At 45.0% G+C, this 72089-nt stretch overlaps 2 protein-coding genes across 2 annotated transcripts; one reads left to right on the top strand and one right to left on the bottom strand.

Annotated features, from left to right (window-relative positions):
- Positions 1 to 4835: 4835 nt before the first annotated feature.
- Positions 4836 to 8408, bottom strand: LOC119378897 (GDP-fucose transporter 1-like). The gene has a single exon (XM_037647958.2). It carries the CDS (start codon positions 8179 to 8181, stop codon positions 7159 to 7161), a length of 1023 nt encoding a protein of 340 aa, XP_037503886.1. The 5' UTR covers positions 8182 to 8408; the 3' UTR covers positions 4836 to 7158.
- A 16998-nt stretch (positions 8409 to 25406) lies between these two features.
- On the top strand, positions 25407 to 68283 carry LOC119382787 (probable E3 ubiquitin-protein ligase HECTD2). Its single transcript, XM_037650635.2, has 20 exons — positions 25407 to 25610; positions 41288 to 41574; positions 43956 to 44058; positions 44487 to 44576; positions 44697 to 44761; positions 44908 to 44953; positions 45062 to 45171; positions 45694 to 45845; positions 48195 to 48318; positions 48909 to 49005; positions 49080 to 49187; positions 50070 to 50202; positions 50299 to 50387; positions 50514 to 50675; positions 51297 to 51371; positions 51463 to 51550; positions 54620 to 54726; positions 54850 to 54965; positions 56189 to 56332; positions 67346 to 68283. Exons 1-20 carry the CDS (start codon positions 25422 to 25424, stop codon positions 67464 to 67466), a joined length of 2406 nt encoding a protein of 801 aa, XP_037506563.2. The 5' UTR covers positions 25407 to 25421; the 3' UTR covers positions 67467 to 68283.
- The last annotated feature ends 3806 nt before the right edge of the window (positions 68284 to 72089 follow it).

Raw genomic sequence — 72089 nt, 5'->3', positions numbered from 1 at the left:
GTGCCCCCCATGCCTGGGCGATATGAGAGGCTCCACGTCCAGGCCACCCTCGGGCCACTCTCACGGACTTTTCACATGTGCAGGTGTCGGTTGGCGGCAAAAACAATGCTGTGGCAGTTTTTGTGCATCGCTACGTTTCAATTCTTAATTTCAAAGGACTGAAAAATCCCTTTCTCAATTTTACGAACTTCCCGATTTAACATAATAATTTGAGCCTGGTCATCATTTCGTTGAATCAAGTTTCAGCTGTATAGCATAAAGGAGAATAAAACTTCTCCACAACCTCATTTACCAGAATTTTAGTCCATGCAAGCGAAGTAACAGGGATGTCCTTGTCTGTCCTCCCTTTGTCCCTCGTTTTTTTTTCAGTTCTGCTGCTTCAGCCAACTAGCTCAGCTGAATACCATTTCGAAGTAAAAGGCTTTTAGAAGTGGTGCAACCTATGAGTTATTGCACAGCTTCTTATTCTCTTTCATGGTACTTATTACAATAACATGTAAAGATAAGAAACATGATTACCAGGCTGTTAAAATTAATGAATGAGCTATCGTGCAACAACAGTGTTGGGGAATTGGAGCAAGGCTTCGCATTTCATACAGACTACAGAAGCAGTGCTAAGATGCACTGATAACAAGGTGGTTAGTTAGAAACATCGATAGGATTGAAGTCAATTCAAAAAGCATTGTTGTAGCAACCAATTCACGTAGCCTACACAATAGCTAATAGGGTTCACAGCTGCTAACTGCCATCAACGTCAGCACTGCAAATGCACGAGGACAATGAAATTGCTTGGATCTCTTGCAACACTGCATCACTTTGCTCGTGACATCATTTGTAGTTGCCATATTGGCCTCGAGACAAGTCATTGAGCTTAGGCAGAAAAGTAAGAGTCCTTTAACGTAGCAAGTGCCCCCTCACCTGCAGCCTAAATACTGATTTAGATAAAAATTAATTTAAAAATGGTTTGAGGAGGCATTAAATTTGAATATGATCTCAAATGCCATGCTGCAGTAATGCCCGGCACGTAGGTGCTAAGACTCATTATGAAAGGCTGGGTGTGCAAACACGGACACAAGAAAGAAGTCAGGACACCACAAACGCCGACTAACAACTGAATAGATGCACAACGGCGGAAAAGAAAGAAAGAACGAAAACTTATCTGCGCATGCCCATGCAATAGGCGAACCTATCAATCCGGTACGCGTGGGGGCCTACGCGAAAGATAACTGTTAAGGCATTTGATGTCATCTCTATGCAAGTTAATCGACGGTTGGCTCACGCATGCGCTACCACTATTCTTGATATGCCATGCCTCAATCATCAGACGCGTTTCTTCATTCCTATGTCGGTACAAAACTGCACATTCATTGAATTTTGGCGTGCTCTTACAATCTCGACAATGTAACGATAGCTTAGAAGGTGAGCCTCTGGTTAGTGATCTTTTATGTTCTAATAATCTCTGGTTAATGCAGCGGCCCGTCTGTCCTACGCAGAAGCGGCCACAGCTGAAAGGAACCCTATATACCACACTTGTACGGCAATCAGTGAATTTGTTTGTGTGTTTTATGAAACAAATATCGCTTCGCTTCATGTCTTTTACTAGTTCATTCTTCTTCTGCACAGCGGCACATATCTTACCTAGCTTTTTGGCAGCCGTGAAAACAACATTAACGCCGTATCTACTTCCTACTTTCTTTAGCCTGTGAGATACACAATGAATGTACGGTATACCTACGACACGTTTCTTCCTATCGCTTTCTGCAACCATGCTTGGACTTAACATAGTGGATTTCTTTAAATGCTCGGCGGCAGTGGCCACTGCATCACGGGGATAACCTACATCTAAAAGACACACAAGCTGTGCGTTAAAGCTATCACTCATTTTGTGCTCGCATGACTTGGTGAGGGCAGACTTAAGGCAAGACATGGCGATACCATTTTTTACAACCTTCGAGTGCTTCGATGAAAAATTTAATAGTGGTTTTGAAGATCTAGGAGCATACTGCCAGCACACGTGGTTCTGAAACGTTAAGGAAATGTCTAGAAATTGTATTCCATTATTCTGAGGCAACTCTTTAGTAAAGTTCAGCCCTCCTCCATTTAATTCAAATTTTTCGCTCACTGAGGTTACCATGTTTTCAAAGCCCTCACCACTACAAAAAATCAAGTAATCGTCCACATAACGAAAAACCTTAATGACAGAATTACCTAAGGCACCTTCCAAGAGTTTGTCAATCTTGCTAAGGAATAAATCACTAAGAACCGGAGCAACCTTAGAACCAATACATGTCCCTGATTTCTGCACATAAACGCCTTCCTTCCAACCTACCAGCGTCGACTTTAAACTAGAGCTGTGCGAATAGCAAAATTTTGGGTGCGAAGCGAATTCGAATAATAAAGATTGAGTGCGAATTGAATCGAATAATTTTCGAATATTTCTCAAACATTTTTCGAATACTTCGAAGTGAAACTACAGAAAAAAGTTGCAGAGAATCCCTAAGTATGTTCTCATGAGATAGCAACATGAAAGTGCTTCTTTTTGCTAGGTTGATGAAGTGCTGGCGGGTGGTGTTTCATAGTTGTCTTATCAAGAATAAGGCAATGTAGAGGCCGAATCGTATTTATGTACATGATTTGGTGCAACCAAAGTGTTGCCGACAACACTTTACACACGATAGGCAAAGATGCCATTTTCTCAGCCTCTCCTCTTTCAACTTCTGTGGAAGACCAACTGATATGGCGGACAAGGGTGTGCTCCCTTCAAGCCCGGGGTTCCAAATCTGGCTGGTAGACGTTGATATATAAGGTCTGAAATTTTGGATGCTAAAAAGCTTAGGCGTCCGATTTTTCGGACTTCCTGCTCAAATTTGAGGTCCAAAACAGCATTAATTGAGCCCCCACCTCTGCCACATCTTTCATCTCCATGTTGGAACCAGCGTTTTCTTGAGTTAATACATTTGCAACCGTAACAGAGCTTGAAAGACAGCTTTGCCGCAATACAGGGTGTGATGAGGTGAAGCACATTGAAAATCTAGGGACCACTTCCAATCGGACGTTGACTGTGTCTTGGCTAAGTTCGACCGTAATGGAGCTTGAAAGGCAGCTTTGCCGCAATAAGAGTGTAATGAGGTGAAGCATATTGAAAATCTGAAGGGGTTACTTTCAATCGGATGTTGACTGTATTTGTTTTTGGGAAGTTCGAATAGTTCGAATAGCAAAATTCCAGTGCGAATCAAATCGAATAGCAAACACTATTCGAAAAATATTCGAAATTTCGAATATTCGCACACCCCTACTTTAAATACATAGAAAAAATTTCTAGAAAAGCCCCGGTAGAAACACCACATTTATCGGTGAAAACCGTCTCGTGCCCTTGTTCGTTAATACATTCATTAACACATTTTAACAAGTCCTCATGCGGCAAGGAGTAATAAAGGTCTTCAATATCCATACTAAAAGCTTTACAACAGCCGGGGTTCTCCTCTGAGAGGAACTGAACTAGCGCCTCAGAATTACGCATACGAAAAGGGTCTGGAAAACTCAATGAAGTTAAGCAGTTCTGCAAATAACTAGATACAGCGACTTGCCAGGTGCCTTTCTCTGAAACAATTGCTCGAAATGGAATCTCGTTCTTATGTGTTTTCGCTGAAAAAAACAATTCTAAAGTTAGTGATTTAGCCTTCTTGACATTACAAGCTATTCTCTCAAGATTATGTCTTAACAAAAGGTCGATAGCACGTTGCCTAACTACTGATGGTTTAAGTTTTACCGTCCTAAAATTCTTTGTTATGGCTGTTAATGCTTTTTCCGAGAACAAACTGTCCGGCATAATGACAAAATACCCTTCCTTATCTGAAATTACTGGCCTGAGTTTCTTCTCCACACAATAATTAACCAAAGGCGGGACAGGATCAGGACTGTGTCCGTGTCCTGGGACTGTGATCAGGACTGTGTCCATGTTTTCACGCCCAGTCTTTTTAGAATGAATACTTACCAACTAGCTCAGCTCTCTGTTATTCTATGCTAAGACTCTGCCTTGCTGAACAATGAAAACGAAACGTGGTTTCACAGGCACCTTTGAAATGTGGTACACTGACCCCACCACCACCTCCTCCTGGTAGGACAAAAAATTACCGAAATAAACAACATGCACGAAGATAATCTGAATCGGATATATTCAAGTGTAAAATGTTGAACTGACTGAGACAAAAGATTTAAATAATTTCTTGCTATCCTTTTTGAACTGTTGCACTATAACTGCCTTTTAACTATATCTTCATAAAATTGTGACTATAACTTATTTTCGTATGACCATAACCCACAAATTGCCCTATAAACCACCAGGTTCTTGTTCAGTTCCCATTGTGGATGAACATTACTGTGTACTGTGAGAGCAAAAAACTGGTTAGTGGAAGTAACAAAACTGGTACTCGCTATGGGAGAATGGTACAGTAACAGTGAATATTTGAGTTCAGGAATGAATGAATCGCTGAAGACTGCACTTTTTGTACACAATATTATGTCTGTGTTTTTCCATGCAACATTATGGAGACAAATGTTTAAAGTTAGGCGCAAGTACACTGGTTCTGAATGAAGACATTTGCGTGCGTTACAACACAAGTACCCATCACATTCATGACAAGATGTCTATAGAATGTCTGTCTTGTGAGATTATAGTAAACAAATCATTTCAAAAAAGGAAAGCTCTGAGAGGCAGCTCTCTATGGAACCATGAGGTGTCACTGAACGTTTCAACAGTGAATATTATGTGGCAGGATAACCAGTAGCAAAACAAAGTTAAGTTTGCAGGAGTAGAATGACACCACATGGAAAAGCAAAAGGCAAGAAATAGATCTTTAATTGTTTCCCTTCCATGTATGTAAACATTGCTCGATATAGTTGACTAGATTAGGCTACTTTGCAAGAGTGTGAATTATACAGATGTTTTTTTGAAATGACACAGATTTTTTTAATAAAAATCCTAAGACAGTTATACTCCTTTCGTTTTCGCACACAAACTCCATGTCGATGCAGAAATACTATGCCGCAGCTAAAGTGACATTAAAGTGGTAATTAACAAAATTTCGGTAATTAACTGTTTAATTAGTGACTTGAGAGCAGCTGTTTATATAGGCAAGTTGTAGTCTATGACAATTTATGACAAATCCATTTTTTTAGAACACACGATAGTTGCACACAATTTGAGATATTCATCACCAAATTTTCATGCCTATATGAAAACTGATTGTGCCTGGCATGCAAGAAATGCAGCCACTCTGTTATGTAAGACTGGAACTTCCCATGACAAGGAAGTGACGAAATTTGAATCAAGGTGCATCGAAGCAGGATCTTGTTGGGAAAAACGGTGAGTAGTCTAAAATACAGAAGCATCACATATCCTATGCAAAGAATAAGCAGTTTACTTCTGTATTTCAATCTAGTTGCCATTTATCCTGACCAGATTCTGCCTCGATGCACCTTGATTCAAATTTCGTCATTTCCTAGTCACGAGAAGTTCCAGTCTGACGTAAAAGATTCCTGCACGCCGGGCACGGTCAGTTTCGATATCGGCATGACAATTCGATGATCATTTCTGACTGTGTGCAACTATTGCGAGTTTTAAAAAATAGATATGTCATAAATTGTCACGGACTACAACTCTCCCAATATAAACAACTGCCCTCAAGTCAATAATTTAAAGAATTATTCAGGAATTTTCATTAATTACGTCACTTCAATGTCACTTTAGCTGCGGCACAGTATTTCTGCCTCGACATAGAGTTCACGTGTGAAAATGACAGCAGCCCGACTCTCATAGATTTTTTTGTAAATCTGTACTGCCTAAAAAGAAAAAAAACACCCTGTATGTAGCAGCCACCTTATCTAAGCATTTGCACTGAAGCAAACACAAATGTTGTGTTCCCATCACACGAGAAGAAACAAATAGTTACACATTCTGAAAAAGGGCATGCTGATACTCTGTTTAGCCTTGTAACGCCAATAGGTCCCCCTTTCATACCTTATAAATGTGTTTATGTTCAAACAGGCGATGTGCATGAGCAGGCACAACATATCAGCAAACAGCCAGTTTTTTTTGTTTCAATTCAGCCTAAACCCAAACTTATTTTCCTTTCCTCTATTTACCAACCATATTGTGTGTTCACTTTGTGTACATATCTGGATTAAGAAAAGAAAGTAAAGGTGTCTGTTTTAGTGGATAATAAGCAAAAATACTTGTGTATGAGCAGCAAAAAACAAAGATGGCTAAGTTGCTATAATGACAATATCTGAAATAACAGTTGCATGTAAATTATTATGGCTAGAGCTGCAGAACTCAGTAAAAAGCAGCATATAAATGGCTCTATCCCACCACAGTTGTTCAGCAAAAATTATGAAAGGCTTTAGAAATCATAGGGTTGCACCAGAGAAGTTACGCTAACTAACTTTGTTAACTACGCATAATAAAACTATCTGCTGGTGAGATGAATGCGTATTTGCAAGTGTAACCTGTCAACATCACTTCAACCCTGTTCCCCCTCAATTAAGTTACTGAGTGAGAATTTCTTAAAAAATTATTTAAATTACTTTAACAATATTTATGCAAATGAAAAAGGCAATCTGGTCCTACAAGGATAATGTACACACGTATGCTTCATCACTCCTAATTTATCACATGGAAATATTTCCGTAGGACTTGCTCCAGACTATGCCAGACAACACAAACACACTGTCTTAACGCATCACATAAAAGAGATCCCACATGCACCAAATGTGTATGCTGAAGTGTACAAAATACAGTAAATACATGTTTACACACATTACTTAATGCAGTAGCAAATTTTTTGAATGAATATAAAAAAGTTCCCTGAAGAAAAACATATTCAAACAAGTTGCACAATAACCAACACATTGCCTTGTATGAATAGAACTTTCATTCACACTGTTGTACTACACTATAATCAACACATTGCCTTGTATGAATAGAACTTTCAGTCACACTATTGTACTACACTATAAGCTCTTTTTCATTTCCACTGTCCAGGATTTGCCACACTAATTTACATGATAGACCACCACTCCATCAGGGACAGAACTGTGCGATTTTGAATGAACTACAATGTTCACTAATGGAGGCTATCAAAAGTACAGCAAGAGGCTTCAAACATTCATGACTGAGTCTTTGCTGTCACCTTTGCCTTCGCACTTAGCTGTGTTCATGTGGTGTTTCAGCATTTCAAGCTGGCGCACACGTGTGTATGCCGCTGAGCCTAGAAGTACCAACCCATTGCTGATCCACCAAAGAACAGACTTCACTTCGGAAAACCAGACTACTGCAAGCACAGTCTGTGTGCAAGCTTTTGCTGTACCGCTAACATTGTGGGTCAGTGGTGATGTAACCTGAATTTGCAGCATCGTTACATAGCCAATCAGAAAACCGAAGACTCCACTGACAAACATAAGACTCCAGAACACAGGGTCAGACAAAAATGGAAAATTGTAGATGACAGGTAACTCGCCAAAGAGTATGACTAGGGGAAAGAAGAGTACCAGGGCGTTAACATTGTTATAGAAGGTGAGCAACGACACACTGTCACCAACCACCGGCAACATCTTCTTCGTGTAGATGCTGTACATCGACAAGGTTGCACTGGCAAGCACACCACAGGTCACACCAAATACAGACAAAGATCCCATGTGACCTTCCTGGTTCACTCCCAGAAGAAAGCCTGCAACTATGATGCCGCAGCATGCAACGGCGGGCACTGATGTGGTCTGGCGCAGCACGAGATACGTGAAGATCACGTTGAAGACGGTCGTGAGTGATCGGCTGACGGTGTAAAAGGCGACGCCGACGTGCTTCAGGCAGAGATTGTTGAATGTCACCATGGCAACAAAAAAGGCAGAAAGCGGCATCAGCGTTTTTAATATGTTGAAGTCGTGATTAACTTTGGGGAAATGAAACAAACTCGGAAGTTTCTCGCTGAGAAAACTTAGTACCACGCACAGGGCATAAGACACGAAGCACTGAAAGAACGTGATGAACAGCGGAGCATCAAGCTTCCTCTTCTTGTCTGACAGCAGAGTGTTGTTTATGAAAACAAGGGATATTGAAATTAACCAGTAGGCGCTAACAACGCCTGCAATACGAAAGTACTTCATCACAATCGCACGGTCGCCCATCGTTCACTGAAGCTTGCGTGTGAAGACCGCAGGTATGTAAGAAGTGACAAAATAAGGCGTCACCGTCACGATGTTTTCAAGAGCAGCAGTTGGCGCGAAATGCAGCAGAAACTACACGTACTGCAAGTACACTTTTTCAGAATGCCGCCAAAGGATAATACTGACACTTCCAAAAGAGCGAAGTGCCGCGTCGCACTGTGCCGCGTACTCCGCCTTCGCTTGTTTTGGCTGGCGGATTGGATTGACTTGCAGCGACTTAGTTAAAATTAATGCTAGGTGGCGCTAAAAACATGCCGAGATAATCCTTCTAGGGGACATGAACGCTCACATTCATGCAGTGTTGGCGGTAACGCGTTACAAGTAACGGCGTTACCGGTAACGCGTTACTTTTTTCAGTAACTAAGTAACGTACTCGTTACTATTTCGGAACTGTAACGGGTAACGTACTTTCGTTACCATTTTTCGGTAACGTGAGGTGTCACGTTACTCGTTACTTTTAATTCCACTTATACTCGCAGTCTTACACAAAATTCATTCGTCTTGTAGGAGTGCCTTTCTCAGAGCTCGTCCCGACGTTATTTTGCCGCTGCGGCGGACTGCTGTCGGCCCGCCAAGCATGCATTGACAAAGCGGCGTCGCATGGGCGGGTCCTTTTTTGCGCGGGAGAAATCGCAATGGAGAGCAAATTGCCGAAATTTCATAAATGGATTTGCTATAATTTCGGCTACCTTGCTATCGAGGTAAAAGTTGTCGTTGATAGGCGATGAAGCGCAGTGTATGCGGTCCTTGTAATCGTCAAAAACGAGCTGTCGAGATATGCTCAGCTTGCGGACATGCAAGTCTTGGTGTGAGCTCCAGCACAACGGAGGATGATTCCTTCGTGAATCTTTTCTGAACATAAGGATGAGCGACTGTCTGTCTTTGGCGCCGCATGACATCGCCATAAGCGGGCTCAAGGAAAACTTTCCCACCCGCTCTTCCTGAAAGTGAGTACAGGAGTACCATGTACTGCGTCCGTCGAGCTCGTATTTAGCGTAGGTGCGGACGTTTTCGCTTATAAGCTAGTCAAGCTGTCCGATAAAAGCTTTGAAAGGCAGCTGTTGGTTTTAATCAGCGGTTTGTAGTTACATTAGAAAACTGTTCCTCTACTACTTTAGCACTGTCTATAAACTTCGTACTCAAAATTAGTTTTGCTCCTTGATATTTGCAACTGCGCCTTCGTTTCTGGTTATTGAACTCCTGAGCAAGCGAGGCTGACCTTGAACGCGTTCACATACGCAGGCGCAAATATTTGCGGCAATTATAAAGGTCAAGTTGAAAAAAAGAAGCTTGTTTATGTGCGCAAATACGTTTCTCTGGATTTATGCGATTTAAGCATTACTTTATTGCTACAAAGTTTGCGCATTGATTTTGGTAGCAGAAGTACGCTGTCATAATTACTGCAAGTTTGTTTAGCGATATTTTCATTTCAGAGAGCGTTGATGACGAAATCGATTACTTTATGTTTAATGACCCGTTCCGAAAAACAGCTACCCCGTGTGCCAGAGAGAAGCCATCACATGTAACCATATATGGTTACATGTGATGGCTTCTCTCTGGCACACGGGGTAGCTGTTGCCGGTATACCGGCAACTTTGGGCCACTATAGTACTACGAAGATACAGCACCTTTGAGCAAATTATTCTCGTTTTATCAGCATTTGGGGTTACATTTTTGTTTGAGCGACAACTTTAACGTGATATATAAATATGAGTTTTATAAAGTAGCTATTGTAGGTTCTTGAGGAGAAGGCGCACTGATCAAGATTTCTGGCTACGGAGTAACGGCGAAAGTAACGTCCGTTACTTTTTTTCCGTAACGGTAACGGTAACGCGTTAACTTTTTTTATTGGTAACGCAGGGCGGTAACGCGTTCCTTTTTCTTTAGCGTAACGAGTAACTTATTTAGTTACTTTTTTTCGGTAACGCATACAACACTGCATTCATGACCTTGACGGATATTCAGACACCAATGGCAAGTTATTGCTAGATCTCTGCGAGCAACATAGTCTTGAGATAGTTAACGTGGGGCCTAAGTGTGAGGGGCAGATCACGTGGGAAGTCGGAAACAGGCAATCGAGCATTGATTACTGTCTCATGACAGAAGGAATATATGACAAACTTAGAGAGATGAGAATAGACGAAGAAGGCATTAACAGCTTGGGTAGTGATCATAAACGCATAATATTACAAATGGGATATAAAACTGAAAATAAGAACATAGAATCAAAGTTTGGCAGCTCGTATCTAAATGACAAACAAATAACAAATATAGCCGCAAGAGTCGAGGAAAAAGTAGACGAACTACCAGGCAAAGACTGGAAGTATAGTGAGCTGCTACATGTAATCACGAAAGAAATGGAAATAGAGAAGAAAACTATTTGTTGGAAAGGAAAGAAAAAGCCAAAAAGCTGGTGGAACAAAGAAATCCGGGAAGCGATCGAGATGCGACGTCAGGCATCACGGGAGCACAGACAGGCAAAAAAGGAGAAGCGGCCACAGGACGAAGTCAACCAAATATGGGAAGTATATTTAGAGCAAAAATCCATTGTGCAGAAATTAGTCGAGGCAAAAATTAAAGGTGAAAGTGAACGCTGGATGACAGAGATTCGCGAAAAGAAGAAGGCCGTGCCTAGGATATTTTGGAGCCATCTAAAAGCGCTGGGTAGGAAGTCTGTCACAATGCAACAACATATGGTAGATGAAGGAGGAAATAAATTGGAAGGATATGAAGCGCTAGGTTACATCCGAAAGATAACAGCCGATTCGTTTAAAAAGGTCCCCCAGGGGATTCCCCGGTGAGTAAAAGTACGCAAAGGAGTGCAACCGACGAAGATGTAGTACTAGAGAATTTCAATTGGAAGAAGGCCGAAGGAAAAATTCCTAAGCGCACTACTCCGGGCTTAGATGGGGTTCCCGTCAGCCTCATTAACGAACTCGGACATAACACTAAAGAAGCACTGCTGAAAGCCGTAGAAAAGTGCTTACAGGAGAGGGAAATACCAGACAGTTGGCGAAAAAGTAGAATGAACTTAATCTATAAAGGCAAGGGAGAAAAGGATAACATTCGCTCGTATAGACCGCTAACAATTACATCGGTGCTATACAGGTTGGTGATGCAGGCAGTAAAATTAAAAATAGAAGCGTGGGTAGAACAAAATGATATTTTGGGAGAACTTCAGAATTGATTTCGAATCGACCGGCGGTTAGACGATAATCTGTTTGTTCTTACCCAGTGTATAGAAATATCTAAAATAGAAAACAGGCCCTTATACGTAGCTTATCTAGATATCACCGGGGCGTATGACAACGTTAATCAGGAAATTTTGTGGGATATATTGAAGGAAGTCGGCATAGGTGACGACTGTGTACAGCTTTTGAGGGAAATATACCGAGAAAATACAGTTTGTATAGAATGGGAAGGAATAAGTAGCAAGGACAGCGTTGAAATTAGCAAGGGGGTGAGACAGGGATGCCCTTTGTCCCCGCTGTTATTCATGCTGTACATGGCGAGGATGGAAAAAGCGCTAGAAGGTAGCAACATTGGATTTAATTTGTCACACAAACAGGTCGGAGCGATGGTTGAGCAGAAGCTTCCAGGTCTATTTTATGCTGATGATATTGTCTTATTTGCGGACAGTCAAGATGATATACAGCGACTGGCAGATATATGTGGAAGGGAGTGTGAGGCTCTAGGACTAGGATTTAGTGCAACAAAATGTGGATTGATGGTATTCAATGATCACGGAGACCACACGGTCTTAATACAGGGCCAAAAAATACCGAGGGTAAGCGAGTACAAGTACCTCGGAGTATGGGTAAATGAGGGGGATAGATATATGGAGGTACAAGAGAAAGCATCGGTAGCAAAGGGAAAGAGGAATGCTGCAATTATGAAACACAGAGCTTTATGGGGATACAGGTACGAGGTGCTTCGAGGGCTGTGGAAGGGTGTGATGGTTCCGGGGCTTACATTTGGGAACTCAGTGGTGTGCATGAAGTCAGAGGTGCAATCAGGAATAGATGTAAATCAAAGGACGGTGGGCCGCCTCGCGTTGGGCGCTCACGGGAAGACGACAAATGAGGCGGTAAAGGGTGATATGGGATGGACAGGCTTTGAAGTGAGGGAAGCGCAGAGCAAAATGAGATTCGAAGAGAGGCTGAGGAAAATGAAGAAGAGTAGATGGGCAGAGAAGGTTTTCAGGTATTTGTATAGAAAAAGCGTTGACACGCAGTGGAGAAAAAGAACTAGGAGGCTCACCAGTAAACATACGGCTGGCAGTGCGGGCGATATGGCAACAAGGAGCATTAAGCGGAAGGTCAGAGAGGCGGAGACGACTTATTGGATGACAGCGATGGAAAAGAAGCCGGCTCTGAGTAACTACCGAAAAGGAAAAAAACGAAATAAGGAGGGAAAGGTTTTATGATAATTCAAGGGGAAGCGCTTTACTGTTTGAAGCAAGGTCGGGCTGCCTTAGAACGCGTAGTTATAAAGCGAGATTCAGTAACGAAGAAGAACAATGTACATGCTGCGGGGGAACTAAGGAAACGATGGAACATGTACTGATTGAATGTGGCGATATTCACCCAGGTATACGTGTGGGCACGAGTCTACATGAAGCCTTGGGTTTTAGGGACAACAATGGAAAGCTGAACACGCCCGCGATAGGGTTAGAGTATTGGTGGCAGAAAAGTAGAGATAAAGTACAAAAATAAATAATTGGGGGAAAAAAAAAGGTCATTCTACCTTAAGAGGCAGAGAGATGGACCGTGAATTTATATTTTTTGGTATAATAACATAGATTTAATCAATGTAGATAAGGCATTAGGACAACATGAAACAAGGAAGTTTTTTTTTTCTTCTTTCTTTTTTTTTCGCCTTCGAGCCTGGTGGCAGACATGTCACCGCCCCGTTATAAAGGGGACGCTCATAGCATCCATCCATCCATAGTGAAAAATAGAGGGACTTTAGTTGGTAGGAAGTTAGTAGGAAGTCTCGAGATACACTAAAGACAAATAACAATTTATGTCAGAATGAAAGGTTAATGTGTGAGAACGTCTAAAACGTCAATGTTATCAACAGCAGTGATCTACTAATTGAGAAATTAAGATAAATGTAGGACACGATGTGCGCCACGAGTGGGACATTTTGAAAATGATACCTATGACGTCAGAGTCACGAGTACTATTAACCACTAGTAATCAAACTAGTTACAATAATAAAAAACCCATCCGTCCATCGCAAGACGTAATAAAATCCTGCTCGTTCGTTTCTGTTTGATTCATGCTGTTATCATGGGAAACGGCGCGAGTGGTTCAAAAGTTCCGTTTTCGCCGAGCTGCGTTTCAGAGGTAGTTTCGGTATCGCGTACTGCTGCGTGTGCTTGGCTCTCGCTATTTTCGCAATGTTGATACTCTACCGCTGCTGCTGGCCAAGCTAAGCTCCGTTACAGTGAACTATACAGTTTCGGAGTGGCCCGTGGCTGCGTCTTAGCAAGGTTGATGGCCACTGTTGCACAAGAACTGTAGCATCAGCAGCCGGGCTGTAAAGGCGGGCGACGTTGGGCACGGCAACTGCTACGTCAGATGATTTGAAGTGCGCTAACGCCGTGCGGACCACTAAAACGTGATTTTCTTTGAAAATAAGCATTTCCTTGGCTCGAAACAAGCACTACGAGGTTTCTGGAACGCTATTTGGACAATCAACGTTGACTTAATATTTGCCTTTAGTGTCCCTTTGACACGGGGCCTAAATGTGATGGGCAGATCACGCGGGACGTCGGAAAAAAGCAATCGAACATTGATTATTGCCTCATGACTGAAGGAACTTATCACAAACTGAGAGAAATGCAAATAGATGAGAAAAGGATTAACAGCTTGGGTAGTGATCATAAACGCATAACATTACAAATTGGATATAAAACTGGAAATAAGAGCATACTCAGCATAGTATCAAAGTTTAGCAGCTCGTATTTAAATGACCAGCAAATAACAAATATAGCCGTAAGTGTCGAGGAAGAACTAGGCAAAATAGCAGGCAAGGAATGAGCTTTTACATGTAATGATGAAATGAATAAGAAAAGAGAAGAAAACTATTTGTTGGAAAGGAAAGAGAAAGCCAGAAAGTTGGTGGAACAATAAAATCCGGGAGGCGATCGAGAAGCGACGTGAAGCATCACGGGAGCATAGACAGGCAAACAAGAAGCGGCCGCAGGATGAAGTAAACAAAATATGGGAAATATATTTAGAGAAAAAATCCTTTGAACAGATATGGGTAGAGGCAAAAATTAAAGGTGAATTGTGAACGCTGGGTGACAGAGATTCACGAAAAAAGAAGAAGGCCGCGCCTAGGCTATTTTGGAGCCTCAAAAAAGCGCTAGGTAGGAAGTCTGACACAATGCATGCAACTGAAATCAATTGGAAGGGTACGAAGCATAAGTGTGCGCACAGGGGGGGGGGGGGGGCGCCCCCCTTCCCCCTAGTCACCTGAGAGGGGGGAGGCAAAGTGCCCCATACATTGACCTAGTAGGGAGAAGGGCGCTGCGACGAACCCCCCCCTCCCTCCCCTTGATGAGGAAACCTGCGCACGCCTATGGTACGAAGCGCTAGGTTATATCCGAAAGGTAACAGCCGATTCATTTAAGCAGATCGCCCAGGGGATTTTCCCGGTGGGTAAAGTATGAAGGAGAGCGCAACCGAGGAAGAGCTAGCACTTGAGAATTTCAGCTGTAAGAAGGCTGAAGGAAAAATTCCAAAGCGCACTGCCCCGGGTTTAGACGGGGCAGCCCGTCAGCCTCATTAACGAACTAGGACATAACACTAAAGAAGCACTGTTGAAAGCCGTAGAAGAATGCTTACAGGACAGGCAAATACCTGACGGTTGGCGAAAAAGTAGAATGAACTTAATCTATAAAGACAAGGAAGAAAAGGATAACATTCGCTCGTATTCACCGCTAACCATCACACCGGTACTATACAGGTTGGCGATGCAGGCAGTAAAATTAAAAATAGAAACGTGGGCAGAACATAACGATATATTGAGAAAACTTCATAATGGATTTCGAATCGGCAGGCGGTGAGACGATAACCTATTTGTTCTTACTCAGTGTATAGAAATATCTAAAATATAAAACAGGCCCTTGTACGTGGCTTTTCTAGACGTCACTGGGACGTATGACAATTCAGGAAATTTTGTGGGATATATTGAAAGAAGTGGGCATAGGCGACGACTGTATACGACTTTTGAGGTATATGCCGAGAAAATGCAGTTTACGTAGAATGGGAAGGAATAAGTAGCAAAGGGAACATTGATATTAGCAAGGGGCTGAGGCAGGAATGTCCTTTGTCCCCGCTGTACATGGTGAAGATGGAAAAAGCGCTAGAAGGTAGCAACATTGGTTTTAATCTGTCACACAAACAGGTCGGCGTGATGATTGAGCAGAAACTTCCAGGTTTATTTCATACTGACGATATTGCCTTATTTGCGGACTGTCGAGATGATATACAGTGGCTGGCGGATATATGCGGAAGGGAAGGCGAAGCTCTAGGACTGTAGATTTAGAGTAACAAAATGTGGTTGGTGGTATTCAATGATCCCAATGATCAGGCGGTGTCAATACAGGGCCAAGAAATACCGAGGGTAATCGAATAACTCGGAGTATGGGTAAATGAGAGTGATAGATACATGGAGGTACAGGAAAAAGCATCGGCAGCAAAGGGAAAGAGAAATGCTGCAATAATGAAGCACAGAGCTTTATGGGGATACAATAGGTAGGAGGTGCTTCGAGGTCTGTGAAAGGGTGTAACGGTTCCGGGGCTTACATTTGGGAACTCAGTGGTGTGCATGAGTTCAGAGGTGCAATCAGGAATGGGTGTGAATCAAAGGACTGTGGGACGCCTCGCGTTGGGCGTTCACGGGAAGACGACAAATGAGGCTGTAAAGGGCGATATATCATATGGGATCGACAAATTTTGAGGTGATGGAAGCTCGGAGCAAAATAAGGTTCGAAGAGAGCCTAAGGAATATGAAGGAGAGTAGACGGGCCGAGAAGGTGTTCCGGTATTTGTATAGGAATAGCGTTGACAGACAATAGAGAAAAATAACTAGGAGACTCACCAGTAAGCACACAGTTGGCAGTGTAAGCGATATGGCAGTAAATAGCGTTAAGCGAAAAGTCAGAGAGGCGGAGAGGCTTTATTGGATGGCAGCGATGAAAAAAAAAAAAAAACGGCTCTGAGTAACTACCGAAAGGGCAAAAACGAAATAAGGAGGGAGGCATTTTATGATAATTCAAGGGAAAGCGCTTTACTGTTTGAAGCGAGGTCGGGCTGCCTTAGAACACGCAGTTACAAAGCGAAATTCAGTAAAGAAGAACAATGCACATTGTAAGGAGTGGGGTTCGGCGGGTCTCGTATAAGGTAGATGGCTCCCGCCATCCGTCTCCATAGCTGATGATTTCCAGTGAGGAGGCGCGTACTTTCAAAGAAGGAACGCCTGGCATATCGATAATAGTGGTAGCGCATGCGTGAGCCAACCGTCAATTAACTTGCATAAAGATGAAATCAAATGCTTGAACAGTTATCTCTCACGTAGACCAACACGCGTGCTGGATTGATAGGTATCGCCTCTTACCTGGGCATGCGCAGATAAGTTTTTCTCCACATTGCTTTCCACCGCTGGGCGGATTTTCAGTTGTTAGTCGGCGTTTGTGGTGTCTTGACTTCTGTCCTGTGTCCGTGTTTGGACGCCCTGTCTTTTTAACATGAAGAAGAGGGAAGAGAGAGAGACGCAGCTGCAAAAAATGACGTCTGATCTTCCACTTTCCACGAAGACGAGGAATTAGCCCCAGCTCGGTGCGAATCATCCGCCTTTGCAAGCCTATACCATGTGCACAGCGGTTGCCCGCTCAAAAACACAGCGAGAAAGCTGTACCTCACGATTAATCTTCATCATCATCACCATCATAATAATCATAAATACTACTGGCTTTCCATCAGGGCTTAGTGTCTTCCTTCATTAAAGGGCCCAAATATATATGGGTCATTCCATGCCAAATCACCCAGCGTTTTTCCGACCATCACAAATATGGCTGAAAAAATTTCCACGTTTTTCTTGAAGTTCAAAACTCGTTCTGCTCGTTTATTTCTGTTGCCAAAAATTTTCCCGCCTGTTTGTGAGAGTCTAGTTTTGCGCCGACTGAGCTAAAGGGCATCAAACAACAATTTTTTTCAAAGGGCGTTTATAGGATGCATTCAATAAAATGGTATTTCCGGCAAGCTAATGAAGTGATGTAACTGTAAAAATAATGACTTATTTATGTATATCGATTCTTCGAGGGCTTTTCGCACGAGCAAAATTGAACAAAGTTGCAAAGTTTGATATTTTTTTCTAGAAACAAGGCAAGCTCAAAGGGTAGAAATTAATTATATACTGGAAGCCTGTTCGACATACTACAAAAGAAAAATAATTTAGTCGCTGAAGGTGTAGCAAATCGTCTGAAAAAAAAAATTGCGAATTTTACTTTTTTTGAGAAAAGCTCTGTATTCATCGTCAAAAAACTTGCCTTGGTGTTCGGACTAAAAATATGCACGATACTTCATTTGAAAGCTCTATGTATTAGCTGAACATAGACAAAGTTACAAAAGAGTAATATTTTTTTTAACTTGAGAAATATTTTTTTGAAATTTTGTATCTCCACCAGCTTTTCGCCGACGTAACTCAAGCGGCATGAAGCACTCGCAAAGGCAATCTTCAGCCCATGCCCACTGACCTGGGATGCAGACGTCAAGCATGGTGCTGTCTATAAAGCAACCCCATTTCCTTTTCCATTACTTTATAGACAGCCACCACCATATACAACTGTTATATATATATACACCATACACAACACCATATACAGACACAACTGTTACCACCATATATATATATATATATATATATATATATATATATATATATATATATATATATATATATATATATATATATATATATATATATATATATATATATATATATATATATATATATATATATATATGGTGGTAACAGTTGTGTTTGTGAGGTGTTGTGAATTCTGTCACCAGAATTGAATAGATGCTTGTGAATGTTATTACAAATAAGCATATTAATTTGAGTGTACTTCGGGCATGTATGCATTGTGCCAATCCAATCCCACACTAAAGGAAATTGGCATTTTGGATAAGATTTAAAAAAAAAATAACTCGGGATGTAAAGGGTTAAAGAAATGTAAGCTCAAAGCAAGCAATTCAAAGCAAATAACATTAGTGTACTCACTGCACTGAGACCCTCAGGCACGACAATGCTGTATTTTATTTTCACATCCTACTTGCCTAAAAAATTAGGCAAATACATGCGTCTTTGGCATTACGCCAGCCTTGTAATGCACAACTAAACGAATGGAAATTGACTGGTAACCTAAAGAGACCAAGGTGAACCTTCACTGATTCACGAGCTGGTAGCTTCATGCTCAGGAGCCTCCTTAAACAGTATGCTGTGGCAAGAAGGTTAGTCGAACGGGGTGGTGATCCGTGGTGTGCAGTGTCTCGGGAAATTGCATTCAGCAGTACGATGGTACCCGTTTTTTTTTCTTTCTGTTTTGCCGACGCCCCATCAACCGAATAATCGCGATTATATCATTATTCAAAAAGTTAGACAGTTATAATTTTCCCGCACAAAGCACTACTGTAAAAAAAATAATAATAAACTCCAGCGCTTATCAAATGGGTGCCGCAGTGTAACAGTTGACCTGCTCAGAGTGTCCCCCCCCCCCTGACTTTACGCCCTGCTTTCCATCCCACAGTGAGCAGGCACGTATAGGTAGACACGTTGCATTGTATCGCGCCAAGTGTCAAGACATGTGAATTGATCGGAACTGGTTTGCACTTCAACCCAATCATATCTGGTGCAATTTATGAAGGACACGAATGAAAATGGCTCTAAATGGCGTCGTAAATAATTCTTAAAAATTGAAAGAATTCGAGATATTTTAAGGAGTACTTTTAGTACATGTCATCTCCAACAGCATAATAGACACCCGTTTCTTTCTAATTGTGTTCCTGCGCACGCCGCAGAGATGAAAGCAAAATGGCGGAAGATGAAAAGGACCAAAGTAACAGTAACCGCATTTCTGATGATATACTTATTATGCTCGCACAGCACCGCAGAGGCGGTGGTGAGCATGTTTTGCATTCCATTCTTAACTAGGGCAGCTGTGCTTCGTCTTTTAAATGCGAAGCATTTCTTAGTGAACCTCAGGCACTTTGGCCGTTTCTATCTACGTATCTATCTATCTATCTAGCCGCCTACGTCTGGGCGTTCTCCCCCTAACTTGTAATATACCAAAATTGGCATAGCAGGGGATCGGTGTGTGACGAACACGATTCACTGGTCATAACATGAATAACGCAAAATACCTGTCGCGTACGTCATGAAACTCTTTCTCTCAGTCACGTGTGGCACATACTCGCATATCAGAGTTCAAATTAGGCGGGTATGTGCCACTGGTGATACAGAGTCTCAATCAACACAGTAACGGCGAACACACACATTGACACGCAAGGAAAGTGATAATAATAATTGTTGGGATTATATGTCCCGAAACCACGATAGGACTATGAGAGCTGCCATAGCAAAGAGTTCCGGAAATTTCGACCATCTGGTATTCTTTAACGTGCACCGAGATCGCACAGTACACGGGCCTCTAGCATTTCGGCTCCCTCGAAATGCGACCACCGCGGCCGGAATCGAACCCGCGACCTTCGGGTCAGCAGCCGAGCACCGTAACCGCTACGCCACTGCGGCGGACGCAAGGAAAGTGACGGAGCTGAAGACAGAACCCCCCTGGAAGACGCTCAACTGCCATCGGTCCACAAAAAAAAAAAAAAAAGAAAAAAACAAAAACCGGGGTCAATACTTCCCTACAATAAATCTGTCGATAGAACCAGGCCTCTCATCATTACCCGTGACTTCAGCATTGACTTATCAAGACCAAACTACGGCTGATTCTTATAATGGGTGAAAGAGGGCTTGTATGTGAACAGGGCATCGAAAGACATCGCTGCCACGTCCAGGACCAGAGGCATCATAGATCATTTCATCGAAAGAGGCATCCAGGAGAGAGAGAGAAAGAGCAGAGGAAGGCAGGGAGGTTAACCAGAAGTTTGTATCCGGTATGCTACCCTGCACTGGGCTTGGGGAATAGGGGGTTGAAAGCGAGAGAGAGAAAATAAATAATAAGAGAAAAAAAACAATCACAACCACACACACACAAGAGCGTTCCGCTCAGAGGCGCTCTGACAGGCCAGTGGATCGCAGGAAGGCTAGTAGTGCATAAAGCCTTGTTCTCCGACGTTATGTCCGGACGATGGCGTATTTCCACCAGCTCTACTATACCTCGAACTTCACTACACTTAAGCCCCTCGTTGCCGCAAACATGAACAGATCGGATAAGTCCGGTCTAGCTGCTGCTGCTCACTGATCACGGTGATGATGACCTTGTTCAAGAACTGTCAAGAACCTCTTCCACATACACACAGGTTCGTGAAACGTGCGTGCGTTCTCCGTCATAACGGACAAGCATAACAACTATAACGCAACTGTAACAACTGCAACTGTGACTGTAACGTACGTGCAGTGCGCCTGCGCGTGCCACTCGGATGCGTACCATATATCTAGGGAAACTTTCCTGAATGAAGTTTAGTTGCGAGTAACGGCTCTCCTGTGCATCTGCGTTCCTTCTCTGTCCGGTTCGGATTCGCGCTATCCAGTATTGAAGAATATAAGCACTACATATCAGCTTAACGCGTCTGGCGTTGTTAACACTCATGTTGCTGTTGCCATCGTTACGACACTTTAAACAACTGGTTATATAATACATACGCGACTCTTCAACATATCAGTGTGCGTGCGTGAAGGCGATCACCACTCCATCCTTAGCCGTTGTGGCACTGCGACCTGTGCACCATCGAAAGTTTTGCTTGAATAAATTCCCAAATATGAGAGCCGACGGCAGAGGTTCCCAACTTTTCAAACTTTATCTTTCTCTTGGTGTGCCTTCTCTTAAGCATTCTGCCTTGTGCAGTGATGTTGCAATGTTAATATTCGTGTAAGCATGAGATGAAATGATTTTTTCTCCTCAAAAGATCCATCAGGTCTTGACCATATAGCTATATATTAATACGAAGCATATTACAGGAAGTAAACCAAGTCTTAAGAGACGCTTTATTTTCGGCAATTGTTATGTGAGCGTCAAAGCAAATAAAAAAACGGAGATAAGGTTAGGAAAACCTTAGTGGTTATAGGCGATCCATGCAATAAAACATAATCGAGAATTACGCACTACAACTGTAGTAGTTAATATTGAAAACTGTGTTTAGTTTCATATCCGCGGTTAGAATACGGTAATAAAACAACAGATGCGCGCTACTATTCGCCAGCGCATCTCTCCATAACAGGCCTCTCGCACAACGACAGCTCCCTTCACAAGCTCGCCACCATTCTTTTTTATCAATAGCATTTAATTACAGCTTTGTTCTTGGCAAATTGACTTAACGTAACTCGAGCTGTCTAACGGTTATCAACATCCCATTGAATAGTGTCAATAGAAATAACTTGAGCGAATTCTCAAATACGTAAGCACTTCTATGCTGACTCAACGAGAAAACTCTGTGAGCATCCGACTCTCTGTCAGGGAAGACGTTCAGCGATAAAGAAATCAATGTATAAAAACATTAAGGACACCTCTCGGCGCTGTGTATCGTGTGCTCCTTCGTGTTTTTGTCTTACTTCGTGGCGCCGTTTCGTAATTATGAATCATTTAAGCGTGGAACGCGATAGCGTTATTGGGTTATCATCACTCGACTCAAACCAATCCGATTCTCAGACTATGAGAGGCGTATAGTATTTAGGTGGGCTTAAGCAAGATTATATAAGTTATATTAATTTTATAAATTACATATGAGCAACCGTCGCAGAGGTCTTTGCACAGTACCACTGTGTGCTGTTGCGCTCGTCTTCATTAATCCTTCCATATCTTCCCATGCGTAGTTCTGATATTAACATTTCCGACTTTCCTCTGCCCTATTACACTCCTAGAGAGAGAGAACGATCCGTATACAGCTGTGCCATTCCAGAGGTCGCAGCACGGAACGAGCGTGAGTGATCTCGTGGAGCCGAGCGAGCGTGCAGCCTGGTTCCGGGGGCTACCGTGCCATTAGACGTTCGTCAAGAGTGCGCACTGCGATAGACAAAAGAAAGCGACGTCCATCGGCACGCGTATCACGCCAGCGCGGTCGATACACACCAGGGGTGTTCATGTTTTACGCATCCGGCGGCGCGCGGCGCATGCGACTTCGCTTCGCCGCACACCGCTGACGCCGGGTCAGAAGGCGGCCAAACCATACGTCCGGACCGCCAAACACACCGCTCGGCTTCACTCGGTCAGCAAGGTCAAGCCGCGTGAGGCGCGTGTGGTACATGCGGCGTTGTAACCGTTTTGACACTTCTGCGCTGATTTCATCTGCGAACTGGCACTCACGTCTACTTCAATTCACAGCTTCTGCAGAAGCCCGCAAATTACATAGAGTGAAAATTGTGCTCGAGTATATCGGGTCGGAGGGTCTATGCGTGTACAGAGCTAGTAACTGATTTCGCTTATGTGTGTTTGGTCAAAGAATCTGCGTGTTTTCCATGCGGGCGTGTATTACACGCCGCCTTTTCCTCCAGTGTTATTAAATGCGAAGCATTTCTTAGCGAACCTGAGGCACTTTGGCCGTTTCTATCTACGTATCTATCTATCTATCTATCTATCTATCTATCTATCTATCTATCTATCTAGCCGCCTACGTCTGGGCACTTTCCTGGTCGTCTCCATAACTTGTAATATACGAAAATTGGCATAGCAGGGGATCAATGTATGGCGAACACGATTCACTGGTCATGACATGAATAACGCAAAATACCTGTCGCGTACGTCATGAAACCCTTTCTCTCTGTCACGTGTGGCACATACCCGCATACCAGAGTTCATGCTATGCAGGTATGTGCCACAGGTGATACAAAGTCTCAACCAACGCAGTAAACGCGCACACACACACATAGATACGCAAGGAAAGGTATAATAATAATTGTTTGGGGTTTTATGTCCCAAAACCACGATATAATTATGAGAGACGCCGTAGCGAAGGGTTCCGGAATTTTGACCATGTGATATTCTTTAACTGTGTGTCTTCTGTGTGTCGTCTTCTTGTTCCCGTCTTTGTGCGCTTAACTGTTTCATAATATTCTTTAACGTGCACCTAGATAACACAGTACACGGGCATCTAGCATTTTGCCTCCATCGAAATGCGACCGCCGCGGCCGGAATCGAACCCGCGACCTTCGGGTCAGCAGCCGAGCACCGTAACCGCTACACCACCGCGGCCGACGCAAGGAAACTGAGGAAGCTGAAGACAGAACACCCCTGGAAGACCCTCAACTACCATTCACTCGTTCACGTGGTTCGCAACGTGGACCACGTCGATTACGCAAAAACCGGGGTCAATGCTTCCTACAATAAATCTGCCGGGAGAACCAGGCCTCTCATAATTCCCGGTGACTTCAACATTGATTTATCAAGACCCAACAACGCCTGGTCTTTATACTGCGCGAAAGACGGCTTGAAGGTGGACAGGGCATCAAAAGACCTCGCTGCCACGTCCAGGACAGGAGGCGTCATAGATCATTTCATCGTAAGAGGCATTCAGGATTTCCACCGGCTGTGCTATACCTCGCACTTCACAACACTTAGACCCCTCGTAGCCGCGATCACGAACGGATCCGATTAACAAGTCCGGTCCAGCTGCTGGTGCTCAATGATCACGGTGATGATGACCTTGTTCAAGAACTGTCAAGAACCCCTTCTACACATACACACGGGTTCGTGAAACGTGCGTGCGTTCTCCGTCATAACGGACAAGTATAAGCATAACTGCTGTAACGCAACTGTAATAACTGCCACTGTGACTGTAACGTACGTGCAGTGCGCCTGCGCGCGCCACTCGGCTGTGTGTATAACCAGGGGAACTTTCCTCGATGAAGCTTCGTTGTGGGTAATGCCTGTCATGTGCACTTGTGTTTCTTCTTTGTGCTGTTCGAATCCGTGCTATCTAGTATTGAAGAATATAAGCACTACAAATCAGCTTACCGCGTCTGGTGTTGGTAACACCCATGTTATGGTTGGCATCGTTACGCAACTGTAAAGAACTGGTTATATAATACATATGCGACTCTTCAGCATAAGAGTGTGTTTATAACACCTCCACATTTCTCTATCGTCATTCCGTAACGTTTCGCTCAATGTGAAAAATGACGCCACAGTCACCATCCCGCACATGCTTCGCATAACATCGATTCCCACGGTACGTGGGATCTGCCGAATTTTTTCCTTCCTAAGCGTTGCCCTATCCAGTCATAGCGTTCTAGCTTAGGTTAAATAGGGTCCAACTATATTGGCGGGAAGCAGTACGCCTCCGGCTACTCCATTTGACAGTAAAACAGTAAAAACGACGCAATGCTCACATGTACAATATTTCTAAAAAGAATGTTCAAACAACAAGAAATACCAGTCACTGCTTACAAAATCGTCCCTGATATTTTGTGCACATGTACGTGCTATTGAAGAATTAAGTCTCTACCTGCGATAAAAACTCCTATAGCAACGTAGGTGACTTGCGATGGTCCAAGTATATCGTCCCTGCAGACAGTGGTTGGTTGTTCAGCGCCTTAAATCAGTAGGCCTATAGCGTAGCTCTTGTCTTTGCTGCAACATAAGGAAGCAGTCTCGCAACAGATGAACTATAGTGCTTCGTTCATCGCTTCAAATGCGCACGACGGGATGCTTGCACAATGACATTTAAAAGTGCTTATATGTAGCGCAGGCAACATCGAAGTGATAGCGATGAAATGAGGCATCCAAGCTTCGCGCTAATTTTCACATATTAAAAGAATTTCAGTCCAGGCGCTGCGATATACAGACTATAGACCTATTGGGACGCAGCTGTGACTCCGACACTTCCTGGCACAGCTCGGGACCAGCAGCGCGGGAAGATTCGAGAGCCAGGTTTCTCGCGGCGCGAGTCGCCATGGTTACGCCGTTGCTAGCAACAGCGGCGTCCCGGGTCGGCGGCTGCCCCAGACGCGCGATGGATGCGTACGGGGCGGGGGGCCGGGAGTCGGCCGTGTCGCTAACCTGCCCAGCTTGCCGCATCTCGGCGGTTTCGACGAGGCAGCGGGCCATGTGCCCATTCTGCGGCTCCTTCTACAATCGGGACGCCAACTCAAACACGTCTCTGCGCAGGAGGACGGCACCGGGTGACAGCCTGCCGCACATAGTGAGTGGCATGCGCCCAATGTGTACACGTGTATACTTGCTGCTTGTTGACTCGTCTCATGCTCGGACAGTCGTCACCCCAGGTCCACAGCTGACTTCGCTCCGCACGCGCACTTACAAACTTCTAAACGGTTCGTAAGCAAAACGACGAGTATTGGCCCGACAATTATCCCTACCGCGTTTTCAGAAAGCACAGAGCCATTCGACGAGGGAGCTGGCTAGGCAATGCGTCGCAGCTTTAAAGTGCAGCCATAATGATAAAAATATTTGTAGATGACGCTAAGGAACAATACGGCTGCTTGATATTCCGCGAATCTGGTACAAGAAAACTGGGATATTCAAACATAAGTGCCCCACGGTATTCACAAAATAGTGAAAGAGCCTCTTGCGAATACGCCGGTTACTGGCTTATAATCGAAAAGCTTTTTTTTATTCATAAGCTTCATTTGCCATTGGCTGTAGCCGCCTTCACTAATATGTATATCATTAAGAGCGGCTATGATTTACTCTTGCGAACAATTTTAGCGTAAGCACCCGTAGTCACATGGACATTTCGAAGCAATATAACTGCTGTATTATAAACGTTTGTAGGTATAACGTGGCAGCAGAATGCACAGGACCGGGTTGATTGGCGGAACATGGAAGAGGCCTTTGCCCTGCAGTGGGCGTAGACAGGCTGATGATGATTATGATTATAAACGTGCCGTTGGACACATTAGCAAAGGCGACCGGACAATGGCCAAAAGCTAATTCGGCTCTAATTCCGCGTATTAGCAAAAAATAAAATAAAGAAAGGATGAGATAGAGAAAAAAAAAGCCTATTGCACTAAATATGCTTAAATACCAAATGTCAGTCAGGAATAATGGCCGCCCTATTATTAGAAACGTGGCTGCCCTTGGTAGGGATCACTTACGAACAAGACGTTTGTGAATTCGACTCCTGTTCTGTTTGCATGCGACTGAATAGAGCGCAGCAGTACTCACAAACTGCTACAAAGCACATACGCACGAGCTCTGCTCTGCAAGCTTTTTTTTCTTTCTATATACAATGTCACGTCATGGCTATCACGAATATATTGGTGTAGAAAAAACACACGGAACCACAGATCAATCTTCATCAATAAGTTTCTCTTACTGAAACGTTTAATATTTTACTGTGCCTGAACACGCTCCACGACGTGAAGAATGTAGACAAGAACACGTCTGCATCTGCATTCTCCACGACGAATGGTGACGAATGGCGACGAATGAGTCGATCGCAACACAGATTTCTCGTTGCACAGGAAAACTCGCAAAAAAAAAAAAAGGGAAGTGCACTGAAATGCTAACAACGATGCAGTGTATGCAGTGCGTGCATGAGTCTTCTCGTGGCCCGTTCTCAAATGATATGACGGAGTAAAATGAGTCAAGAGATTTCATATAAAAGTCGTATTTTTATTTGAAATTGATAAATTAGTATGTCCAAACCGTAATTGACGTTTAGCGCTTTGCCGCAGCTGGAAGGGCGGACATGAACTAACAGGTCTTGAAGATAATAAGGAATTATTTCATAAGTGGAAGAAATGAGCCATGCTGCTCGAAAATTTTCCGCTTTAGCAAGCGAGACCTCAAAGACTCACATACTGTCTTTATGGCCCACCAGCCTTACGCTGCAGCTGCGCACTGCATAGCTATAGTGGTCGTTTGCTTTACAATAGCTGTCGTGCACCAAGCACTGCCGGTGCTTTCAGGTGCGAGTTACGCGAGTTGCGGAAAACGTACGCTTTGGCCGCAAAGTGAGGGGGTTGCCTCTACCCGATAGCCGTCTGTTGGTTTTACATTCTTCGCGCTGACACCATCTGTTTGCGTCCCATGCAGTAGATTAAGACACCCCGCACTAGCTTTAACGCATCCTTATACGGGAACTCAAAAACGAAATATTTAGCGCGGATAGTGGGCTTTTTTTTTCCGCAAGGCCTCATCACGAAGGACGCAACAGCAAATTCAGTTCACGGACCATACTTGAAGTTGTCCAACAGCAGCGAATCGCGCACTGCAGAAGAGCTTAACAGACTAGCTGCCTGTGGCGCGATTACATCGCTCTGCCGCGCTGCCACAAGTTCATGGGTTGTAATTCTGATCGCCTTCGACATTTAGTGGACCACAGCCGCTGGCAGTAAACAGTAAAAGCAGACAGGGACACACATTGGCAAATTTATGTCAGATATATCAGATCGCACAGTCTGAATACGAATGGTAACAGGCTCGAACTATCGTGTTTTGCAACGTCTCTCCCTTTCAAAGTATGAAGTGCAACAATGATCGGTTCGTATTAATCGACGGTGACCGGAGTGAATATTATAAAGCTCTTGTTTATAAAAGAATCAAGTAGAAACCATCTCGGGATGACTGCCATTGAAGCCATGTAGCAACATGTGTATAGGAAATGTGCGCCACACGTTTATGGGAAGCTTGTTGCACTATGCGCTATATATTGAAGGCCTGCTATAGCGCTGGATTCTGGAATAGCGTGTACACGGGAGAAATTAATACGCGTGTCTGGTCTCCAGCGCACCAAGGACAGCATGTGCACGGGGCTGTCATTTCCCCTGCGTGTGACTGACAGACAGTTATTTCCGCGGTGAGAATGTTCACTCCATACGAGCCTGGACAGGTTTCCGATGCGATCGGAGATTGTCTAGCCCGCGCGTACCGAGCGCTGCTTTCCACAGACAAGACCGGCAGATCCAGCACATATGGATGCAATGAGTCGTTTCATATGTCTTGCAGTTGTCCAGTGCTGACTTGCGTTATTCAGTTACAATAGTTACCTTTCTGTTCACCCGTGCGGCGAATATACTCGCATCCGAAATATAGCTACAGCAGCCGCGCGCTTGTTTCTGGCATGAGTATAGAATGCACATAATTGCGAACCCGGCAAAATAACTACGCCTTTCGAGCCGTTGGCAACGTAAGCTTCTTAGTTTTTACAGAGGTCCAACACAGTAAACCACTTTACAGCCTTAACGGGGTTTTGCCTGTCTATAACACCCTTACACCCGACAAAAAAAAAAAAAAAGAAGGAATTTTGACAAATCAAAACACCCATATCATGGGGGTTTCGAATCGTCTACGAAGCAGCATCTTCTATTTTGTATAATTGGAAACCAAGCCATGCACTGATTAGTCATAATGGCGTTTTTGCTGACAAAAGGGCGATTCTGATCAGTCACGCCGAGCCAAGCGAATGGTTGGATCCGAAGTGTTATTTAGTATCGCATCCTTCCTGTTAGAACACATGGACGCACTTGACGCTTCTACGTTTCCTCAAGTCAGACATCTGAACTTTTCAATGCGTATCGAAGAACGAGTCGTAGAAATTCCAAAACGTGTTGAGGACTCTCGCAAGTGCAAATAGAAAATGTTTCCATTACCGTAAACAAAATGTGAGCGTAATGTTGAATCTTATTCCTACGTCCACAGTTGGTTCGCATAACGTCGACTGTCACAGTGCATGGTACGTTTGCCATTTTTAGAAGGTTCTTTTTTTCGTTTCTAATGCAGGCCATATTCACATGGTTCCACTTTGACGTCAGCTCAGTTCTCCTTAAATGTTAACAAGTTGCATGACCAAAAGCCACTCTATTCATGTGTACGCAAGCACAACCCAACCAACGAACTTATAATTCATAAGGTAACTTGATTGAGGCGCGGTGTTCCTCATGGCCTAGTAGCCAAACGACAATCAGCAAAAGAAAGACAGTCAATTGGCGGCATTGTATATTATGCAAAGGGCTAGCTAGAACCCCAGTTCTGCTATACTCTGGAAGCCCGAGTTACTGATGACCCATGGAGGCAACTGCTGCTGGCTACCCGGCTGACAGCGCACGCATGAATCACGAGTAATACTTGGCATATGTCACAACGCTTGATTGTATGTATATTATGACGCGACATACATGCACACAAGCGCAAATGGGCACATGATAAGAGGGCGCTGACCTATAAGAACGGTAAAGGAAGAACAGAAAGTCCTCGGTCTGGCAAGCGAACATCAGTCAACCAGCTTTGTGAGGCGGAAAGCTTCATTTATTCATCGAAGGGCTCCATTTATATGTAATAACAGCCGATGACGCAGCAGTCACGTACTAGCGCTACGCAAAGAACGGTTTTAACGTGGCACGAACGCGTTGCGAAAAGATTTGACAAAAAAAAAATTACGCCGATGTAACACCTGACATACTCAACCTACGCATCGCGCATACCTGATGGCAAAAGCGTGCCCCTTCATTTTGTATCCGTGGGAACAACCTAAATGCCACAGTGCCCGTGTAATGCGAAGTAGTGAAGCGTAAAACTAAAAACAAATATTCTTTTTATCGGATCCCTTGTTATTCGTTTATGTCGCTCGGGGAAGCCCCCCGTCTTCCTGCACGCCGCTTCGCTCTCGCAGCGTTCCAAAACGGCCTACACATTTCCAGAACCTTCGTTTAATCAAGCATTCCCGTACAGCGGGCGAATAGAAAGGGAGTCTCGCGGCCACGTCTCTAACAACTGGCACCGGTGGAGAGAGTCCGTGAATGTCATGTCGAGGGCCGTGCGCCGTATGTTTCCCGGGTGTATACAGCTATATCGTGCCAATTGCCTCTTTCATTTGTACACGTCAAGCAGCGAGCGCACGCTCCAGGCAGCTGTTCCCCGAGGTTCGCATGCATCTAATGGAGTGACCTCTGCATATTTGATTTTGCTTCCGCTCATTGGCATGCTCGCGTGTACGACCGTCTTTGCGAGGAAAAAGAAGAGGGAGAAAGGTGGGACGGGGGGGGGGGGGGGAAGAGGGGAGAAACGAAAGAGCGACTTAGGAGGAGGTAGGGTAGAGGGGGCGGCAACAGCGCGCTTTCGCCGAAAAGAGTGAAAAGAGGTCATTCGAGAGGCATCGGTTGTTCGAATGCGGCACATTCGATTGGCGCAGTCTCCTAGACAACCACAGCGTAAACAAGATCGACGCCTCTGGGAAAAAAAAAGGAGGAGGAAAAAGAGGCTACGCAATCAATGTCACTCTTGTTCGTCGGCGGACAGGACGTCCACGTAGGATTGTTGTCGAGTCGGCTATAAAAATACTCTTCCGTGTATAGAACACATACGAAGTCTCCTGACCTCGATAAGAAAAAAAAAGGTAAATGGCGACTATAGTGTGTCCACCCCTCCGTTTTCAAGGGAATGAACAAGGAACGCAGATGTGGTCCTTCGCTTGAACTGACTCGCAAAACACGGCGCATTGTGATCTGCTTTCGTTTATAACACCCATTACAGACTCCTGATACTCCGGAACTTATACTTTCTAAAAAAACGACACATTTTAAGGCAAGGAATAGCATTTTTTCTTTTTGGCAGGAGATAAGTAAGCATGAAATCGTTGAGAAATAAACATGGCTTAGGTATAGGAAGGTGTACGCAGTGAAAGCAAGCAGCAACGTCGATGACGTAGTGAAGGCAACATGGGACTTCTGTTCTGCCCTGTACAGTTCCCAGATTAGCCACCATCAACGTTGATTGCAAGTAGTGACGGTCATGATACTGAATTTTCACATGTATCTAGTGATGATGTTAGGGCTTTGGAAGATGCCTTCCGTAACAAAACGGCAGGAAAGATGGAATAACAGTCGACTAAGTCAAATGTGAGGGAATATAATATATACTTGAAAAGCTTGCGACAGCCTAGGCCAGTGCTTCTCAGCCATGGATGTTTCGGCGACCCCTTGCGGACTGGAGGAAATGATGAGGGACTCCCTGTAGTGAGAGAGAGAGAAAAAAAAAGGGGGGGGGGTCATAATTTAACACATGCAGCGTGAAAAAGGTGCCCTTGGTTTCTCCAAGGCAAAGAATGGTCAAACTGAAGTGTCATGCCAATTCGATCTCAACAGCTTGTCAGTACGTTGTGCGGTCTGCACCCACATCCCACCTGTTTCTAGCTATGTTTGCTCTTCAAATATACAAGCCTTGAAAAAGCACATGTCGTTGCAAATTGCAACAAAAGCTTTACAGCTATCTCATGGAGAAGGGAAAAACATAAGTCAGCTCCGCCGCAATACAAAACCGTTATGCGGTGAAGCATATCAAAAATCAGAAGGGGCTGCTGTCACTGGGCATAGTGTGCCTTCAAAAAAGGCGTTTTTTGTTTTTTTGTTCAAGGGTGGGTTTCGCGGACCCCCACTTGAGAACCGCTGCTCTAGGCAACGTCTCATAACTTCAAATGTATACCCGAGAGTAGGGAGACTACCGACATTCCGCAAGAAAAGAGGTGTTAAATATTTAAAGAATCGTAGACTTATAATGGCTGGTGGTTGTAGAGGTTTACTTTGAGTATTGCACATCATGTATTGACTACCGTAATTTCCCACAACTAAGAGAAATTTCCAGAGTATAAGACATGCCGCAATTTTAGTCAACCCAGAGAACAGGCTGGTTTCAGGAAAATGCATTCTGTGGAGGATCACATCCATGTAATCAATTAGGTAATTGAGGTTTCTGCTGGGCACAATCAACCTCTTTGTGTGGCTTTCATAAACCACCAAAACTATGAAAATCAATTGAGATACCAGCTAGCATGGAGACATGGCGTTGTCAAGGGGTACAGGAGACATGTATGAATACCTCGGCAAATTACACCATTTCCCTCTAAAGGGGACCATGAGGCGATGCGAAGCCGGAGCGCTTGCACGATCGCGTTCCGTTGGTGTTCGTTGGGCATGCTACCTAGTACCGACCTCGCGTCGTGGAACGCGAAGAGGAACGCTACGCGCGTCTTCTCTTCCCTCTAGCCTGGCCGTTAATTCTTACAGGGCGAGCGGGGAACGCGGTCGACAGGCGTGCGAGAGTGGGACAGCGTAGGGGAGGAGAGAGAGAGGGAGAAGACGCGCATGCGCTGGTGCTCATCGCGGCGTTGCGCAGGATAGAATTTCGGCATGTCTAGCGCGCGTTTCAGAGGAAGAGCGGAGAGGGAAGTGGAGAGGGGAAGGGAGAGGGTGCGTGGAGAGGGGAGGGGAAGGGAAGTGGAGAGGGTATGCGCATGCGCAGTAAGGGTGGTCACGCCGCACACCACCACCACCACCACCGGTTTGAACTCCGCTATAAGATGCTTCGCATCTAATATTCTCTGAAGGCTCCACAGCTACCTTGCTTCTCAAGAAAAACGAAAGAAATAGCGAGCAAAAAGGGGCTAGGCAAGGATGCACAATTTCTCTTTGATAGAATTTACTGTATAATTAGAAGAAGTATTCAAGCCAAAAGACTAGGAATGTGTACAAGTAAAGATCAACCGCGAATATTTCAGCAACATAAGGTTTATAGATAATATTGTCCGATTCACAAACGTTGAAGATGAATTGCAGCAAATGGCTGTTAAGTGATAAGTGTGGTTGGAAGTTGATATGATGCAGAGGTAAAGTTTAATAGGCTCGAGAGACAACAAGAATTTGTGATTGGCAGCTAGCCTTTAACATTTGAAAGTGTATTTTGATGCGTTGCAGAGTTGCACCCACACGGGCATACCCGAAAAAAAAAAGAACATAGACCTTGCGCACATGTACATCTATTTCAGAATTACTATGACAAGAAAACGTGTGTATTCATGCTGTGATGTGATGGTATGATGTGATGTGATGGTGTGATGCTGTGTATTGAAGTAACGTAGCATTCACAATGATGAAACCCCAAACGATACACGTGACTCAAAGACATGGCGCAAACTATCAACGCGCGTGGAACCATCTTTCAAAAGAATTTTAATACGTCTAGGATCGGCTCACTCACTATAACGCGTTCCGCGCTACTTTACAACCGAACGGGCGCATGGGTAGAGGTACGGGTGCCCCAATAATGCTTACGCGTTAAACTTGCAGCAGAAACCACCGATACGATTGACACAGTCAACGCATACAGCATTGTCGTTGATGAAGTGTTTTTCAAAGTACTTATTTGCACCTTTTGACTGAACGGCGACTTGTCGACACTTTGTCGGCGTTGTGAAAAACGCGTCATGCGCCTGAATGCGCGTACTTACACGCGCATCATTTTTATAGGTGTTCTATTCCGCGCCGGAAGTAGCCTGTGCGTCTTCCAAAAATCAGCGGCTTTAGCGAGCACTATAGTGTGGTTGGGACTTTTGCTCCCGTTCTGGAGTGGCTTGCACTTTGGGACGATTGTGTTTGCCTGAATTTTGAAGAATCTTTGAAGTCTTTGGAATAACGTGTGCTTTTGTACATTCCTGTGTGCAATTCTAATGTGTGTAATTCTGATGTGAATATTGTCACGGGTCGTGACGCTGACGAAGGCAACCGTCGACGTGTCCAAGATGAAAGTCTTTATTTGGCCGAACTTGTCGCCGGAAAATGGAAAGTCAAACTACAAGTAATACACACTGTGCACTGATAGCGGCGAACAGAGCGTCGGCCGTCGACAGTCTGACAAACGGTAAAGCGTGTCGGCTTTTATAGTGTGTTATCGAACATTACAGCGTTATCGCTGGTGGCAGCGTAATTTCTCGAAGTAACAAGACTATTCGCGCCCTGCGCGCAATCTTAATGAAATGAGCTAAAACATTCGTGAAGCTTCTGCAACATCACGGCGCAGTCTGCGTGGAGCGTTGCAAACAGTCTTTGCGGGTGAAGCCCGAATAACACGCGTCACAATGCCCCCCTCTGAAAAAGCATCACCCCGATGCTTAAAACAGAACATGAAATTGAAAACATGCATGTAATACAAAAGAAACATATTAAAGCACGCAAAAACTGGAGTCCATGGTGCACAGGTTACTTAACGCGCATAGAAAGGCTTCAGGCGCACCACATGCACGACTTCGGGCCGTGCCCGGCGCCGCTGAGAGATCGTCATGCCGTCTGGGACAACCTCGTAGTCGAGTTCGCCGAGACGTCGAAGTACCCTGCAGAAGTATCGTCGAAGAAGCTTCCCGCTAAGTCCGCGTCGGCGTATTGGCGTCCAGACGCAGACACGGTCGCCAGGCTGGTATTCCACGTGGCGTCGTCGAAGGTTGTAACGACTGCTGTCGGTCTTTTGCTGGTTCTGGATGCGCAGACGGGCGAGTTGTCGGGCTTCTCCGGCGCGCTCAAGGTAGACGGTGACGTCGAATTTTTCTTCGTTGGAGACGTTGGGTAACATGGCGACGAGCGTCGTTGCCGGGATCCTTCCGAAGACCAACTTGTACGACGTCATTTGCGTCGTTTCTTGCATGGCCATGTTGCATGCGAAGGTCACGTATGGAAGGATGGCATCCCACGTGTTGTGTTCGACGTCGATGTATATGGCCAGCATGTCGGCGATGGTCTTGTTTAGCCTCACGGTGAGGCCATTTGTCTGTGGGTGGTACGCTGTGGTCCGGCGTGTGGCTTGTTTGGCTGTATCTCAATATTGCCTGAGCAGCTGTCGGTGATGAGGACCTCTGGGGCTCCATGACGCAGGACAATGTTCTCAACTAAGAACATGGCTATCTCGGAAGCATTGCCTTTGGGCAGGGCCCTTGTCTCGGAGTAGCGGGTGAGGCAGTCGCTAGCTACGATGATCCATTTGTTTCCGGAAGTCGACGTCGGGAACGGCCCCGGTAAGTCCATCCCGATTTGCTGGAACGGCCGGCGAGGTGGCTCGATTGGCTGCAGAAGTCCGGCTGGCCTAGTCGGCGGTGTCTCCGTTGCTGGCAATCTCGGCAAGTCTTTACGTAACGAGCGACGTCTGTGGCAAGGCGCGGCCAGTAGTACTTTTCCTGTATTCTTGCGAGCGTGCGGGAAACACCCAGGTGTCCTGCCGTCGGGTCGTCGTGCAGGGCCTGGAGGACTTCTGGTCGCAATGCAGAAAGCACCAGGAGAAGGTACTTGGCTCGAAGTGGTGAGAAGTTATCCTTTTGTAGAACGCCGTTTCGCAAGGAAAACGACGCCAGTGCTCGCATAAATACCTTCGGAACAACGGCGGGGCTGCCCGTGAGGTACTCCATAAGGCCCCTGAGTTCCGGGTCGGCTCGTTGCCGTTCAGCGAAGTCATCGGCACTTATGGCTCCCAAGAAGCAGTCATCATCCTGGTCGTGCTGCGGCATTGCGTCGACGGGGGCACGAGACAGGCAATCGGCGTCGGAGTGTTTTCTTCCGGACTTGTAAGCGACGGTAATGTTAAATTCTTGAAGTCTCAGGCTCCACCGTGCGAGGCGACCCGAAGGGTCTTTCAAATTAGCTAGCCAACACAACGCATGGTGGTCGCTCACAACTTTGAAGGGCCTGCCGTAAAGAAAGATAGGAGCGAAACTTTGATGTAGCCTAGACGATGGCAATGCACTCCTTTTCTGTTGTAGAATTGTTGGCTTCCGTCTTTGATAGCAACAGGCTAGCATAACTGATGACCCTTTCCAGTCCGTCTGTCCTCTGCACAAGAACGGCGCCGAGCCCTACACTGCTTGCGTCAGTGTGTACTTCTGTTTCGGCGTATTCGTCGAAATGCGCAAGTGATGGTGACGTCTGAAGGCGTCGTTTTAGTTCTTGAGATGCTTCCTCCTGCGGCGTTTCCCACTTGTCCTCTACTTCGGTCCTCTTAAGATTAGTAAGCGGCTCGGCGATGCGGGCAAAGTTTTTGACGAACCGCCTGTAATAGGCGCACAGGCCGAGAAATCGACACACGGCCTTCTTGTCGGCAGGTGACGGGAATGTAGCGATGGCGACTGTATTCTGCGGGTCAGGGCGTACTCCGGACTTGCTTATCACGTGGCCCAAGAACAAGAGCTCCTTGTACGCAAAACGACACTTTTCTGGCTTAAGGGTGAGTCCGGAGCTCTTGATTGCTTGAAGCACAGTTTCAAGGCGCCGTAGGTGTTCGTCGAAGTTTGAGGTAAACACAACGACGTCGTCCAAGTACAGGAGGCAAGTCTGCCACTTCAAGCCAGCCAGTACTGTATCCATGACACGTTGGAAAGTCGCAGGTGCCGAGCAAAGACCAAAGGGCATGACCTTGAACTCGAACAGGCCGTCTGGTGTTATGAAGGCAGTCTTTTCTCGGTCTCTCTCGTCGACTTCGATTTGCCAGTAGCCGGTCTTGAGGTCCATCGACGAAAAGTACTTTGCGTTGTGTAATCGATCAAGGGCGTCGTCTATCCGGGGAAGAGTATACACGTCCTTCTTCGTGACTTTGTTCAGGCGACGATAATCGACGCAAAAACGTCCCATCCTTCTTCTTCACTAGCACCACGGGAGATGCATGCCCATAGACGGCTGGATGATATCGTCGCGTAGCATCTCGTCAACCTGATTCTTTACGGCCTCGTGTTCTCGTGTCGAAACTCGGTACGGGCTTTGGCGGATCTGTCGGGCACTTTCTTCTGTTATAATGCGATGTTTAGCGACTGGAGTCTGTCTGATCCTTGACGACGTCGAGAAGCAGTTCCTGAATTGCAGGAGCAGGGCTTTGAGCTGGTCTTGCTTGTGCTTCGCAAGGCTCGGATTGACGTCGAAATCTGGCTGGGGACCTCGATTCGTCGAAGCGGGTTCAGTAGCATCGAAGAGGGCCAAAGCACTGCTGGCGTCCACGAAATCGTTCATGTAAGCGACCGTCGTACCAATGTTGAGGTGCCTGTATTCGTGGCTGAAGTTCATCAACATTACCCTCGCTTTGCCATCCCGCATCTCGGCTATGCTTGCGACACAGATCTGACGGCTCAGAAGCAAGTGCTGGTCGCCCTCGACGGCCCCTTCTAAGTCTGTCGGTTCTTCGGTGGCGACGGAAATAATGACGCTGGAGAGAGGCGCACGGTGACCTGCTCTTCAATCACATTTAATGTGTGGTGACCAATTTTCCTATCCGGCGGCATGGCATTGTCCGCAGAAAGCGTTATCGATTGGGATCGTAGGTCAGTGACTGTGCCGTGCTGATTTAGGAAATCCATGCCTAGAATGACGTCCCTCGAACAATGCTGCAGGACCACAAAGCTCGCCGGATAAGTCTGGCCGTCAATCGTGATTCTTGCCGTGCAGATTCCAGTTAGTGTTATTAGGTGGCCTCCAGCTGTGCGGATTTCGGGTCCTTCCCAAGTGGTCTGTACTTTTTTCAGCTTGGCGGCGAACGGGCCACTGACGACGGAGCAGTCGGCTCTGGTGTCGACGAGTGCGGTGACGTTGTGGCCATCGAAAAGCACGTCAATATCGCTGGTGCGTCGTCTTGTGTTACGGTTAAGTCGCGGCGTCGGGTCACGGCTAGGTCGGCTTGTCCCGCTGCATGCTTCTACGTCGCGTCGACAGGTGTTCAGGCCGCGAGGTTTCGTCGTGAACGCTCCGTCTGGTTTGCGTCGTGTCCTTGGGGTATCGTCGCGGCGTTGTCGTCGGCGACGTAGGATCTTCGGTAGTCCGTTGTACAGCAACCGCACCTCCATCAATTGCTGCCCTTAGTTTTCCGCATACTAGGTGACCGGCCCCGGGTTGGGCCAGAGTATGGTCGGCGTTGGGGAGAGACGTAGCGGCCTGGCGGGAAGGTCTTCGGGGGGTCCATTGTGCTTCTGCGAGATAGTCGGTGATGTCACGTGGCCGTTCACCTCGTTCTGGACGTGGCGCGTTGATGGCGATTCCACGCTGGCCCATCTCGCGGTAGCGGCAGCGGCGGTATACGTGTGGCCGGCTTCTCCGCAGTGGTAGCAGAGTGAACGGTGGTCGGGGGCACGCCACACGTCGGTCTTGGGCGGTATGTATGAAAGTTGGGCGCTATGGCGTCGGTGGTGGTGGTGGTGGCGGCGGCGGAATTGCTGCGGCGGTGCGGCGTCTTGACGTGGGCGCTTGCGTCGGGCTGCAGCAGCATAGCTCATGGCTTGCAGCTGCGGCTGTGGCGCTTCAAGTGTACCTGGCCACTGCTGGATTTCCTCTCGAACGAGATCTGCGATCGAGGGAACTTGAGGCTGGGACGACGGGAGCATTCGACGAAGCTCCTCGCGCTCTACAGCCCTTATGGTCTCGCGCAGGTCGTCTGAGCAGAGTGATTAAATATCTGCGTATCCTGGCGTCGAGTGGCGATTGAATTGCCGTGTGCTCATTTCAAGCGTCTTTTCAATCGTCGGTACTTCCGAGAGAAATTCCTGAACGGTCTTCGGTGGGTTTCTCATCAGCCCAGCAAAGAGCCCCTTCTTTACTCCTCGCATGAGGAAGCGCACTTTCTTCTCCTCAGACATGCCAGGGTCTGCGCGGAGGAAAATACGAGTGATTTCCTCCGTGAAGAGCGTGACGTTTTCGTTGGGGAGCTGGACGCGAGTTTCAAGCAGAGCTTCAGCCCTCTCTTAGTGGACGACGCTAGTGAATGTAGTCAAGAACTTGTTCGGAAAATGTCCCATGATGTTAGAGTGGACTCTTTGTTCTCGAAACACGTCCTAGCGGCGTCTACTAAGGCGAAGTAGACATGCCGCAGCTTGTCTTCATTGCTCTGTAGCGAAGCGTTCCTACTCAGTAATGGGTCGTCCTCTGAGCGCCTTCTAGTGGGTCGTCCTCTTCTCTGAGAGCACGTCCCTCGTGCAGAGAGTCGGCAATGGTTGAAGACGGCGACCCGGTCGTATGTTTCCAGCCAGCTTTCAGGGTCCTCGCTCGATGACCCACGGAATTTCGGCGGCTCCCTGGGCTGATGACGCAGGAGTGGTGTAGGCTGCACAGGCGCTGTCATCGTGGTCGCTTGCTTTGTCGTCTTGGCTCTTGTAATGTCAGGTAGGGATCCGAACTCCGGTTGTAGTCCTAGCTGCCTGCGGCTAGCTCGACGATCCAGGATGTCTTTCGGGTCTTGTTGACGACGTGGACTTGGATCACGGTCTTGCGTGGGCGTTCGGAACATGGACGAAGCAGCACCTCAACTATATGTCACGGGTAGTGACGTCGACGAAGGCAACCATCGACGTGTCCAAGATGAAACTCTTTTAAGTGCGAATGCATTTCTTAGTCGGGCTATGTCAAGCGTCCGGCGTTGTCCGCGGCGCCCTCTCCCATAGCAACAGCTGCGGGCGCGCGCGCTTATCCTCGCCGCTAGCAACCGGAGCATGTGGTGCGAGAGAGTGTAGGAGAGGGTAGGTGCAGTGCTTCGCCACTTCTTCTCTCGCCGTTCGCTCTCTCTCCTCCCTGCTCCCCACTCTCCCCTCCGCTCGCGCCTCACTCTCGACCGTTCGCTGTCTGGGCGCCTCTCAAGAACATCCGGAAATGTGTGCTCGAGACGCCGCTGTGAAACGCCAACGCCGAGCCGAGAACGCTGGCGCCCCACTCTCCCGTCCGCTCGCGCCTTACTCTCGACCGTTCGCTGGCTGGGCGCCTCTCAAGGCGATAGCAGAAGTCGGTGAAGGCGAATGTCTGACGGCAACGGTATACCCTCTCTCGGCGCAAGAAATGCATTCGCATTTCCTCACGATTCCCTTCGGGGAGGTGGGGGTATTTTTTTTTGTCCGAACTTGTGGCCGGAAAATGGAAAGTCAAACTCTACAAGTAATACACACTGTGCGCTGATAGCAGCGAACAGAGCGTCGGCCGTCGATAATAGACAAGCGGTAAAGCGTGTCGGCTTTTATACATGTGCTATCGGAGATCCCAGCGTTATCGCTGGTGGCAGCGTAATCTCTCGAAGAAACTAGACTATTCGCGTCCTGCGCGCAATCTTAATGGAATGAGCTAAAACATTCGTGAAGCTTCTGCAACATCGCGGCGCGGTCTGCGCGGAGCATTGCAAACAGTCTTTGCGGGTGAAGCCCAAATAACATGCATGGCAATATTTTGCAAGGGTTACTGGCAATATTTTCATGAAATGGTGACCAACTAAATGCGCCTGTACCGTATAGTGGTTGGAGCATCGGGATTCGGCATACGCTAGAGGCCCAGAGTTTTATTTCCACATCATCCTTATTTGCGTTTACTTCATGTTCAAATTCGCTGCGCTTAAATCACTCGCGTTTGTGTTTGTGCGTGTGTGTGTGGGGGGGGGGGGGGGGGGACGTCACTCGCGATCAGAAGAAATGCTTACGTACATTTCAAGACTGTCAAATACACATACTTCATTTGGCGGCATTCAAGCGGTCCTATGCGGGTGCATCGTGTGAAACAGTTTGGATGAAAGTCTAACGCGCGCCTGAGTCCTAAAGTCATACTTACGATTGTGTCGAGGAGATATAAGCTGCCAAGCTTTTATTCGCAGAATGAAAGTTAACTTACAGTTAATGTCCACGGTATTCAAACTGAAACAATCTTTTATCGTTTTAATTGTATCTTATGTTGCCGCCAAATCGAGGGAGTATATATTAATAGAGTGAGACATGTAGTAATTCAGATCATATCAAATAAGACTTTTCTGGTGCGACTAGGTAATTAATGTCTAGGCAATAGGCGGATACCTTTAGATTGCCGCGTGACTGCTCAAGTACTGGCCAGACAAGCTAGAAAGTGCCAGAATAAAAAGGCATGTTGCAAAAAGAGGCTTTGCTCCATATATTCTTGACCATCCTTACAGAATGAAGATTTACCAACAAGAGAAAGCTATGGTTGTCGTGTGTTTGACGTGTTGCTTTTAGTACTGTCCTGTCCTATGTGAGTCGTTGAAATCCTGAGTATGAAATGCATATTCGCCCAAATCTACACCTTGAGGAACACGCACACATCGAATGGTCTCGTATACAACGCTCACAAAGACTTTTTGACGACGCAGGATTCCCAGCGGCCGCTAGTTCGTGTCACCGGATTCGGGCCACTCATCACAGACAGCCTGGGGGCTATCCACGCCTACATCACGGGTCTTATCCTGCGGCCTCCGTCTCCGACTGCGCTCTACTCATCGCTGCCGCCCGTGCAGCACGACGCCGAGCGCCGCCTGTGCACGCAAAGCGCAGGCTCACCGCCGGAGCCCGCCAAAGACACCGGCTCGGTGTACACTCGCGAGCAACTGTTGCCCGAGCCCGAGTACCCGGTGCGCCGCAAAGACATCCGCGAACTCAGGCAAGTGGCGTGCCTCGAGGTACACTTGGTGTCGAGCGAATGAACATGTACGATCGGTTGTACACAAAGTGCTATAAATGTGTAGAGGTACGGCGGTATTTCCTTCGTTGACATCACCCCCCCCCCCCTTTCCTATTTGATTAATGCGAGATAAGTATTGAAAGCAAGAAATAAAGGTATTGAACTGAAGCAACTCACCGTCGTTCCAGCTAGGATTTAAAGATAGCAAGATAATGTTTTAACCACAGGATTGCGCGTAGTAAGTTATTTCTCAGCCTGAAGACACATGCTTAGGTCAAGATGTAAACTCTGCAGGCGTGCGCGTTTAGGAGTACGTGTCTATACAAGAGGCTGCGTGGTCTGATAACAAGAAACCTGTATTTTTGGCGCTTGCTGCAGTGGTTTACAGACTTTTGTCCAAGATGGTACATGTAATGGAATATACGGTTGGATAAGGGGTGTTGCCTGTGCATAAAAAACGGAAATAAGCACGCAGAGAGACGTGTCAGTACAACGTACATACCGTATTTTGCGGACATGGTCCGTGGCGCCAAATTCACATTAAAGTGTCACTAAAGACAAATGTGGTGTCTTTTTTTTTTTTTCTAAAACAGCGAAGTCCACTTTAACTAAAACTGAGAGAAACGCAGTTTTTTGCTACTGACAATATGGTCGGGCCTGCTTCAACAATTTTTTGCCAATGTGCTCAAGTTTCCAAAATACCTGAAATCTATATTGCGGCTAAAATCTATATAGCCCACTATCGTCGGTATTCAGGAGTAAAATTTGGATTTGGCTCTTATAGATTGGAACATTTCATTTGGGCTTTAATTAGCTCGTAAAAGAAGTGTAAATCGTTGTGAATGAACGATATAGCAATATTTCGCGAAAAACATTAACACCATCTCTGTGCTTCCGTCGGTGCCGTCCTTCGTTGCATGGGCGTAATGGCGATGACTAGACTTGCAGAACGAGTGGTCTTTCCAGGCAAAAAGCGCTTCATTCTGGACTGTCGGCAGCGTTTTCTCATTCCTGGCATCTATTGCAGGCCTTCAACAGATGTAGATGTAGGTGTAGATGTAGATCCTCAGCTCTTCTTCTTCTTCGAAGCTAGTTTTATACCGCACCGTTTCCGATCGCTTCTTCTTCCAAGGACTAGATCGGCGCCCAATACCTTCATTTCAGTTCTCTTCTATTTCAAATATACCGTGTTGGAGCGAAAGAAGGACATGATACTGTAGCGGAAAACTCGAAAAGAAGCACTCAAAGGCAGAAAAAAGTAGGAAAGTCGGCCTCTTACACTTTATATTCGAGTATTGCCCTACAACATCATGTCCTTCAGTGGGTACAAACTCACCCAAGAAAAACTAATCGTGGAACGAAAGCACGATAGCAAAACAAAGCAACTAGGACACAAATGAAACAGATTGGATGAGACCATGTTGGTTGCTTTGGTCACGATTGTTGACGCAGCGCTGGTTTAATGGATCTGGCTCAGTTTGATTCAAACAGATGCAGGATTTGGCTCATGTTTTATTCTAAACTGCCTCTTTGAGTTCTCATTACAATGAGGAATTGCCCCATTTTGATTACAGTTGTTTTAAAAGCGAAAGATACTTAGGCGCGCTGTACGCTTCCGCGAAATTTAGCTCAGTTTCGGTTACTGGACTTGGCTCTTTAAGAAAAAAAAAAACAACACAAATACAATTAGTTTAGACTGATAACGCAATCTTTGAAAAGTCCAGTTTAGTGAGCTTCGCGATAACGATTATTAAAGAAGAGAACTAAGGTAAATGGTTATAGAATGTTTAAATTTAAATAAATAGCAGTTATTTCCTTTTAATCACGCGCCGAAACCCCAGCACTGGCACGTCACGGTGACGTCATGATTTTAACGGCATTTTTTTTTTTTACCACGTAGGCTCAGTAAATGTTTCAGAAGCTTGTCATGTTCAACGCTTGTCTCCTTTAGAAGACAATTATCTGTGGGTTAGACCACAGATAATTAGCTGCGAGCCTTAGCTGGTGCGGCAAATTCAAGGCACCATCGCCAGCCATCTTTCCTATTGTGACTTTTCTAGTTTGCCAAGAAAGAATATTCGCGCTATAAAAGTGGCGTATTTGGAATTTTAGAAGGGTAATCTACATGTACAGATGAAATTATTCTTTTGTTTAGTCTCCTTTTGAATTAAAGTGAAGACTCACCCGCTGTATTTTATGCAGAAATGAAGTTTGACAGAAAATTAGTTTATGCACATGCGTACTTCGTTTCCGAATAGAGTATGCCCTTCCGCGAAATATCCACATTGAAGCTTCCATAGTCAAGAAACTAAAGACGGGAAAATGTGGCGCTTAAAAATACTCCATTTTTCGTCTCGCAGGGAAATCGTCGAAGAAGGGCGGGCATCGTGCTGCTTTGCCAAGGTGCAGGAGTTCTACGAACAAACCTTCAGTTCTCTAGTTGAACTAAATGCACTGTTCAAGGTAAGCTAATTCAACTCTCACTACCGTTTTATATCAGATGCTTCCCTTTGTTTAAAAACAAACGAAGAAAATGCCACAAGTATATTATTCCACCGTAAGCTTCAAGCATTGTGTTCAAGCGACCATTGTATGTCAAGATGAAAAAAGAAATATTGCCACTAGCAATCTAGGCGCTTTTTCAGCAGTTCAATGCAATCGACAGCAAAATGTTTTACGTACGTTTTAGTAGCTTGGCAGTCTTTTCCACAATTTCACGTATTTATTTATTTATTTATTTATTTATTTATTTATTTATTTATTTATTTATTTATTTATTTATTTATTTACGCTTTTCACTGTTTATTACTATTGCTGATATACGCTTTTAAACGGTTCGTTATAAGTGAAGGCATTCCTTAAAAACCTTACAAAAATTAATTCTTTTTTAGGAGCATCCAAATCAGGATGACGCAAAGCTCGAAGATCCAGAGATTAAAATCGACTTGTTGCATGCGGTGTATGACATCCTAGAGGAGCTGGTGAGTGCTTTTTTGTTCTTTTTTTGTTCTTTTGTTTTTCATCCTATGGGTCATCGATTTGTAATTCTTCCTTTTTGTGTAAGTTATATCGTTCTTAAAGTATCAATGTCTTTGTTTCAGCCGGCATACGTGAGCAAGGCGGTTTTAAAAGGAATTATTAACTCGTTACTAGCTACAGACATCAGGTAATTATATCATTTGCCTGAACTACATGTGTTGTGCGGGCTTGTGACAGTAATCGCGCAGATACTCAACTACTTCTCTCGACAAAATGCGCATGTTTATAGGAAATTCAATGCTTTGTTCTTTCGACTTTCGTTTTTTTTTACAGATTAAAGACAAAAGATGACACGCGAGCTGTATATATTCTGCTTCAGGTATAGATGCCTTTTATGTTCATCTCACTTCGCTGTAAATGTCTTGTTTGTAGATATCGCAACTGATGCGCGAATGCAACATACACTCTCCGCTTGTCGCTGTTTCAGAATCCCATATTCAGCAGCCAGGCTTCCTACACCGTGTTCGCACATCTTTTGCGCAAAGTGGTGTCCTTAAAAAGCTCGGACCACCAACTACTCATTCACTGGTTCTCAAAGTAAGTGCACGTTCGCTAGTTTCTTTTGGATTGTTTGCTTGTGACGCAGATGGGCCACGCGACTGACGTCACCACAAGTACAAAGATGTGTAAGCAACCACTAACAATAAATATAAAGCATTGCGTCAAAAATTTCTTTTTTCTTTTTGGTTTCGGGGAGGGGAAAGGTAGTCTCAGGCGTGTGTGTCAATTATTCGCTAGACGTATTTCGAAGAGGTTGATTTGGTCTGTTGCTAAGATTACTAGGGTTGTCCTTTCATATTCGGACGACCAGTACATTGAAAAGCAGGACATTCCCGAATGTTACAGCATACATCCTTCATCTCTAAGCAAATAAGCACGAGGAGGTGCGTCAAAACGTACAGTCATTGTTAATCTACTGTTCGACTCTCAACAGCGAGCTTATCAAAGGCCTGATGAAAAAGGCCGGAGGGCAACGGGAGGTTACAGTTGAAGTTATTGCTTCAGTGTCTTCAATGGTCTCTTTCTCTCTTTCTCATGCATGACTGAACTATCCACCAGTTCTCCGCCGGAGAGGCTCCGAGCTTTAGTGAAGCGTCTTCTGCAGTTTATCACTATTCGAGAGTTTCCTCCTGCGAACGGCCACAAGCTGCCGTCGATCAGCAAAAGCCGGTGGTGGATTCCCTGCGCGACTAGAGTGCTGGCTCTGATAAGTAGGTACCCTTTAAAAGGGCGTATGCATTCTGTCTTACTGTGCGTCTGCCTTCTTCACTTTGTTCTGTCTTTTGCTTGACCTCAAACTCGAGAAAAAAAAAACCGATTCCTCGCACTATTTACCCGACCTCATTGGTCCTCAAGTATACATGTAACATTGTCATTACTATTTATTATTTTTTTCTTTTTACATCGATGCTCATTTCCCACCTTTTATGTGCTCTGACAGCCACATCTAAGTGCTCCCCTTCCACATGGACATGTACTGAGAGCGAAGTACTATTTTTGCAGCGAAACTATATGGCTTCCATGTGCCGGCATGAGCGGTGATTACATAGTTTTTTACGTAACTACCCGCCTCCTCGCGGCTATAATAGTGCTCTCAGTCGTGCCTTCGTATGAAATAACAGCACTTACAAGATAGAGCACGGCTGTTGAGAAAGTGATATATATATATATATATATATATATATATATATATATATATATATATATATATATATATATATATATATATATATATATATATATATATATATATATATATATATATATATATATACAGCTTATGGCCATCGTGAAAGGTGGCGTCTGTGCTTTCGGTGGTGTGACCGTGACCAACTGCTGGTGAGAAACTTAAAGTCAACGTCTTATATGTCACGGCTCTGATTTTCTCAGCCGCTGTGTGCTAAGTAAAAGGGTTAAAAAGCAATGTTCGTTGATGCGTAGCGCATGAGAGCACTGCGATCGCGACAAGAACGAGATATAAAAATGAGGAAAAGTGGAATAGAATCTTCCGGTTTTCTACCCAAAACATGGGGGAAGTGAAATTGGAAAAATGACAAAAGAAGAGGGGAGACAGGGACGCGTAAAAAAGGGGCTGTTGAGAACGGCAGAACTATGGTCTCTCTAATAGGTCACTTCCACGTGAAAAAAAAAATGCAATAAAGCCTTGACCGACTTCCGGTGCGACGACTCTTTAGGTCGATATTCTAATATTGTCCGTTTCTAAAGCGGACTATCACCAAACGGCTCACCACGTCTGGCAGTGACGGCTTGTGAGCGCTGTAGCGAGGACAACGGCGAAGAGCATGTTGAATAGTTTCTTTGTTTCAGCAATTGCAAGCAGAACCATGAACGTTGGCAGGGGGTTGGAAGGGGGCCACTTGCACCCCCCCCCTCCAAGCCACACCAAAACTTGCCCGCCACACCAGCGCTTCCCCCCTTCTCCACCGCGATGCCACACGGGTTTGCACCCCAAGACAAAATCCTGCCGACGCCCATGAAACTAATTACACAGCCAAGCATGGTACAACAGAAATTGTTTGATATGTTTTGTAGCATGGCAAATGACATGCCTTTAGTTGCACCCTGCTATAAGCGAAATAGAATATTTAAAGCTACTGGTGAAGTTAGCAGAGACGTCGTGTATAGTTCGAGCCAAAGCAAAGAGACGTCGCTGATTTCTTCACGTACTCCCGTTTCTGACGTGATACAGGGCTTCGGCGCAAATGCACTGCCGTGGTGTTATTCTGGGTGCTGCATAGTTCCGCGATATCAGTCAAAATCGCCATATTTCGGTCATCTCTGATTGGCAGGGCGAGGATAGGAGTATGCACTCGCTGAATGGCCGAGAACGCTAACATGGCGGCATTTCAGAATGTTCACATTGGCAAGCCCGGTAAAAATCATGAACAAAATAGGTATTTCAGAACTATTTCCAGATTGATAACTGCTGCATCAGCGGAAAGCCCCACATCAATGTTTATTCTTTCACCGATTTACCTGCGCCAACGCACTTTCCCCAAAACTTACGCGCCTGTAAAGCGTGCTTCGCCCTGTAGTACTGTTGCAGAAGGAGATGCCGTCTTGACGAATATTTTCATGGGTACCTGGATGTCGACGGTTCGTGTTCGTCATGTGCATGCGTGCATGCGTGCGTGCGTGCGTGCGTGCGTGCGTGCGTGCGTGCGTGAGTGCGTGCGTGCGTGCGTGCGTGAGTGAGTGAGTGAGTGAGTGAGTGAGTGAGTGAGTGAGTGAGTGAGTGAGTGAGTGAGTGAGTGAGTGAGTGAGTGAGTGAGTGAGTGAGTGAGTGAGTGAGTGAGTGAGTGAGTGAGTGAGTGAGTGAGTGAGTGAGTGAGTGAGTGAGTGAGTGAGTGAGTGAGTGAGTGAGTGAGTGAGTGAGTGAGTGAGTGAGACTTAATTTTTTTTAAAACGCAGGAACTTGACATCACAACCTCAATTATAATTCCCAGCTAGTTTGGAACAGCATTGTGTGGTAGTAACTGTTTTGCAACTTACAGCTGCGATATAGTTACCGTACTATTTTACAAAATTAATCGTTTCAGACGCGGCAAACAACAAGAAGAATCCCAACATACTGAACTACACGGAGTTCTACAACAGTGCCTTAGACCACATCGATCTGATGTCTGAATACTACCGGTGGCAGTCTCCTGGAAAACACACCAAGCAAGTTTCTTCACCTATTCCCGGTCTACAGACTAGATTTCTTGTTGTTACATGTGAAGAAAAGGGTAACCTAATTTATGAAGCGTATAAAACCACAGCTGCAACGTGGCATTGAGGCTGATTGTGTTGATATCATTGTAAAGGTAAAGTGCAATTTTTAAAAACACGTTCTGGAAATACGCTTGAAGACAACACAATATACCTATAGTTTAACTGAGTTTGAATACTCTAAACATCAGGGCCGTACCCAGGAATATTTTTCGGGGGGTGTTTGTGTGCAGAACGGCTAACTTTGGCAACTGGTGGTCGCTGTGAAGGCGTGAAAATATTTTAGTGTCACCCGAAAGTTAAAGCATGAAAAAATTTCTGGGGGTGTCGGAACCCCCTCCCCCCCCCCCCCCCCTAGTTACGGCCCTACTAAACGTGGTCTTACAGGCCCCTGAAATTGCTACAGAAATAGAATGAAATGATTTGGTTGAAATAAACTAGATTACTTACTGTAATGGTTGCTTAGACTGGATCTGGGCGAAATTTTCTCAAAGTTAAAATACGTACTCATAAAATATTCGAATCGAACATTTGTCGTGCAGGTTTTCTTACTGCCAGTATCCCTTCATTCTAAGCATCGTGGCCAAGAAGTCTATCCTGCAGCGCGATTCTGAGCAACAGATGATACTGAATGCGAGGGTAAGCGTTCATATATTCGCACATCTGCTTGCGACGGTTATTATAGCCACGCATCACACTGCTTTTACTTGCAGAGAAGTCTACTGAACCGTGCTCTTCACCATCAGGCGCCAGATATCGATGTATTTTTTCTCAACCTGAACGTCCGACGGTCACACCTCGTGTCAGACTCACTGAATGAGGTAAGCCACTATGAACAATATCAAAATTTCATTTGAGAACCTGATCACGATTCGCCACTTCGGTTCTGTGAATAACCGTTCTGGTGTACACTGTAGGCAGAAAGAAGGTAACCACATTAAAAAAAAGTTGCACAGGACTGTTCTTAGAAGTGATTCTCACTTGAAACATGCACACGTATTCACCCACCGCGGAGGTATAGTGATTATAGGGCTCGATTGCTGACCCGAAGGTCGCGGGATCGAATACCGGCCGCGGCGACCGCATTTCGATGGAGGCAAAGTACTAGAGGCTCGTGTACTTAGATTTAGGTGCACATTAAAGAACCCCAGGTGGTCGAAATTTCTGCAGCCCTCCACTACGCCGTCCCTTATAATCATATCGTGGGTTTGGAACGTAAAACCGGAACAATTATATTGTACATACGCATTTATATGTTGTATCACGTAAAAGTAAAACCGATCAAGTATGAAAGAAAAAAAAAAGTTCAGCATCAGCGCATGCAAACAAGATCGAACGTATGCACTCGCTTTTCTGTCGTCCCTTGAGATATTGAATAACGAGCCAGGTTCTTGTCTGTAAGTTGCACTGGTCAACTTGTTTGGGCACAGCTCACGCAAGCGCACTAACTCTGCTCCATCGACAATTTCCCGCGTTGATTGATCTGTGCTTCGACTGGCTTGGTCTGGCTTCATGGCTGCTTAGTTCATATCCGATCGGTGCTCTATGTGTCTTTTATGGTTCATGCAGCTTGTGCCTTATCCGTGATACCTTTAGGCCATGAATTTGATATGTAACCTGGTAAAATTAACCATCACTGTATGAAAGAAGCCTAAAATACCTAAAAGACAGAGGCAAGATACTTCCTGTCTTCCTTCTTACAGATCGCAAGAAAGCAAAGCGACTTAAAGAAAAAGCTTAAGGTTACTTTTGTTGGCGAACCAGGACTGGATATGGGCGGTCTCACAAAGGAATGGTTTCTCTTGCTCATAAGGCAAATCTTCAGCCCCGACTACGGTATGTGGTTTATTATCTGATTCAGATATCTATGACAGAGCGCAAAAAGGCTTAGAACATTTGTGTACTTTATTTTTTTTTCACCAACGTCTGCAGGCATGTTCGTATATCACAACAAGGCAAGATGCTACTGGTTCAGCACAACGCAGCTAGGAAACCTACGAGAATACAACCTTATAGGCGTTATATCCTTTATTGCGTCCCGCGTCATTTGGACACCTCAAAGGTGCTTTTTTTTTTTGTTCTAGCAGAAAAGTCAATTGCATAGCGAATGTGCAGAGCAAATGTGGTATATTCCTTACATTGCGCACTTAATGGGACTTGCCGTCTACAACTCCATCATTTTGGATCTCCATTTCCCAACGGCGTGCTACAAGAAGCTCCTCAACCCTCCCGTTGTTCCACACAACATTGAGAACGCCTACGTAGGAATCTGCAAGTTCACGACGGAGGACCTCGCTGAAGTGATGCCGGTACGGCTTTCCTGCATTCCTGTGCGGAATAGCTTTACGTATTTAAACATACACCATGCTTAGCCAGGCTTATATGTGTGAGTATGAATAACCCCAACATAATTATTGTGTTATGGAATACTATTCTTAAATAATCAAGTCATGTGGCAAAACCACATGACTCTTCGTATTTTTTGGTTTTTTTTTTTTGCTACATTCACCTATGCCGCACTTTTACCACCTCGCTTCTCTTTGACCCTTTGAAAGCACCAGTTGCCAACACTCTCGATTGTACGGTCTTTCAAAATATACCAGCTTAGTTTATTTCAACGTTGTGCACGTGCAATTTTGCAGTTACACTTTGTACTGCATAGAACACCCTCCAATTGCAATACTGTTGGCGGAAACAAAAAAAAAAGTTTGCATGCCGCATGGAATTTACGAAGACATTTAAAGTTCCCTAGAATTGTGCACGTAACCCAGCATTATGGGCAGTGGGCTCGTACTTACCGGTTACTCGGGTTTTTTCCTGGGACACTGTGTATAGTATTATGGCACTGACATGCATTGCATCATAATTCACCTTCGTGACGTTACATCGGAATAGTAACCTTTCTGCGTCGTCATCTCTGTTTATTTTAGGATGTCGCTGTTGGTTTAAACGAACTGCTGGCGTACGAGGGAAACGTTGAAGAGGATTTCTGCATGAATTTTCAGGTGATATAAACAAACTAAAAGTCAGCGGTCATATACATCTTGGACTTTTTCCTCGTCGCTGTGACGGTGCACCACTGTTTTTCCTGCGCAGGTTTCTGTAGAAGAGTTCGGGGAAGTAAAAACCCACACGCTCAAATACGGTGGCGAGGACATTCCAGTTACAAGTGAAAATAGAAAAGGTAAGAATAAGCTTGCCCACCTAAATCGACAAAGGATGCGGACGGTGTAACGTGCGTACATGTTCTGCTAATTAGAGCAGCATGAAGAGAGCGCTTCCAAAATCATCACCCCTGACAACCTTGACAACATTGAGGCTCTTTCGTCTTGTAATTTTCTTTCGATATTATTTGTATCTGAAATTAGAAAGTACTTCAAGTAATTGAAGAAATCATTGTCGTTATTCCATAGATTGATTTGTTATATCTTGGCAAACAGTTTGCAGCCACTGAGGGAGAACAAAATCCATTATTTTGTCATGTGACGCCTCGCACCTGTTCTCAAGACTCGCACCTTGTTCTTGTGCTTGTCATTCTTCTAGGAGCGACGCTTAACTACGCTCGCTTCTGGCAGTAACCGCTATAGCTAACGCGCTTCATGCCTCAATTTTGGAGTGGCCGCGTTGCGCTCTTGGGCTGTATGCGGGGAGCAAGGCAAGACACTTTCCGAGTTATTAAAGGGGTCATGAACCACTTTTCCAAGTAATGATCTAATGGCCTCAGTATCGGAGTGTACTGCCTCCCGAATCGATTGCCGCAAAAATTTCTCGAATCCGTCAAGAATCAGCGGAGTTACGGGGGTTTGGCGCACGCTCCCAGCGCTTTCTCTCTTTTCTCGTGCCGGCGAGCGCACTGGAAGCTAGACAGGGAGGGATGGCATGGGGGAAAGAAGTTACGCCAGCGCGCGTCATGAAACGCGATCGCTCTCCCGCTGTGATTCGCTTGCGCGAGTGCGGCTACCGTGTACTGAGGAGTGCGGCGCCGGCAAGTGGCGGCACCCCGCGGCAAGAAGCGCATCTGATCCGAACGCCGCTCTCGATTTACGTCGGCTATCGGCCAATAAGCATGCTGTCTCTTGCGACGTACAGCGGACAGACGCCCCGCCCACCGACGAGAGTGAGAACCGGCCTCTGTTTGAAAAGAGGGTGCCTGGGGAAACGGCAACTTCGCGCTCCGCTTGTGGCCATTACGCGGAGCGCACGACTGTAATATTTGGCAGAGCAGTTCATAGCCGTGTCAGCTTTCCGCAGGATGTGTTTTTTCAATCAGCCCAAGGGGTGCTTCATGACCCCTTTAATAGACGCTATAACGACGGATGACGAAGCAGTGTCTGGCCAATAGCCTGTATTGGGAATCGAACTGCTTCATCATCGGTCGAAGGGATGGACCTAAAGCTTTTCCGTCATTCTACTTCTGTGACAAAACGCTTTGCGCTTTATCTTTTGCCGCTTCTATCTCTAAATTCATTTTCCATTCTACATGGCTAGGGTAGTAAACCGGACTTTTTCTGGTCGATTTCCTTTCCCCTTTCGGGTGTGTTAAAAGAGCATCGTGCTAAAACTTCCTCCTAAGTTCGACTAGATGAACACAGCTCCACTCAGCAGTTGCTCAACAATTCTTCTGTGTTTCACGTGCGATTAAAATAGGCAAACAGTAGTTTGCTCAGAGCTAATGCTTCGTCTTAGTTGTGAACACTTGAAAGGGGTTACTGGGAGTCTATGGCAAATAAGTAAGCGCAATTCGCATGGCCTTGACAAAAAAAAAAAAAAAAGCACGAGCGGTTGGTCATGCGCTTGACGCATTATCAGGCCATTCAGCCCATGCTGCCGCCAAAACAGAGAATTACCTTAGCCATCGGTGGATGGACACCATAGATGATGAAGCAGTGTCGCCATACTACTTTCGCTTCTTCATCAATGTGTGACCACGATAGGCGACAAAATGCTTTAGGGAATAGCGATACCACAACATGAATACAATTTACTGATTCGTCAGTGGATTCCAGCCGGTATGACTAAGCACTGTGTATCCATCGACCTACACGCCAAAAAACACACTTGCTTCGTCATTAGTGAATAACTAAGATGGATGATACAGCTTTGTATGTTTTCTGAACTATATAGCACTGCGAAATTAAGTCTACGGCTATACATGGGGGGAGGGGGGTACAAAACTTTTAAAGGTAACTAATTCAGACGCACTTGTTGCTGGTTACTGAAGTGGCGTTTGAGGGAAATCCAGTTGCTGTGAGTGAGCTGTCGGAAAGCGAGGCCCCGTTGCTGTAAAGCTGTTAAGCGAAGTTCTCTGCGGCATGCGCGCGAAATTATGTTCAGCAGCGATGTCACCTGGACGACATTACAGTACTAAGTTCGTCAGTTTTCAAACTCCGCCTTGGAGCGACGCGGAAACAGTACTTCTTTATAGGCTGTACGCGAATAGTTATTTTTGAAACCGAATCGAATGCGAATCAGATGGCATCCGAAGCGAATTGAATTGAATATCAAATATTTTTCGAATAACTAGAAGTCGTTTTCACCATTATTATAACACGATGTTCACAGCTTCGTATAGCCACTTACAGTGCTAACGAGGTTCTCCATTATACAGTGGGCATTATAAAGCGGTCTATTTCAGCGCATTAATTGACCATTAGGACGTAAGTAGGTTGCTCGCGTACTGAGGATCTTTCGATGAGCACGAATGATTGTGCTTTAACAGAAAACTCCAGGTCCCTGAGCGACCTATTTTATGCACCACTACGTCATTTGTCGTGTTTTAGGCCTGCTAGTATGTACACGGCCGCCGGGATAAAAGTTAACGCATTTCGCTGCAAATTTATGCCTGATCGCGCACAGTTGACAATTTTAATTCTCCAAAAGCTATTCGTATTTATGAACAGTGACATGTGCATTCGAATACCGAATCGATTTGAACAGTAGTATCTCAGCCGTACAAATTCGATCGTTTCGAATATTCGCACAGTACCACGCAGCATGTTCTGTAAGCGTCCACCGAACTAGCCCGTATGTACCGCCGCATGGCAGACAATGCAAATAGGTCACACGTCCCTTAGCATCCGATTTGATGGTCGGCGCTATATACTGAATTGGTCGAATTAAATTATCTATTTTAAGTGTGACCCATTTGTGTTGTCTACCTCATGTTGGTGTGTCGGATACGGACATCTCCTATTTAGCCTAAAGCCCCTTACTTCCTTCCTCTGGGCACGTTTGTTACTTTTTCCTCCGACAGAGTACGTGGAGCTCTACGTGGATCTAGTCCTGAACAAGGCGATCGCTCAGCCATTCAAAGCCTTCTACCTAGGATTTCACAGCGTTTGCGCCTCCAACGCGCTCATCGTACGTAACTTAACATCCTTTCAAACTAAAGCAGTTTAGCAGTGTTTTAATATTGTGACACACGCATAAGCCCGCCGTATTCTCCTTTTTTATTTTTTATTTTATTTTTCTTGTCAACGACAGATGCTCCGCCCCGAGGAAGTCGAAATGCTCGTCTGTGGTTGTCCGAAATTAGACCTGGATGAACTACGAAAAGTCACTGTATATGACAGCTTTGAGGAGGATGAACCACTTATCAGGTAACGTATTCATACTCTATCCGCGTGCATGAATGGCAGAAATAAACAGTGACGTCGGGCAGCTTTTCTCGTTACATTTGAAACCTGGGAGGGTGGCATGCCACCCTCCCAGGTTTGGCACTTTACTTCTATACGGTTGCTGTCTTGATCTGGTGGTTGAACAGTTTATTACAATCCATAAATTATTTTATTTACTTCATTTTCCTCTATTTAGCTTATCCGTTCACGCCACCTGGTGTGGACCCATTATTGACCAATCTGCTCGAACGTATGTGTGCCGATGTGGAACAAGACGTACAAAACTCTTAAATATGTGTCGTATATAGTTGCTTCTCTGCGCACGCGCCGGATGTCACCATTCTTCCCGCGCCAAGAATCATAAATCGCATTTAAAGTCTTCGTGACATCATTGCGTATATGTCCCACGCTGTGCATCTGCCTAAATTAGTGTTTTCTATGCACCATAGCTTGCGAGCGGTATAACGCATAAGCATAAAAGTTACACGCGGTTAAGTTGCGAATGATGTAGTGAATGCGGTCTTGCTGTGTTTCAGCATACAAGTATAAATGTCCCGAGCATTGGGTAGCGCCAAAGGGCGTCAGCAGGGGTATGCAAAAAAGGCAGTTGACCCCCCCCCCCCCCAAACCGCACCAGCACTTGCTCCACCCCCCAAGCTACACTAGCGCCCTCCAGCACTACACAACACGAGTTTGGTTTGCACACCCCAAAACAAAATCCTGCCGACGCCCATGGTAGTGCCTGTTAAAACTCACTTTACACAAAATGCACGACGACGACACAATGCGAGGTCGACGATGTAGTCTACTTTCTATTGTGCACTACACACATGTCCATTAACTTTTTGAGCGCGCGTGCTATATCTCTACACATTGCTATTTAGGCAGCACAAAATACGAGCTCACGTATACACTGCCTGGCAGTCTGGCAGCATTCTAGCATTTAAGGCAATTGTGAGGCGTTATCGTAAGGACAAATGAAGAGTTCAACAAGCTTAAAGAAGGAAAGATAGTTTTGTATCGAAAAATCTATACCAGCAAGAATGAATCTATCACTGGAAAAATTACATTAGCATGGTTATCGACATCGCAATGATCGCATTAAGAAATGTTGAACATGTGGACGTGCTTTTGTTTTTTCTTCTCATCATTTACTCCAGCTTAATATTCACATTGTGTTCATATTCACATCGTGTTCCATTTAGGGACTTCTGGGACATACTGAAATCGTTCAACTCTGACGTACAAAAGCAATTCCTTCGCTTTGCTACTGGCAGCGACCGAGTACCCGTCGGTGGCATGGGAGAGATGGCGTTCAAGATTTCGGCTCAAAACACCAACACGGAAATGTAAGTATGCACTTCTTCCTCATCTGTACATTATCATAATCTTAGGCGTGCGCAGGGTTCCTCATCAGGGGGGGGGGAGGTTTATCGCAGCGCCCCCCCTTCCCTGCTAATTCAATGTATGGGGGCAGACTTTGCCCCTCCCCCCCCCCCCCCCCCTCGATGCTCACGCTTATGATCATATTCATCGTCATCCGTTTGTCTATTCATACTCACCGTCGCCGTGCATGCTCATCAAGTTCGGGCACGCTGCACTTGTTCGCTCCCGAGTTCTCGACCAAGTAAACCGAGACGTCCAGCCGAGACGTCACAGTACCTTATTCCAGAGCTTATGTGAGCCTACTAAGCCTACTGAGTTATTCAAATAATGCCGCCTGTCAATACAAACGAAACATGGTAGCCAGTTTAGCAGGATCCCCGAAAGATGGCGCCACAACATCAGAGCGGGATCAATGAGCGCGTGTGTGTGTGCAGAGAGCGCGCGCTGCGTGTGCTTCCGCTTTCGGGCATCTTTCGACCTATCTGACTTGTGATTTGCGAACTGTCATCAAGGCATGAAATTGGAAGCCCAGGTCATGAAAAATTTAAAACGCCGCTTCTCAGCGTGCTATTTATTTTTACCTCGTAAGCAGCACAGAACAGGGCGGGGATGTAAATAATAAACGTACCATAACTTTGAGCCCTCATTCTGGTTTGCATGAAAGTATCAAGATTACTTACATACAGCAAACTGAACGAATCCAGAATCCAGCTTCAAGGCTCTTCCGCTAGTCTGCGCGACATGACGGTTTGTGTCTTTTAAACGCAATTTTAAAATATAAATCCTACTCAGACTGCGAAAAGGATGCTTGAATCGGTCACTATAATTTACGGTCTTTTCATTTCCACCTGGGTCTAATCACACGTTCGGGCCAGTAGCGGTTCCATTTAACGATACGAAAAGAAAAAAAGAAAGAAAGTCTACACATTGAATGAAGTTTTATCAAGCAGTTGAACAGTTTGGGCAATGACCGAACTTCAGGATTTTTGCTATGCATAGAAAATTAATTTCTCTAAACGCCGCGATATGCGGAGTTCTTTCTTCTTGTAGTTGGCGAGAAATAACGACGCTAGCAGACGCACGTGCATTACACGCTCATGAAACCAACGATAATGCATGCACACCGAAAATGAATATGCATATTTTGATAGTTCACTGATAAAATTTAATGGGAAAAAATGTGCAAGCAAACCTACACTCTAAGGCAAAAGGGTGTTAAAAGGGTGTGTGGTTCGTCCTTTTGGGGACTAATGGGGCTGCCACAACCATTAATCCCTTTAAGGACTAACGGCACCGGGTCTAACAGTTAGACTCCACAATGGACTAACATTTAGTCCTCACATTTACACCATACCGGGCAACTGTTAGTCCCCACAGATCACCTTAATGGACTAACATTTAGTCCTCACATTTACACCATATCGGGCAACTGTTAGTCCCCACAGATCACCTTAATGGACTAACATTTGGTCCTCACATTTACACCTTACCGGGCAACCGTTAGTCCTCGCAGTTGCACCTCGCCGGACCAACGGTCGGTCCTCTCAAACGCTCCATTCGGATGAACTTTTTATCCCAGGGATGATTTTCTACAGTTACTCTCCGCAAAACTTAATACTTTTTTCGCGTGTTTCTTTCCATGGTGAGCAACAAATGCCGCGGAAAAGAGCACGCAAAATAATATTTAGTCATGCGTGTGTCACTGCTTTCGCATTCAATGCGACAACGAAAGACAAAAGTGAGACAATGAAACGTTTTATTTTTTCTATACATATGAAGTTTCTGCTTTCTTTCATTAAATTCACTACAAAATGTCCAGTACAGGTCCAGCCGCGTTGTCATATCTCGTACAGTCCTTTCTGTGATGCTGCTCCAACGGAAGCGACAGATGGCAGTCGTTGTACGCGCCAGGGCACACAGCATTCTGCTCGTTGTGGGCAACGGCTGCATCCTGCAAAGCACAAAAATATTGCAAATATTTAGTCACGTGACAGCGAGGGTGAAGACGCACGCACTGTGCAAATACGTGCAACTAAAACACGTCTAAAACATGGCACGCAAATAATTTCACCCCTGGGCCGTTCCATGCCAAACGTCCCAGCCGTTTTTGGGACCATCTCAAATGTTCTTGAAAAAAAATCGTGCTGATATCTTGCATTGAAAACAGCGAATTGCTAGAATATTTCGGGGGAGGAAAATTTTTTGTTCCCGTAGGAGCCTTCCGAATTTCGCAGGATGTCGTCTTAGTGTGGTTTGTCAGAAAAATTATTCTGAGAGTATCTTTGCTTGCTTCAATACCAAATTTGGTTTACTTACTAAGCAAAGGTGTTTGTGTAAGGTGTTCAAAGCTCAATAATATTACTGTATTTTCTCTGCCACAAATGCGTCCAGAAAATTTGCCAAAATGTCCTTTGTTTGCTTTTTTTCCTCTGTAATATTGCGCTGTGTATGAATATCTGAATAATGAATACTTACTCTACAAAAGGCATATTTTGCGTTAAAACTATTTTCAGAGCACTGCAGTCTTCAAATTTTGCGAGAAAAAATCGCAAACTTGAGAAAATCATCATTTTGGTCCACATTGAGACGCAATTTACATCACGTGATCCTCCAATTAAAAATCAACTTGATACCTCAATCGAAAGCAAATAAATAGTTCTTATATAGCAAGTTTTATCATTACAAGTTTTGTTTTAAGGAAGAAAATAATTTTTGAAATTCCCCATTGACGGCTATCTTCCCATTTGGATACGCGGCAGCTTCCTCGTTAAAGTGCCCCATAGACGTCAATAGGGAATTTCAAAAATTATTTTATTCCTCAAAACAAAACTTGTAATGATAAGGGTGCTGTATAAGAAGAACTATTTCTGCCTCTGGCCCTGAGGGGTATAATAAAATGAAATGAAAATGAATTTATTTGCTTTCGATTGAGGTATCAATTTGATTTTTAATTGGAGCACCACGTGATGTAAATTGCGTCTCAATGTGGACCAAAATGATGACTTTCTCAAGTTTGCGATTTTTTGTCGCAAAATTTGAAGACTGCAGTGCTCTGAAAATAGTTTTAACGCAAAATATACCTTTTGTAGAGTAAGTATTTATTATTCAGATATTCATACATAGCGCAATATTACATAGGAAAAAATGCAAACAAAGGACATTTTGGCAAATTTTCTGGACGCATTTGTGGTAGAAAAATTGCAGTAATATTATTGAGCTTTGAACACATTACACAAACACCTTTGCTTAGTCAGTAAACCAAATTTGGTATTGAAGCAAGCAAAGATACTCTCAGAATAATTTTTCTGACAAACCACATTCAGACGACATCCTGCGAAATTCAGAAGGCTCCCACGTGACCAAAAATTTTTTTCTCCGAAATATTCTAGCAATTCGCTGTTTTCGATGCAAGAAATCAGCAAATTTTTTTTCAAGAACATTTGATATGGTCGCCGAAAGGGCTACGTCTGGCGTAAAATGACCCCCCTGCGAAGCACAAAAATATTGCAAATATTCTGCGACACGTCACAGACGGGATGAGACGCACGTACATGGCAAATACGTGCAAGGTAAAAACACACGTCTAAAATATGGCATGTAAATAATTTCACCGTGATGTCATACGTCATCAAAGACGCATTTCAAGCCACACAGCGCAACAAACACTTCAAGTGCGACAGCCGCAGCCATCACGCCGAGGCGCCGCCAACCACCGTGCCCCAGCGAGACGGCGAGTTTTTTGCGAGCGACGTGGTACAGCTCGAGTAAGCCCGTCAGCCGCCGCAGCCGCCAGTGAAACTCGAGCGGAACAGCGCGCGAACGCGAAGCCGACACCACGAACACCACCAGGCTGCTTGCGAGCGAGCGAAGGGGAAGCCGCCGATAGCGGCGTCCAATTTCCACCAAATTCCTCTAGCGAGCACCAGTACAGCGAGCGAAAGCGGGGTCGACGCCGCGAATGGCGGTGAACCTCTTGCGAGCGAGCGTCGAGGAAGCCGAAGGTCATGGCGACCAATCATTCGAAGCGCACCTAAAGTCGGCTAGCTGAAGCACCCGACAACCCATGCCGGTGCATTTCAAGCGCGCGGCATACAATAGAGCTCGTTGCTACCGCACAGCGTTTTGGACGAGTCGCAAAACAGCGGGGAGGCCTCTGCCTAATATTGCTAATATCGCGAGCTCGCAGCTCATCACCACGGCGAATCGAACATCCGGGCAGGCGACGACAACGGCGGCCAATATCCAGGCGGTCACAAAGCACAAGAGAGCTCACGCCCAAGCCGGCCCTCGCGGTACATTTCGTGCGCGCGATATACAACACGATCGAGTCCGTTACCGATAATCGCGACCAGTTTCGCGCACGCGATAGGTACGGCAGAACAAAAAGCGATCACTTACTTGTGAAAGAATCCAGCGCCGATTTGTGCCCCGAGCCAGATTGAAGTCATGGATCCGATAGGCCTACTGGGTGATTCCACGTAAGATCGAACAAACGGTGGCTGGTCGACCTCTCAAATTTATTTCAAAATTTTATATATTATTGCCTGATGAGTGGAAAGAAGAGATCCGCAATTTGTTTTGCCGCCAAAAATTTTCTCGAAGCACAGGAAATCAATAATGACGAAGAGGTGGAGTGGAGCGCTCATCCGCTCTGCTGTTTTGGCCAATTTTCGTTATGAATTGCACAAAATATATTAAAGTTAGGTAGCTGAAATTTATTTGCCTAAATATATGCATTTTTTTGCTTCTTCTCAGGTATCTTTAGTTTTTATGTGTAGTGTAGATGTTTTTATAAAAAACCTCAAAAATGGCCCAATCGGCAAAATTTTCTGTACTTTTGAAGGTCTTTATCTCAAAAAAGCCTAGTAGCAGAGGTACGAAAATTCCGCATTACGTTCTTCGCATGCGTATCTACCAAACTGCCAAATCTTGTATTTATATAGCTTTTCAGTAAAGAGATATGATCGGGCTAAGTTCAAGAAAACACCGAACAATGAAAACTTCCGACGACAATTAAAAAAAAAACCCATTTTTTAAATTTCTTAAACTTTGTCCACTTATTCTCCTCCACATCAGCTTTCACAATCATTAAAAACATGTTGCATAATGTCGTTGCACTAATAGTTACGGCCCCTCCAATGAGACCCTTAGGCAAGGATGGGCAATTCCGACTTCTTGCCCAGCAAGTGTATAAAATGCAGGCAGGATTGAATTTCTTTTTATTAACAGGTCAGCAGGTACCTAAAAAGGTGTCGCCGGCACTGAAGACGTTAATTTTGAAATTATTTGGTCACTGCAGCGGCCACGAGCGCGGAGCTACCGAGTATTCGCGCGCGCACACGAGATGCTCGTTGTAAGAGACGGCACAGTGAGAGCTCGTTCTCGCGTCCTCAGACCGATTGAGTTCGAAACAGCAACACCTCTCGGGTGACTTGAACGCACGTGCACCGGTAGTCGCAGTGATCTGGTTAATAGCGTCGATTTCTTTTTCAGGGGGCATAAGAATGTCATCGTTAAACTGTGCGTTCCGTGAAGATCTTTCATTGCAGTGGTAGCAAAAGCACGCGTAGCACAAGTAGTCCGTCTCACTGACAGTCACTGATCTTTCGGGCTTTAAACGTTCCTTCAAAGCATTTATGTCTAGGTCGGTAACTCTGCGAAATTTTGGCTTCTTTGCAATAATTAAAGGAGTACTGACACGGTTTTGAGACATCGCAAAAGGGACATTTTTTGTTTCATTGGTATGCAGTGTCCACGCTGTCCACACACTGGAGTCGGAGAACACGTATAAAATATTTTAATTTGACTTTGAAGTTTTCGTCGCTGAGCATTTGCAAGCCAGGCACACTGCAAGGACATTATCCCGACAAGTCAAGACAGTTCCTCCGAGTTCGCGAGTTCTGCGTCCTGCATGCAGCCTAAATCGTAGAAATCACTGTCAGGGTCACTGGACGACAATTCACTGATCGTTGTCTATTGCACCACGAGCAGATGACGGATTTCCCGCTAGTACGTGGCGAATTTCTGTATCTCCGTGACGTCACACTGCTATGAAACGACACTGAGAAGCCACCCCCTCGATATCGAAACCGAAAGTGTCTTTTTAAGGTGGCGCTAATTAAAATATATAGGATGCATTCCCAGGCACCACAATAGTCGTTTTACGTTTCTCGACACCAGTATTTTTATTTAGAGCCACAATCCGAATTTTTTTAAAAATTCGTGTCAGTACTCCTTTAAGCTTCTTGTGCTTCGAAAGGTATTCTCCACAATAGATTCATTCAGAGCTATACTTTCTCGTCATGAGACGCACAGGAGGAGTAGAGTAAGAGCAAAGCACAAGAACTATCCGCGCCGAATGAAGTGTGAACAGCGCACCGAACGCGCGGCCAGTTCACGCCGTCTGCTGCCGACATCTAATATAGACAAGCGCATCCTGTTACCGATAGTTTTGCTTTTCTTTCCTTTGACAATCCATATTTTGCTTTGCCACTGGAGCGCCACGTTCATGCTTTCCACTGATCGCAACTGGCGCAGCGCAGTTTCTGTGGCAGCACCGTGCGTGAAGCGAGCGCTCATAGCTCCCTTATAGAGTTTTCATCTTGCTTCCATCTCCGCCGTGTTATCAGCGCCTAGCTGAGATGCGAACAGAGGGCGGATAGAATAGCGAAGCTCCAGTGCACGCGCGTTCAAGTCACCCGAGAGGTGTTGCTGTTTCGAACTCAATCGGTCTGAGGACGCGAGAACGAGCTCTCACTGCGCCGTCTCTTACAACGAGCATCTCGGGTGCGCGCGCATACTCGGTAGCTCCGCGCTCGTGGCCGCTGCAGTGACCAAATAATTTCAAAATTAACGTCTTCAGTGCCGGCGACACCTTTTTAGGTACCTGCTGACCTGTTAATAAAAAGAAATTCAATCCTGCCTGCATTTTATACACTTGCTGGGCAAGAAGTCGGAATTGCCCATCCTTGCCTAAGGGTCTCATTGGAGGGGCCGTAACTATTAGTGCAACGACATTATGCAACATGTTTTTAATGATTGTGAAAGCTGATGTGGAGGAGAATAAGTGGACAAAGTTTAAGAAATTTAAAAAATGGGTTTTTTTTTTTTAATTGTCGTCAGAAGTTTTCATTGTTCGGTGTTTTCTTGAACTTAGCCCGATCATATCTCTTTACTGAAAAGCTATATAAATACAAGATTTGGCAGTTTGGTAGATACGCATGCGAAGAACGTAATGCGGAATTTTCGTACCTCTGCTACAAGGCTTTTTTGAGATAAAGACCTTCAAAAGTACAGAAAATTTTGCCGATTGGGCCATTTTTGAGGTTTTTTATAAAAACATCTACACTACACATAAAAACTAAAAATACCTGAGCAGAAGCAAAAACATGCATATATTTAGGCAAATAAATTTCAGCTACCTAACTTTAATATATTTTGTGCAATTCATAACGAAAATTGGCCAAAACAGCAGAGCGGATGAGCGCTCCACTCCACCTCTTCGTCATTATTGATTTCCTGTGGTTCGAAAAAATTTTTGGCGGCAAAACAAATTGCGGATCTCTTCTTTCCACTCATCAGGCAATAATATATAAAATTTTGAAATAAATTTGAGAGGTCGACCAGCCATCGTTTGTTCGATCTTACGTGGAATCACCCTACTGTCTTCTCGGCCGCCATTCCCAGCCGGTGGCGACGCAGTGACGCGACTACGCCGGGGATATACAGCTTGGCGTCGCGACGTGTCCAGAGCAGCTCCAGACTTCGTGGGTGTGGCGAAACGTAAAAGCAGCACGACACACTCATCCACGCATACGTGTGTATCAAAGGCAGCGAGCCGTAGTTCCTAGATCGGCGAACTCCGAGTGCGACACAACCGGCAACACGCCAGCTCGAACACAAGTTGGAAGACTGACCCGAGCGAGGAGGACGACGGTTTACCCTTGACAACGGTTTGCACACGGAACGTATCCATGCACACGGCCTGCATCTCCCGCGCCGTTCAACCCTTTGCAGACTAACTGGGTTGCACACGGCACGCATCCCTCTCCGCTTGCTCCTACGACGGTCTAACCGTTCATCGCGCAGGCCTATTGGGCTCCGTTACTCCTCGTTCGGGTAATTTTGCCTTAGAGTGTACGACCTTCTTCGAAATCGGTTTTGGCTTCTTTAAATTTGCTGGCTGCGTGCAACTTTCAATAAAAAGAAAGTAGCGTTGTTTCTTTCTCGCATTTTTTCACGATAGCATGAGCGTGCCTTAAGCATGACGTCAATTAACTTCTCTAATTATCCTATACATGCTTGGACTGCTAAATGCATAGTTCACATTATAATAAATGCCGTAACTGTGAGCTATACTGCTCCAGTTCGATTTCAGTCATGTGTACTTAGCCGTCATGTTAAGACTAAAGAACCAATTCTTTCAATGTGTCCGTCCTGAGCCTCAGATAAAAAAAAAAACAGAGAGAGAGAGAGAGAGAGAGAGAGAGAGAGAGTGAGAGGGAAAAGAAAATTCGGCAGATCCCACGCCTTGTGGGAATCGGTTTCATGCGAAGCAGTCAGCGAGCAGTTCTATGCTGCATTTTTTTTTTTTTTTTTGCTTTGAGCTAAGCGTTACGAGGTGGATCGACGTGTTTTTGTAAGTGTACTAGTAGTTATGTGCACATCGGGGGCTTACCAGGCACGTCGACAACACTGGCGTTTAAAGGGGTCATGAACCACTTTTCCAAGTAATGATCTAATGACCTCAGTATCGGAGTTTACTGCCTCCCGAATCGATTGCCGCAAAAATTTCTGGAATCCGTCAAGAATGAGCGGAGTTACGGGGGTTTGGCGCACGCTCTCAGCGCTTTCTCTCTTTTCTCGTGCCGACGAGCGCACTGGAAGCTAGACAGGGAGGGATGGCACGGGGGTAAGAAGTTACGTAAGCGCGCGTCATGGAACGCGATCGCTCTCCCGCTGTGATTCGCGTGCGCGAGTGCGGCTACCGTGTAAATTTAGCAGACTGAGGAGTGCGGCGCGGGCAAGTGGCGGCACCCCGTGGCAAGAAGCGCATCTCATCCGGCTATCGGCCAATAAGCATGCTAAATCTCTTACGACGTAAACTGGCAGATCCGCGACGTCAACGTGCAGACGCCCCGCCCACCGACGAGAGTGAGAGCCGGCCTCTGTTTGAAAAGAGGGCGCCTGAGGAAACGGCAACTTCGCGCTCCGCTTGTGGCCTTTACGCAGCGCGCACGACTGTAATATTTTGCAGAGCAGTTCATAGCCGTGTCAGCTTTCCGCAGGATGTGTTTTTTCAACAAGCCCAAGGGGTGCTTCATGACCCCTTTAAAAAGTAAGTTATGGTGCGACGTAACGTCAGCCCTACGTCACAGACGTAATACAGACATACGTCAGCATTATCGAAATTAAGTGCACTTTATTGTGCAATCATGTGAATATCATACGTAACTTTCGTTACTGTATTCCTCTGAGGTCAAGCAATGCTTCATATAGTTTGCTGAATCATAGGAACTCAAATGTAATGTTTATTAGACTGATGTAAAAGCGGAGCCAACACTGGAACCACAGACGTTATCTGATATGACGCCTGTATCATAGGAGTACATATGTATATAGTGTTTATTGCTTTGTTATAAAATTAGATAGCCAGCACCACAACCACAACTGACGTTCCACCGACATTACGCCTGCATAGGGTATTTTTGCAAAGCAGTTTCTAGACCTGGTGTGGCTCTGTGGTAGAATACTCGACTGCCACGCAGAATGCTTGGGTTCGATTCCTGCTTGGATCCTAAGTTTTGTTCTCTGCATTCGTCGGGTCAAAGCTGCCGATGTCACTTTTTCTTAACGCTGTCGCATTTAAATTACCAATGGCTATTCTCGCCGTTCCTGGGTTGATATAAACTGTCAATCACCTGTGGCGCATACCCATACACCGTGGCCCGTGGTAAACAGGTATGTGCCACACGTGTATGGAGGGAAGAGCTTGACGACGTACGCGACAGGATTTTCACGTTATTCATGTCATGACCAGACAGTCATATTTGTCAAGTCCTCTTACCCTCCCATGTCACTTTTGGTCTACACCAAGTTAAGGAGGTGATCATGAGAGCACCCAGACGTAGGCGGCTAGATAGATAGATAGATAGACAGAAACGCTCCAAGTGCCTTGGGTTCGCTAAGATATGCTTCGCATTTAAAAAACGCTTAAGTTGCATTTAACAATGTCTTGGCTGATTGGACATGTTTACAACGTCAACTGGCCTTGAGTTACTGTATATGGCTCCTTTAGAAGCTTAATTTAAACTACATCTCTAGACTGGCCGGCCGGCCAGCGGCTACTGACGGCGCTAACCGACGAGGTCAGCAAGAGTGGCACGTGCGCACCAAGCTCATTCGAAGCGCTCATCCAGGGGGGTATCCAGAAATTTTTTTCGGGTTGAGTTTAACCATACTTTCTGTATGTTCGTGCTTGCGCTTGTACGTGTGCGACTGTGCGTGGATATATAGACATGCAAAAGTGAAAATTTTAGGGAGGTTTTAACGCCCCCTGGCTACGCCAGTGCTTTCATCTGCTGGGCTCTTCCCGCATGCATGACACATGCCCCTGTCGTGGTTACGTTAGTGCCAAGCTTGCCTGCTTATCGGAGGCAGCTCTGACAAGTGGAAAAGATGGCACCACTTTAATTGTGCCGGGGGTTGTGTCGTACTGTTTGGAAGGGCTTAGTATATGAAACTTGCACTTCGAGTAAACTTGGTGCGCATGCGCTACTCGAACTGAGCCCGTCGCTTTGCACCGTGGTGACCAGGCGGCCAGTCGACGCTCGCGCGTTACTGTTAAAGAATCGGTCTGCTGTACCTATACATTTAGTGTCGACAGACGCGAGTCAATTTTCTGCTGTTTGACGTCGCCTCCAGGGCTGACCCGGAGTGGTTAAAGACCTGATGTGGTTCCCTGTACGAATTCGCAGGCTGCCTGTGTCGCACACGTGCTTCAATCAGCTGGTGCTACCCAAGTACAAAAGCAAGGACGTCCTTCGGGAGAAGCTGACCATCGCAATCTCAAACGCAGAGGGCTTCGGCCTCGAATAGGACCAGGACTATGTAGCCATCTGCAACCGACCAGAATGGGGCCTTACGTAGATTATTCACGTGTAAACAACAAGCAACGATTGTTCCCAAGGGCTACACAGGCGACGCCAGCGATTACGCGTATGCAAAGCACTTTGCCACGCTCTCACTTCGGGCACGACACTGTCTCTGTCTGTTTTCTCTCTGAGATGCCCTGAGTATGCATGGCGGAAGCTCTTTGTGCCTCTTTTTGTTAGCTTTGGATCTTTTATGGCAAACATAATACACACTTGTGGCACAGTTCTCGCCGTTCTACGCGACAGTTCAAAGTGACAAGAGAATGTTGTTTTATATTCTGCGTGGCGGCGCTTGGAAACGGTGAAGTGTAGTTTATATAGGCTAATGTCGGCCTACCTCTACGAGGCCTGATAATAAGTGGCGTAACCACATTATATGTAGTGAACGTTGTGCTGGTATTCGGTATAACGAGGTGGTGCAAACTGCGTAGCATAAGGAGGGATTCCAGTAGAGGTCATGCCTGTGAACGGATTAAGGTTATACAGGAAGGCGATGCAAAATAAAATTTTAGAGAGCCTTGTCCGTAAAGAAAATAAAGCAAATTATGAAGCGAAGTTACAGATAGTATTCCTCGCCTTATAGAGGACACATTACACAAAAATTTACACCACCAAAACCACTGAAACAAATGTTAAATACGCCTCCCTTATTACGTTTGTTAAGTGAAACACAAACTTGCGTCACACAAAGGGACAGCGTTTATATTGGCAAATAAAAAACGACGCCTCTTATGCCACCACATGTGGGTGCGGTATTCGTGCTCTCCATATGAGGCGTGTTGTTGTGCGGTTGTCTTTGCTTATTTCCTTTTAGCCAGACTGGTACACGTCACAGAAAAAAGAGGAACAGTAAACCATTACGATTTAAATTACCTCGTTAGAAAAAGAACCTAATTGTAGTGACCAATTACACAAAGGTTATCTATCACTTGCATATGTATACTTTTCTCCCAAATAATAATGAGAACTAACAGACAATAATGCCAAGCAAAGTATAGGGGATGTTAGTTGTAGTATAATTAACATATAGTATTAACAAATAGTAATAATATAGTATTAAATAGTATTAACATATTCCACTAGTGCAATCGATACAGAGCAAGCCAGCCTATTTCTTTTAGTGCGTTTTCTACTGCATTTGACAGGTTGTTTACCTTAGCTAACAATTGGTTTATCTAAATTACCGCTGGTTGCCTACCGTCTCTTTTTTTTTTAATTGGGAACATTTCCAAGAACACTGCGAACACGCACGATGGGGATTTGGACGGAAGAATGGTGTTGCACTTAAGAACACCTTCAGCAACGTGAGCAAATTAATACCTTGAGCGAACAGCGGGCGTAGAAATAGCCAGTAATATCAGGATTTAACTATCCAGTTGAGCTGAGTTGACTTTATTCAACCACATGACAGGTATAGTATAAGAGTACACATAGACGTTGTTAGGTGTCAAGGGGAAAAAAAAAACTGCATCTCACGGCTTGACTGGCCCCATCATCCAGAAAAGAACAAAATAACAAAATTTACAGATAGCGGAGAGCGATAATACCAAAAGAAACACGTATGAGGTCCATCACAGCACAAAGACTCAATATCAAACTCCGGGATACATAAACAAAATATTCAAAACAAACCAATGACTAAATGAATGACACTAATTGACCATCACAAAACTGACTTAATGTTCATGAATAACACAATCAGCACATCCTATGTAATATATCAATTTTAGACGAGGCACGTGGATTGTTAATTTCTCTTTGTTCAGTACACTTGGTGACAATGGCAAAAGCGAAGTCGAAGCTGGCTGAACATGTCTATGTTCTGGCGTGATGGCGATCGCGCCACATAGAAACACAAAAGCGTTGGCAGGTGCATAATGTTATGTCGACTATACAGACTAGGCGATCTACCATTAGTATGGGGACATAAATACATAACCCCAGGTTTGCCTAAATCTTCGAGGCTGCTGCGTGCATGGCACGGCTGCGGGTGGTCTATTGTAAAACGACAGAAAGTTGAACTAGTTGGTGTAGGTTTCTTGGTAAAAGAAGGTAGGAGTACAGACACGCACACAACAGACGAGGGAGCACACGTGTTGCCTTGTGCTGTCTTGATCGTGTTGTATTGATCTCTTCTCTTGGGTCCATGTCCGCAATTACGCCTACCTTCTTTTAACATGTTTATTATAGCTGCATCTTAATTAATGGGTTCAGTGCTGCGCAACCTGTTAAAACTTGTCTATATCTGGATGACCTAATAATTGCGTAAGAGCTCCACCTACACAACCTGCCCTTGTGGTGAACCGTGGTGAACCGTGGCGAACTGGTGGGAGGCAGGTTCACCAAGGTTCACGACGGCAAGATACGTGCACATTGCGCTGTGTGTGTATCTTCGTTCCTTCTTTTACACGCAACGTTACGCGCACCAGTGGTACGCCAATAGCTCCACGTTGAAACCTGTGACGAAGCCTTCCAGCTGGAGTCTCGAAGAATAAAGTGCGTTTGCTCTGCTAATGCAAATAACAAGCTCAATGGGATATAAAGGTTCGTTGTTTCTAGCTAAAATATTATATTTGGCTTAGCATTGATATTAGCTGCATCTTATAAAATTTCTCAGGACCATTCAAGCCTCATTCTAAAAACGGTGCGGCAATGCATATTGCAAAAAAATAGCTTAGTGCGGCAATGCATATTATATGAACAAACAAACAAACAAACAAACAAACAAACAAACAAACAAGCATGCATGCATACACACGTACGTACACACGTACACACACACACACACACACACACACATACATACATACATACATACATACATACATACATACATACATACATACATACATACATACATACATACATACATACATACATACATACATACATACATACATACATACATACATACATACATACATACATACATACATACGTTCTTTGGATTCGGTGATTAATAAGCAATATGAAATGCAGGCGCACGTACAAAAAATTATATTCGTCGTTTCGACCGACCCCCGGACGAAACGTCGAATTATTATCTGAAGCGTGCAGCGTCGCAATCGCGTCATTAAGGAGTTAGCTCTTTCCTAAGTTTTATTATAGTTACTACGCTACAAAAGGCTTAGGAATTTAGGAAACCTGTTTGAAGGACGCCAGCTTGGTGCTCCCATGCATTATGCAGATGCAACTTATGCAACTTACTGGCCCGCTCTTTTCTTTTTTACACACACACACACACACACACACACACACACACACACACACACACACACACACACACACACACACACATATATATATATATATATATATATATATATATATATATATATATATATATATGGCGTCCCAACTATCGCGCAGCGCATGATTTAAAAAAAAAAACGGAGTTACGCGAAGCAAGCCTAGTACATATTTTTCCCAGTAGACTGGAGTAGCCACCACTAATTTTTTCGTTAATGAGGTTTATTTAATTATTAATAACTATATTGATAACTCTACAACTACTCACGTCATCATCAATATATCAATGAGGCATATGTAGGCATGCTCAAATGACATATAACCGCGCTATTTTCAACAACATACTAATTGAGCGCTCATTTATTTTCAGCTGATAAAGAAAGCCCGCGAAATATGAAAAATAACACGACTACGCTCAATTTTATTCTATTGCAATTTTATTCTATTTATATTCAATATTCTATACGTGGCCTCTGCGTGAAGCGACGCACAAAGTCGACGTTAACCATGTTGCAACTCACGCATACCTTGAATACAGTTTGTCACAGTAACTTTATGTGGGGACTTGTAAACTAGATTAGCAGTGATAAAATACTATTTCTGAAGTGTTGTCATGGCTATCAATGTTCGCAATCGCGAATCCAATATGAATATTTTGATTGAAAAAAATTAAAAAAATAAAACCTAGTACGCATCTTCCAAATGTAGAAATCACAAGTATAATTATGCGATGATTGTGATAATTAAGCTATACACGCAGGTTCGTACAAGGTGCAATAAATATTATGATTGCCAAATAGGCATGTAACTCCTATACGTATCTATGGCGTATCAGCTCGTTGCAGTGGGTGACCTTGCGTACACACGTATTATTATTTTTTTTTAAGAAGACTACATGTTAGATATTATAACGCGTTGTTGAAATGCAGAAAGAAAAGAGCTGTGCTCTTTGCCAACTGTTGGCCAAATTAACCAATAGAAGTGACACGCTTTGTCGACTTTAGAACTGGCTGCAGTCACATGAGAATCTCGTTAGATATGTATACATCCCAGCTTGCAAGATGCTGATCTTACTGTAGCTTGAAAAGCGTACGTCATTTCTCGCTGTGAACGGCATTTAACGCTCTGAGCGCAATTAAACCGTGCCGGAGGGGTTTCGCTCAGATTTCATGCGACATCTCCCTGCAGCAGGTCCCCGCACGGCAACAAAATACGAACCAAAGGCGAGACGCACATGAGCTTCGCTGCACACCATACTTGTATTGCGGCGAAGAGCTTTAGACGCATCAGCGATGCCAAATGGATAGGCACGTGAAGG

Source organism: Rhipicephalus sanguineus, chromosome 1 (genome assembly GCF_013339695.2).
Source record: "Rhipicephalus sanguineus isolate Rsan-2018 chromosome 1, BIME_Rsan_1.4, whole genome shotgun sequence".
Classification (NCBI taxonomy): Eukaryota; Metazoa; Arthropoda; class Arachnida; order Ixodida; family Ixodidae; genus Rhipicephalus; species Rhipicephalus sanguineus.
The sequence above is the reverse complement of the archived record's forward strand: the minus strand, read 5'-3'. Positions and strand labels throughout refer to the sequence as shown.

What these genes read in the sequence shown, in the direction of transcription:
- LOC119378897 (XM_037647958.2), bottom strand. Translation starts at nt 8,181, where the DNA reads ATGGGCGACCGTGCGATTGTGATGAAGTACTTTCGTATTGCAGGCGTT.
- LOC119382787 (XM_037650635.2), top strand. Translation starts at nt 25,422, where the DNA reads ATGGATGCGTACGGGGCGGGGGGCCGGGAGTCGGCCGTGTCGCTAACC. An exon ending in CTGTATATATTCTGCTTCAG is followed by an intron (nt 44,954 to 45,061) that starts GTATAGATGCCT and finishes TCGCTGTTTCAG; the next exon opens with AATCCCATATTCAGCAGCCA. An exon ending in AATCTTCAGCCCCGACTACG is followed by an intron (nt 50,203 to 50,298) that starts GTATGTGGTTTA and finishes CAACGTCTGCAG; the next exon opens with GCATGTTCGTATATCACAAC.